General features: G+C 46.9%; 4 protein-coding genes across 7 annotated transcripts in view; 2 read left to right on the top strand and 2 right to left on the bottom strand.

Annotated features, from left to right (window-relative positions):
- Positions 1 to 18,581, bottom strand: part of LOC115777054 (V-type proton ATPase subunit B, brain isoform-like) — a 21,994-nt gene extending 3,413 nt beyond the window's left edge. Inside the window, exons 1-14 of one of the 3 annotated variants that reach the window (XR_004019576.1) lie at positions 18,371 to 18,581; positions 17,599 to 17,654; positions 11,019 to 11,117; positions 10,832 to 10,925; positions 10,655 to 10,732; positions 10,110 to 10,249; positions 9,929 to 10,030; positions 8,838 to 8,935; positions 8,430 to 8,553; positions 8,203 to 8,353; positions 8,046 to 8,128; positions 7,692 to 7,796; positions 7,477 to 7,606; positions 5,742 to 5,938 (exon numbers count right to left, since the gene is read on the bottom strand). Coding sequence is in view for 2 of the 3 variants with exons in the window: in XM_030724871.1 (XP_030580731.1) it covers positions 5,802 to 5,938; positions 7,477 to 7,606; positions 7,692 to 7,796; positions 8,046 to 8,128; positions 8,203 to 8,353; positions 8,430 to 8,553; positions 8,838 to 8,935; positions 9,929 to 10,030; positions 10,110 to 10,249; positions 10,655 to 10,732; positions 10,832 to 10,925; positions 11,019 to 11,117; positions 17,599 to 17,654; positions 18,371 to 18,581 (1,608 nt within the window). In the remaining variant the exon portion in view is untranslated. Of the gene's footprint in view, positions 1 to 5,055; positions 5,939 to 7,476; positions 7,607 to 7,691; positions 7,797 to 8,045; positions 8,129 to 8,202; positions 8,354 to 8,429; positions 8,554 to 8,837; positions 8,936 to 9,928; positions 10,031 to 10,109; positions 10,250 to 10,654; positions 10,733 to 10,831; positions 10,926 to 11,018; positions 11,118 to 17,598; positions 17,655 to 18,370 lie in introns of those variants that run through there. The other 2 variants (XM_030724871.1, XM_030724872.1) reach the window with 2 other exon arrangements.
- Positions 18,582 to 31,904: 13,323 nt separating this feature from the next.
- On the top strand, positions 31,905 to 55,479 carry LOC115777066 (transcription factor 7-like 1-B). Of its 2 annotated transcripts, none has more exons than XM_030724888.1 (12): positions 31,905 to 32,868; positions 32,958 to 33,027; positions 33,997 to 34,130; positions 41,062 to 41,139; positions 42,349 to 42,466; positions 42,549 to 42,624; positions 46,464 to 46,538; positions 47,376 to 47,513; positions 47,609 to 47,774; positions 54,261 to 54,368; positions 54,446 to 54,494; positions 54,567 to 55,479. In XM_030724888.1, exons 1-12 carry the CDS (start codon positions 32,674 to 32,676, stop codon positions 55,085 to 55,087), a joined length of 1,728 nt encoding a protein of 575 aa, XP_030580748.1. In that variant the 5' UTR covers positions 31,905 to 32,673; the 3' UTR covers positions 55,088 to 55,479. The 2 variants fall into 2 exon arrangements, with proteins under 2 accessions (XP_030580748.1, XP_030580747.1); XM_030724887.1 differs by having other exon boundaries at positions 42,546 to 42,624.
- Positions 55,480 to 63,333: 7,854 nt separating this feature from the next.
- LOC115777039 (caspase-3-like) lies at positions 63,334 to 66,036 on the bottom strand. The gene is made up of 4 exons (XM_030724856.1): positions 65,721 to 66,036; positions 63,957 to 64,120; positions 63,731 to 63,857; positions 63,334 to 63,647 (listed from the first exon to the last, which is right to left on the bottom strand). The coding sequence occupies exons 1-4, from the start codon at positions 66,034 to 66,036 to the stop codon at positions 63,334 to 63,336; spliced, it is 921 nt and encodes a 306-aa protein (XP_030580716.1).
- Positions 66,037 to 66,228: 192 nt separating this feature from the next.
- Positions 66,229 to 70,052, top strand: part of LOC115777065 (RNA/RNP complex-1-interacting phosphatase-like) — a 9,323-nt gene continuing 5,499 nt past the window's right edge. Inside the window, 1 exon segment of the mRNA XM_030724886.1 lies at positions 66,229 to 66,272. Coding sequence (XP_030580746.1) covers positions 66,229 to 66,272 — 44 coding nt within the window.

Raw genomic sequence — 70,052 nt, 5'->3', positions numbered from 1 at the left:
AGCAGTCTGCAGTTATTAAACTGTAATCATTAAACACATGCACAAACACAGTGGTCCCTAATGATGTGGCAGTTATGGGCACAGACGTGCTCGCTGTATTTCGAGCACACACAGATGAGATGTTGTGCCTCCGCCTGCAGATATTTGCATGTTTCTTTGTCAGAGCGAAGACTCGGCTGACCTCGGGGATGAAGAACTCGCCCTGTTAAAATGCCAGCCCAGAGACTCAGACTGATTTACATGCAGCTCCCCGCGGGGCTGAGCTGACACCGTGCAGCGCTGCAGACAGACAGGTGGAGAGACGGCTGCACCGCACAGTGAATCCCAGCTCCGCTGGCCCCTGCCGCCCCCACCGTCCGCCCCCACCCCAGGCTGCGTGGACGTCTTCCTCCTGTGACTCCTCAGTCTGAATATTTTGTTGAATCTCTGAGTCCTGGTGTGAGCACGGAGGGAAAAAGGAACCTGTTGGAGAGTCTTTCAAAAGCATGTGGAGCAGCAGAAGAGAACAATGGGTTTCTGTGAGCAGAACAAAGCTGCTTTGTGCCTGGAGGACAGGAAAATGATGATGTGCAGCGCAGTGCAAAAGTCACGAAAAAGGCACGTTTGACTGCATAAAGAAAAACCCCTGACCCTCTGCTCAGCCTTTACAGACACACAAACTGACTTTAAATTACTGTGGAGAACCCAACCTTCCTCAGATCTGAATATTTCACACTGATCCCATGGTAAACATGTACAAAACAAGAAGATGGTGCAGAGCAGCAGAAAGTTTCAGGCACAAAAAAAAGACAATGTTTTTTAAAACCTTCAAACTGCTCAGAGGAGCTAACGGAGGAAAAATGGATGTCAACATGTTGGTGCTAATGACTGTTTTCCCTGTGAGAGCTTTAACGCACAGACGTGGGAGGAAAACAAACTGCTGTTTGTCTGCAGGAAGAAGACAAAGATGGAGAGCAGGGAGAGGAAGATGACTGACTCCGATTTAGACACAGAAAGGGGCGGGGCCAAGAGGTGGCCACCAAACACTGTATATAAAGATGGATGTAGGTCACTTCAGGTCAGAAAAATGAAGCCAGTGCAGAGGTGCCTGAAACCTGCATTCTTTCTAATGACCAGCAGGGGGCAACTCCTCCAACCTCTGATTGCATGGAAGTCCATGTAACGATGAGCCTCCTGCTCACCTGGGCCGTCCACCTCTTCATCATCACGTCCAGCTTTAAAGCACCAGCATGGCTGAAGTTTAACTGTTCGGCTTTAGGCTTCAAAAACACAACTTTGCTAACCAATGGCTGACATCACACTGCCATCTTTTATATACAGACTGTGTGTATTACACTTTTTTTCTGTCAGCTGATTCCTGTGTGTGTGTGTGTTTGTTCATTAATATCTGTGATTCATGCTGATCGTTGGCTCAGTGCTGCCGCTCTCTCAGCTCCACACTTCCTGCCTCTGAATGAACAAACATGTTCAGTGTGTGTTTTTGGATATTTGAGCTTCTCAGCTCGTTGATGTTGTTGACACACCGGAATCACGTGACGCCGTGTATGAAGAACACATTCATCATTCAGTGATAACGACAAAGATCTGCCTGCAGAGTGACCTGTGGCACACACCAGCTGAACGAAAACAACTGGAGTTGGTGTGTGAGCGTAAGACGCTGTGTGTGTGTGGGGGGGGGGCTCAGAAGTGAGAGAGACAGAACACACAGGCCCGTCTCTTCCTCTGAGTCCCACGTGCACATGTGTGATACCTTCTGATTCTTTAATAAATTGAATGTCTGACTTTTTTAATTAAAGTGTTTCAGGCGTCTTCCTTCACAATTAAACACGTTAACAAAATTTCTTCTTGTTTATTTGTGTGATTTTCAGATTTTGAATTAAAAATAAAAAGCTGTCATCCCTCAGCTGTCTGGTCCTCTGTTTGCTTTGCAGCTGCGGCACCTTTAGCAGAAACACAGAGGTCCCTCTGGATCTGCTCGGGTTCCTCAGATGTTCTGACCACGGTTTGCAGAGCTGCTCTCACACCAGGAGCCGGTGGCTGTAAGCTCAGCTTTGACTGGTGAGCTGTCTGTATTTCGAAGAAGCAGCAAATTCCCGCTCCTCTAATTTTATTACTGGGCCACAGAGGCAAGTGATGCTGGAGGATTACACACAGGCCAACAGCGCCTCCCTGTGGACACCTGAGGGACTGCAGTGACTGAGTTGGGCCCCACGGTACGAAGCTGAAGTTGGTTTCCGATTGCAGCTTCCGATTCGGGAAATGGCTAAAGGGCCATTCCACTTAATTTTTCGCTACCTTCAGCATCTTTAATCTGCTCTAGTTAAAAATCTACAACACCTACACACTTCAAACCTGGATTAGATTATTCTGCACTAATAGCAGAGTATTTAAAACCAAGTGTGTGATTTGTGAAACCTTTATCTGTTTTGTGAAACTTCAATAAAGGGCGATTTCAGCACCTTTTTTGCATCTGGATCACATTAGAACTGCTCCAGCTCCAAAAATACAACACCTACACGTTTCAAACCTGGATTAGATTATACTAAACTGATAGCAGAATATTTTAAACCATGTGTGTGATTTGTGAAACCTTGATCTGATTTGTGAAACTTCAATAAAGGGCCATTTCAGCACTTTTTTTCCATCTGGACCACACGACAACTGAACTCCTCCTTCTCTGAAATTTGCATTATTTTGCTGTTATTTCCACATTTAACTTTCTGTTTTCTCTAATTTTTTTCATCTTCAGTGTAGCAAGATTTGGTCTTGTGTTCTTTTTATCTCTGATACCAACTGGGATAGTGCTTCCAACAACTTCATGATCTCTTTCTTCTGGTATTAACTTTTTGCTCTTCTTTAACACAGAAAGCACTCCTACATAAGTGCTTCTTTTTCAGTGTCATTTATCTGCTTAAACCCCCAGTTGGTCATGGTAGATGGCTGTTCACACTGACGATGGGAAGGTTGTTCCAGGTTAAAAGAAGTGTTTGCTCTCCGTTGTCGCTACATGCTTGCTTGCTATAAGGGTTTGCTGCAAAGTTAAAGACAAATGCAAATCATTGTCCACTGTGGCTCCATGCTGAACAAAGAGTGAATGTTGCACATCCATGACTGGATGCTATCTGCTGGGTTTCCTCAGATAAAGAAACTGCTTGGAACAAGTGTGAATCATAATCTGAACTTTACTGGCTTGTTTGATTACTACTGTCAATTGAAATGTATGTATTATTAGGTTTAATTGACCTTTTTTTAAGGTAAGGCTTCCTTTAGGTTAGGGGTGGGGTGGGGGGTTCAAATCCAGGGCGACCATCAAATCATTAAACTCAAAGAAAAGCTCTGAAATAAAAGTTGTTTACAAGTTTGAAGTGTGGCATGTTTATGGTTTTAACTAGGACTTGTCATACTAACACACACTTGCCTATTTTGACTTTTCTTTTCATTGTGCTCTAATTATTTAGCCAGTACAATAGAATAATCTAGTCCAGGTTTGAAGTGTGTAGGTGTTGTAGATTTTTAACTAGAGCAGATTAAAGATGCTGAAGGTAGTGAAAAATTAAGTGGAATGGCCCTTTAGCCATTTCCCGAATCGGAAGCTGCAATCGGAAACCAACTTCAGCTTCGTCCCCACGGTCACATTTTTAATCAGTTTCTGGAATGAATTTCTCCGTTTCTCCTGCAGCCGCTCCCACTGTTTACAGGTGCATCAGCGATGGTGGAAAGAGCTGTTTTTAACCATTTTAGGCTTTGATTTGACCAAGAATTTCTACATTAATCACTTTCACATTATGCACAGCTCTTTATCTGTCACACACACTGCAGCACTTGAAGAACCACGACCTGCACCACGCGGTCACTGGCTGCGTGTCTTTCAGTTAAATCAAGTTACAGACGGTTCTTTCATGAATACACATGAATACAAATTTCAATAAACAGGAGAACAGGTCATTCTCCTTCATCTGAGTCACCCTGAAGTCAGACACAGTCAAACTGGCAGCAGCTTTTCTGGAAGTTTCCAGTTTCTGAAACATGGTATTGATCAGTGAATTACTTTGATGGAGGTCTCTGTCCCAATGATATTGATGAAACTCTGTGGGGGGGCAAAAGAAGGTGCTGATAGATTTTGACTTAGCGCCGTCTTAGAGCTGCTTTTGTGGGGGGGTACATTATCTGCAGTGTGGTTAAATACTCACCCTTCAAGAACCAGCTGATTTTTTTGTCCAATAGCTTTACTTTATTTAATGAAGACATGCAAAACTTCACCTTCACCCTGTGAATATCTTCAGAGTTACAGGAAGTCCATGAGGTGGAAATTTTTAATTATTTTTCCAAGGACTCATAACTTCAGCAGACATGCCCACATGAAGGTTTCAGGGCAGAGGAGCAAATTGAACTTCTGTTAAAAACTGCCATGATGTGTGTTTCCTCCCGGGATTGACCCAGCGATCTGTACTTGTGAGGTAAACGTGTAACCCTGTGAACGCGGAGCCTAATTACTGCCTTCAGACTGAATGTGGGTTTGCTCTGTGCTGGCTCTGCTGCAGCAGGTCACTGGGCTCAGAAAGGGTCCAACAGCAAAACTTCCTCAATGCAAATAAACTAAAAACAGAAAGAACACAGCAGCTTTCAAACAATACAAAATACTGAACTAAACAGTGACTAAAAGGAAACACACAGCAGGACATGAACACAAAAACAAGCTGTAATGAAGGTGAGTCCAATTTTCCTTCAGTGCAGGAAAGTGGAAGTCTCCCTCCACGTGTCCCTGTTTGATCAGTTAAAGTTTTAACGTGATGAAGTTTGAGGAGGATGTTTGTTTGTTTGTTTGTTTGTTTTTAAGCAGGTGTAGGTGTGGTTTTATCCATCTTCAGATGCACCTGTCCATTTCAGCTCACCTGGTCTCTTTCTGGAAGCAGACGTCGTCCAGTGTGTCAGCCACACCTCCAGCCGACCCCCTCCCCGTGCAGACTCTCAGGCTCTCTCACATTAAACACTTGTTACCCACATATCCATAACTGTGTTTATATTTAGCTGATATTAAACACAACTGCTCAGGAATGATGACACAGCGGCTTTTATTTCATACAACAGTAGAGGCACCAACAGGAAACATTCAGCGATCATGCAGTTTGTACATCCAGCGCACACTGTTGCAACACAAAGACACAATTCAGAGATATTTAAGGCTGAAGCAAACATGTACACAGAGCACACAGACTCATCATCACTCTGAGCTTCTGCCACGAGAAGGAAAGAGCAGCAAACACCAAGAATCTAAAGGAACCACGAGAACCTCACAGCACCCTCACACGTGTCATCATCCCTCGGCCTGCGGCCGGCCTGACGGGTGGAAATGTGAAGCTCGGGACAGAACGGGACAGGAAGTGTGGTCATGAAGCCCCTATGGAGGCCTAATGAGCACGCGGGCTCTGTGCAGGTCCTTCTGCAGGAGCATCACCTCCACAAACGCTGACCTGATCATACAGTAGCCTCTGACATTAAACTAAAAGCTCTGAGCAGGGTTTAAAGAAAGCATCGTCCTCATCATCATCCTCATGAAGACTCACACACTGAATACGTGGACAGGTTCCTCCCTCTCACTCTGAGCACAGACACAAACTCGAGTCTCTCTGAGTCGAAGCAGGAAGCTTTGAAGTCAAGGCCACAAAGTCACAAGTGTGAGGACGTCACAGCATCACAACACTACACTGTATGAACGCAGAGATCCCACTGAGAATGGAAGCTGTGTGTGTGTGTGTGTGTGTGTGTGTGTGTGTGTGTGTGTGTGTGTGTGCGCGGGGGGGTTAGTGTTTGGCCTCTCGGGGGTAAAACTCGGCCAAGGTGCTCTGAGGGATCCTCTTCAGCATCTCTTTGGGGAAGATCCTCATGAGCTGCCAGCCGATGTCCAGAGTCTCAAACACGCTCCGGTTCTCGTAGGCACCTGAGGATCAAACACAGGTACAGGTAAGCACGCTGACTTTATGGTTTCAGGTGTTTTCAGGGTTTCACGCTTTGATTTTTGCAGCAGTTCAAGTTCCTGAACATCTTTGTTTGCTTGTAAGACTTGGTGTTCATGATGGAGAAAATGCAGACAGCACCAAAGTCTGAGCTCGTGCAGGCTGTGTGACTGCTGGCTTTCCCCTGCATCATTGTAGGATCTTTACAGTATGAAGCACCTTGAGGCGACTTTTTGTTGTAATTTGGTGCTCCGTGTGCTAAATCACCAGATCTCAGCTTATTTACTGTTTTTATGTTCTTTACCATCATCTGATGACATCACCTGTGAGCGCACTCAGAGAGCCCGGCTCCGAGAGAACGCCGATAACCCTCGGCGGAGACGGACACATTTCTCTTCTCTCCCCAACCCGTCCTTTTTCCCCTGCTTTGCTGCTTTAGAGCCTTTTCTTCACACAGCTCCCAACTGGAAATTATAATTATGGATCTGGTCAGCTGGTCTCTCAACACTGTTGTGTGATCAAATTTTCACCATGAGGAGGTTGGGGAAAGGAGAACCCTCTTTCCTCTTGTCCAAGTGACATACCTGGCTGTACTGTCAATTGAGGATGTGGCATATACATATATATATACACATACTCAGACTTAGTATATCTGGAGCTGATTCGGAGGGATTAGATCTTGGAGACGTATCTGTTTCTGCACGGCGAAGGAACGAACCACGAAATTCAGATGATTGGGTTTTTCACCATTGAGAGGTGCCAGAAAGACTGAAGGCTGTCAGCAAATTACAGCCTGTACCAAAACAAGTCGTAGAATCAGGAATTTGGCTCCCTGACGGCCTTGGATGGCCAGTTACCTCATTCTTCTCCTGGAAGATGCTCTACGCCAGGGGTAGGGAACTCCAGGCCTCGAGAGCCGGTGTCCTGCAGGTTTTAGATGTGTCCCTGATCCGACACGCCTGAATCAAATGACTGAATTACCTCCTCAGTATGCAGTCAAGTTCTCCAGAGTCCTGCTAATGACTTCTATATGTGATTCAGGTGTGTTGGCTCAGGAACACATCTAAAACCTGCAGGACACCGGTTCTCGAGGCCTGGAGTTCCCTACCCCTGCTCTACGCCCTCCCCGCTGTCCCCTCTTCTGACCTGTTTGAACTGATATCATTCCACCTCTTATCAAAACTAAGTAAGCCCCACAGTAGCTCGACCCCCCCCCCCCCCCAAACCTCATACTGTGCCCCCCACTGGGCAAAATGTGAGATGATTTTTTTCCTCACCTGTCCTGTTTGCTGTGTTTCCCTCTTAACCAGCAGCGCCGCAGACGCTGATCTCTGATTGATTGTTGTTTTGAATCGCTCTGGAACTTCTTTTCGTTACATGTTTCATGTAATGACAATAAATTTATTCTGATTCTGTGATACCCGTTATCTCTGTCTGGGGTTCTAGGAGTTGTGAAGCTAACTGAAAGCTAACTCAGGCTAAAGGTGAACAAACAGAAACTAAACGCTGAGTCCAACTGCACCTTGGGAGATGAAGTTTTTCTCAAACTTGGTGAGGAACTCCAGGTACAGCAGGTCATCAGCCGTCAGAGCCTCCTCTCCCACCACCGCCTTCATGGCCTGGACGTCCTTCCCTATAGCATAGCACGCATACTGCACACACACACACACACACACACACACACACAGTCAGAATAAGCAGACCAGTATGTGCAACATGAAGCAGGTTTGTACGTACGAGCTGGTTGGAGACGTCAGAGTGGTCTCTGCGGGTCATCCCCTCCCCGATGGCAGACTTCATGAGACGGGAGAGAGACGGCAGCACGTTGATGGGAGGATAGATCTGAACGCAGGAGGAGAGGAAGACAGGTTAGAGAGGACAGATCGGCGTCCACGTGATGGCTCTGATCTCATCAGTGTCCGCAGTGATGACATCACGTGGATGCCGATCTGCTGAATGCTGAATGAATTCATTTCCTATAATCGCAGTCCTCCATATTTGCTGTGCAGCACTGACAGGAAACAGAATGAGCTGCAGAGTTTAATCAAAGCAGAGACAGGTGCTGCAGGCCCACAGGCTGTGCTTTCTTACCTGTCTGTTGTGGAGCTGTCTGTCCACGTAGATCTGTCCCTCGGTGATGTAACCAGTCAGGTCAGGGATGGGATGAGTGATGTCTGAGAGAAACGAGATCAGCTGTAAAAACGAGGCCCTCGCGGTTCCTCTGTGAGCCGTGCGTTCATATGAGTACCGTCATTGGGCATGGTGAGGATGGGGATCTGGGTGATGGAGCCGCTCCGTCCTTCCACTCTGCCGGCTCTCTCGTAGATGGTGGCCAGATCGGTGTACATGTAGCCGGGGAAACCTCGGCGGCCCGGCACCTCCTCTCTGGCTGCAGACACCTGAAAGCGGGGGGGTAAACATATAATCCATTTGCTGCAGTAATTTCAGAACCAGTGCGCTGGGGTAGCGGCTGACCTCTCGGAGAGCCTCTGCGTAGGAGCTCATATCGGTGAGGATGACGAGCACATGCTTCTCACACTGATAGGCCAGGTACTCGGCCGCAGTCAGAGCCAAACGAGGCGTGATGATTCGCTCGATCCTGCAACCAAGAAGGCGAATAACTGCAGGGAAGACTCGCACCTGTTAACATTAAAGCTCTGAAACTCTGGGGGTGACACCTGTCCGAGTAAATGTTCCTACTTCACTGAACTTCACACTTCCTGTCACAAAATCTGCAAATGAAACAGAAATTTCTATTTCTTGAGCTTGTGAAGGTGAATCTCCTGACTGCCCTGGTCCCCACTGTAAGGTTACCTGTCTGCTGTGACAGGTAAAACTCAGCCTCTACTTCTGTTTGAACCTTTTCTTTATGACATGGCGTACGTTGGGTCGTTGGCCAGGTTGAGGAACAAACAGACGTTGTCCATGGAGCCGTTCTCCTCAAAGTCCGACTTAAAGAACCTGGCTGTCTCCATGTTGACCTGAGGGCGGAGAAAAGACAAACCGTCAGTCCCGTTAGCGCACCGGTGACGTGCCGTCAACTCTGAGTGAGCCCTGAAACTCTGCCTGGACAAACCTATCAGTGAATGATGTGCAGTGCTGGGACACAGGGAGCAGCCTGGTGCTCGGTGAGTGCAGACTACAGCAGCCAGCTTCTCACACTAACATATTCATCATGTAAATCATTTCTCTGACATTAGCCCCACTGAGGCGGTGAAGGCAAACTGTAAGCAAGCAACTTTCACAGAGTCACCAAATCCGTCAAAGAAACTGCTGAAAAGTTACGAGTTCCAGAGCAGGAACATCTTCAGGAGAACAGGAACCTCGTGAGGAACTCAGCTCCCCGACCTGCAGTTTGACAGGACGTTCCAGACTGTGCATGAACCTCTTCATCACCTGGCAGCTTTCAAACGTTCTGACTGAAGAAGGAACTGAAAGCAGGTTATTTGACCCTCAGCCTGAGGTTGGCAGTATCAGGATGGAGCTGCTGATGGATGGATGATGAAGTCGAGATGATGCGATCCACATTCAGGCGTACGCTGACACATCGGCTTTGGAAAGGACAGCAGCAGCTTCCTCTTCAGACTCGCTGAGCTCCTCCAAAAGTGTCTGAATCTTTGTGAGAGCTCCTTCAGCCTCTGATGGTCTCCACCTGTCTGTGAACCTGCAGAAGCTCCAGAAGTTCACATGAAGCTGCTACAGCGAGGCGCGAGCTGATCTCCTACTGAGACCTCTGAGATGATGCCCCTCTCAAACCCTCCTCTGTAGGCTGTTGGTGGGGGTCAGGAAGTGGATGATGCTTTCAGAGGACACGATGACCTCAGAGTTGTAATGGTACTGCTGGTGGTCACATAACGCTTTAATGATAATCACCTGAAATATGAGCTCTGAGTTTGGATGCTGAGAGCATGAAGGAGCCGAGGCTTTAACAACATCTCATATTCAGAGTTTTCTGATGTAGAAGAAGTTCTCACCCCCATGGCTGCAAATACGATGGCGAAGTTGTCCTCGCTGTAGTCCATCACGTCCTTGGACTTCTTCACCAAACCGGCCTGCCGACAGATCTGAGCCGCGATCTGAGGAAGAACGAGGATGAGGACGGAGTCTGAGTGAAAGGAGCTGCTGTGTTTCACGAAGCAGTCGGAGGGCGGGTACCTCGTTGTGCGGCAGCCCTGCAGCAGAGAAGATGGGTATCTTCTGCCCTCTGGCGATGCTGTTCATGCCATCGATGGCAGATATGCCGGTCTGGATCATCTCCTCGGGGTAAATACGGCACTGAGGGTTTATCGGCTGTCCTGAGGAGACGCACACGCACACACACACACACACACACACACACACATTTACACGCACACACACACACACACACACACACACACACACACACACACACACACACACACAGACATTTACACACCTGAGAGAGCACGCACACTTCATCACAGCCACTGCAGCAGATATTAATCATCAACCAGTGTTTGCTGCTGTGTTTGATCTTCTCACACAGCGACATCACGTTAACCCCGTGACCCTGACGCAGGTCACAGGGTTCCCATGGTAACACAGCCGTTTAATGTGAAAACGGAGGCTGTGAGTTTGGCGCTCGTTTACAGCAGCCTGCTGCACCAATCAGCTTCAGCGGCGTCCCGCCTGCAGCCACAGCAGATCTGAGTCCCCACCAGTGAACAGCGGAAATGTACCCATGATGTCCAAGAAGTCCTCGGCCAGGACCGCGGGTCCTCTGTCGATGGGTTTACCCGATCCATTGAACACGCGGCCTGCAAGCACACAAACACACCTCACCGAGCGTCCGGGTACCACAGCACACATTAACAGCCGGCGGCGCTCGCCGTCTGACTTTGTGCCATGTGACGTACCCAGCATGTCCTCTGAGACCGGCGTCCGTAAGATGTCTCCTGTGAACTCACAGCTGGTCTTCTTGGCATCGATGCCCGCGGTCCCCTCAAACACCTGCAGAGGGCAGAGCGGAGACAGAAAAGCTTCAGCGTGAACCTTCCAGCAGCACCTACGATGTTTCAGACCGCCAGCGGGCCGGTTAAATACCTGCACCACAGCTTTGGAGCCGGTGACCTCCAGCACCTGCCCGCTCCTCTTGGTTCCATCTGGCAGCGTGAGATGGACGATCTCTGCGTACCGCGGGAACTGTGGACGAGAGAGAAGATCACGAGAGTTACAAAACGTAGTGTTGTAGTACTCGAGATCGGTCTTGGTCTCGAGACCGGGCTCGAGACCGCTTTTTGATGGTCTCGGTCTTGTCATGGACTCGACCGCATTTGGTCTCGGTCTTGTCATGGACTCGACCGCATTTGGTCTCGGTCTTGTCATGGACTCGGACCTTGCGGACTCGGGATTTTATTTCAAGACCAGTCAAGACCACAGCTGTGGAAATATCACTAAATTGTCAGAATACTGTCCAATTTATTTGTTAACATCTTTGCTTTTATTGGATGCAAAACGTACTGATTCAAATCCCACAAATATTGCGCTCCTCTGCCTCTCAAAGGAGCGCACCTCACAGACTCCGCCCCGGCTAGGTCGCTGCTATTATCGCTGCTTACGCCTGTATCATTTCACCGCAGTTTGCAATCTACCACAGAGCACGGACAGTTTCATTCACAGTGTGTACGTTTGATCTCACTATGGTCACGCGTGTGCTGCATAAATCGAAATAACAACCGGCATGAACATGAGGAGAAGTAAGAGGGAAAATGAAGATCAAAGGAAAATTTCAGGCTTCCGATTCAACAAAAAAATCCCAGCATGAAAGGTAAATACCAACCTTCATGTATTTTGATACACAAACTAAAAATTTAATGCAAGTTTTAGGGCTGCAACGATTCTTGGAATAACGCAATTCGATTATTAAAAATCCTCGACACAAATTTGTTGCTTTGATGTTTGGTTTCAGCTCTGCAGCTCAGGTGTCTCCGTGTAAGCGGAGCATTTCCAAAAAAAAACAAAAACGACCCTTTAACACGAGTGGATCGCTGAGATGTTTTTTCACGCCCCTACTTCTCTGTGCTGTGAGTGCGCATGTTTGAATGTGCGCACGTGTTGTGCAGAGGATGTCAGCTGTTATTTTTTTCTTTACGTCAGCTGTAGCCACCAGAACAGATCTATAACCACAGTGTACTGGGGAAAGGGGGGCTGCCATTAGCACTAGCAATCGTTCGGTGCCCCCTCCACCACCATCAGTACAGAGGGGCTCCGTCAAAATGTTTTTATCAACCACCTGATCAGCAACATGAAGAACAGAGAACTTTGTAGCTGCTCCATCCACCCTGTTTGTTTCACACAGAGAAACATCTGCAGTACGGAAGTTAAAATATGCTGATGAATTGTTAAAATGAAAAATTATTTCTTATCCAATTACTTGATTAATTGACGGAGTAATCAATTAAATACTTGATTACTAAAATAATTGATAGTTGCAGCCCTACTTGTATTCAGAAAGCCATAGTCAAACATTAGTTTTCAGCACCAGTAGAGCTATGAGAGGCCTTCAAGAATAAAATACTACAGTTCCCAGCAAGATGATATCACTTCCTATTGTTGCATTAAAAACGTGATAGTTTATGCTCACAATATGGTGGCTGATATTCAAATGTAGGAAATGCTATTAGCAGCCGAGGAATCTGGATTATGTTTTTGTTGTGTATTTTTTTATGTGATTTCTGCAAACACAGTGGAAGGAAACGGCACTCTGGGACACATTAAATGCTTGATGTATAAATGTAACTTTTCTGGATTATATGCAAAAATGATCATTCTATCGATCTGATAAGGCCTGATTTAGAGTTCTGCATTGATCCTTTGTGTATAACTGAAAATCCTCTCTGAAGCAAACCTGACATGCACCTCGAGAAATGTAACTACACGTCCAAAAAAACTGATTACTGCTTTCTGGTTATGTCTTAGGCCCCATCACTCAATTAACAAGTGGGAGCGGCATTTGGTGGTTAGTATTAGCTTACTAATTAGCATTAGCATTAGTGCTGGGGTGAGGAATATTTCTTGCTAGAACCCGGAAGTTACCATGGCCACCACCAATGGTAACGGCAGAGAAGTAAGTAAGTTGTTTCTCCGCCATTAGTACATTGAGCTAGTGGTGGACAGATTGATCCTAATATCGATAATATGGATGCCAACGTTGTATTGGTATTGATCAATATCAGTGTAATGAGATCGATACTTTGGCTTCAGTTTCTCTCCTGTATGCAGTGCTGCGGTTTCATCAAAGATGCGAGCTGACTGTCTAAGTGTCGCTCCTGTCACAGCACAGAGCACTTTGCTCCTCCCCTCCCCACAGTGTTTTGTTATACTGTCATGTGATGCATAACATATTTTATTTGGGAAAAAAAAGGATTTTGCTATGAAACATTTAAATCAAATTTAAATTTAAATTTGTAGAAAATTAGTGAATGAAGGGACATTTTTTATTAAATTTTTTTATTATACTTTCTGAAAAATCTACCTGGAAAAAAGTTTGCATTTGTTCTTGAGTGATGATTTTGTACACTTAATTTATGAAAAAAAATTCCAGACATCAATGTATGGGGAAAATTGTTTTATTCTATTGTTTCAGAACAATAACTTTTATTTTGATAAAGTATTTTCTACTTACATATAAACTTTGCCCAATTCTATCCTGGGTTTTAACTAATTAATGATCCAAAGGAAAAAAATCTCAAACCAGTTAAACTTCATGGAAATTCTTCATAATTATTAAAAAGTATTGGTATCAGTATCGGTGATAATGGCCCTGTGTTTACTTTACATAGGATCGATACCAAATTATGAAGTGTTGCACACAACTACATTGAGCAGCATACACCAGGAGTGATTGACAGTGCTAAGACCCTCCTCCTGGCTCTGACTGGTTGTTTTTGACTGGGAGCGGTTCAGGGAGGAGGTGGAGGAGCTCCATTTTTTTCGCAGATTATCGGTCTCATACTGTCGTGACATGGTGACACTTTTAACAAATATGTAAAAACCAGATTTTTTATAAAAGTTACATCCTGCAGCTTTAATCTGTATAAGATTAAAGGCTTTAGTTCTTACTGTTGATGAGTGTTTGCCATTTTTTCAGTTTTACACATTTAGCTATGTGGTTTTGAAAAAGCACCCATTTTTACAAAGGTTGTTGGTTTAAAAACAACACAACTTTATGTATTGTTTATGAAAGGCAGAGAAAAGTTAAGACTATTGTGATGAACTATGAATAATTGTTTTACATTCTGTGATAAATGATGGAAGTCACCCAGGAGTATTAAATAAAGATGGTTATATTTATTTGAGCTGTGAGTGTTTAATATCAGGATGATTTTATGGGAATGCGGATCTTTCAGATCAATTTGAGAAGTGATTTTGATCATGTTTCACATTTTATTGTGTCATGTAGTGTCAGGCACTGGTCTTGGTCTTGTCTCGGTCTCGCCCCCCCTCGGTCTTGGTCTCGACTGGTCTCGGACCCTAAAAGTCTTGGTCTTGTCTCGGTCTCGATACCCTCTGGTCTTGGTCTTGTCTCGGTCTCGGGTTAGGTGGTCTTGACTACAACACTAACAAAACGTGCCCGGATGATCCTTTACACACCAGGGCAGCTTCACAGCCCCAAACATCTGGCCTCCAAACACCTGCAGGTGAACTAATAAAGGTTTGGATTCTGAAACCAGAATCCTCCTCCACACTTTTAGGCCTCACAGTTACAAACTTCTCCACCAAGTAGCGACCGCGGTCACCAACAGGTCACCTGCAGCCAGCTGGATGCTGACAGCAAAACTGTGCTTCAGCTAAAAGAAAGGAAAGACATGCAGCAGCTGAAACACCTGACTGATGCTTCAGCACCCTCAGCAATTCAAATGCTCCAGAACTGCTGCCAGCCAATCAAATCACATCATGGAGAGAGGTGCTGCTTTTACAGTCAGCATCAAAGTGAAGGAGAGGTGGACGCTGCAGTGAGGTCAGAGGACTCTGTATGAACTCAGCTTGGCCTGTGATTGGTTGCTGTCTCCGTGATGGGACGCTAACATGACTGGAACAATCGTGGTGTCTGCCTGGTTACGCTTACAGCAGCTGTTAGGAAGCTCTGCCTGAGATCCAGCTGTCACTTTAAACACAGGAGAAACAAACCTGCACAAATACACAGCCAAAAGCTCCAAAAGATCATTTTAAGTCATTTTAATTTTAACCCCGTCCTCTGCCAGAACCTCTGAACAGGCGTACGGAGCGCACAGCGTGCACGTAACTCTGAGCACAGCTGCCTGCACTGTGGCTGCATGTGTCTGAGCATCCTTTGTCTTGTACAGGCAGTTCTGTGCAGAGCTTTGTATGTATGAGTTGCAGAGGTGGGAAGTAACGAAGTACAAATACTTCGTTACTGTACTTAAGTAGATTTTTTAGGTATCTGTACTTTACTTGAGTATTTATTTTTCTGAGTACTTTTTACTTTTACTCCCTACATTTTTACACAAGCATCTGTACTTTCTACTTCTTACATTTTCAAAACAAGACTCGTTACTTTTTAACACGTCAGGGAGAAGTTTGCGTTTCCGGTCAGTGCGCCGTCAGTCATCAAGCGATCTGAGCCTAAACGGAGGAATATTAACATATAAGAGACAATCGTACTGGCGTATCCTCCATCACCGGGGCTTATCGGGTACAAAGGGATTAAATACACAAACCCATATAATTAATGTCTCATTTTTAGCGCTATAATCAGGGGTCACAGCGGGCCGGACCGAATCCGTAAGTTATGCTCGCGGGACATAAACAGCTTAGCTAGCGCTACTGAAGAGGAGCGAGCATAAAGGGAGTAACGTGTGGCAGGTAAATGCAACGTTTTTAAATGCTCAACAAATATCAGCAAACACACAAAGTGTGTGCAGTTTGTCACACAGTGTGTCTACTAGCTAAAAGAAGAGCTGCTGTATTTCAGGGAGAGCAAAGAGAGAGAAGTTCACTCAGAGATGGAGAAAGAGGAAGGAGAGGAAGAAGAGAGGTTAGAATTAAAGGTAAGGACTGGAAAACAAACTGAAGTATGCTGACTTTGTGTTATTCAAAGATTGTATGAAAATACTGCAGTTTAGTACATAATAAACGGGTTAGCTTGTTGTACTGTATTTACAGTAAAGCTCTGTGTTGGTGCACTTTGTGTTCATGGTCAGAGTTACAGGTTACATCAGTGCAGCAGAGATGAGTTTGAATCAAAGCTGCTGATGCTGAGATTCATTCACTGAATCCAACATTTCTACAGCCTGTATGCTGTCAGTGTAGGGGATGGAGATCAGCTCAGATAGCTGTGAAATACTGGGTTACATCTTTGTGAGTTCAGTTCATCCACACAGAGCAGTAAACCTCAGAGCAGCAGCAGCAGCAGGTCAGCTGATCACAGCCTGCACACCAACATCATTTACTGCAGCTCACAATAGAAAGCTGTGGTTCTTCTCCCCATGCAGAGCCACTACAGCTTAGGGTTCCTCCACCTTCTGAATCCCACTGTAACCCCTGAGTATCCTCATGTTGGTGTTTAGGTGGAGACACAGTCACCCTCTACTATGGAGGACACAGAGAACAGAGCTGTGTTTAAATTCACTTTCACAGTTTGTGATTCAAGCTGAGTACATTCATTAGAATTAAAATTTAGATTGGAATAACGTTTGTGTTCTCATGTATTATTTTATATTATTACAATAATATATAATAAGGTTCAGTTAGCTTTACACAAAAATAGCAGGTAGAAACGTCCTCCAAAGAGCTACTTTTACTTTCTTACTTTGAGTACATTTCAGAGCCTGTACTTTTTTACTTTTACTTAAGTAAAGAACTTGAACCAGTACTTCGACTTTTACCAAAGTATTTTTTAACACAAGTACTTGTACTTCTACTTAAGTACAGAATGTCAGTACTTTTGCCACCTCTGATGAGTTGTAAGTTGGAGCTTTTGAAGGTGTTTAAACATATCTGTGTGCAGAGGTTTGGATCTTTCGTGGTTGGGATGGAGACTGAATCATCAGCTTTTAACAATAACTTTTCCATATCGGTGTCAGGGTACAGAGATTTAAAAATTCTGGTCCCTGTGTGGGAATTTCTGAGCTCAGCTCATTAAATCTTCTCTGTACGATGGACTTCAATTCTGGCTGCTCCCTTCAGGGGGCACCACAGCAGATCATCTACCTCCACCTCCCAGCATCCTCCTCTGTCGCTCTGACCCTCTGCACGTCCTCCTTCATCCATGAACCTTCTCTGAGGTCTTCATCTGTTCCTCCTGCCTGCAGCTCCATCCACCCTCCCTCCTCTGCACGTCCAAACCATCTCAGCCTCTCTGACTCTGAGCTGTCCCTCTGATGGACTAATTTCTACTGCTATCCATCCTACTCACTCCCAGTGAAGATCTCAGCGTGTCCAGCTCAGCCTCCTGTCTCTGTGTCAGAGCCACCGGCTCCAAACCATCACAGCAGGTCTCACAGCTTCACTCTCACATAAATATCCTGACAGAAAGCTCTGAAAGCAGGATCTGTGGCATGCATGGACATTCCTGGGATCCTGTCTCAGGTCAGCTTGGATTTTGAGTCAGAGATGTGACAGATGCCCCTCCCTGCTTTGGACAGGAGGAGGTTCTTCTTACCTTCACCTGGTCCAGAATCACCAGCGGCCCGTTGACTCCAGACACAGTTTTATAGGCTGAGGAGGCAGAAACACGTCGAGTTAACAGAGGAAAGCAGCGTGGAAAGAAAATAATGAAGCAGCAATAAAACATCTGAGGCTGAGCTGCACTCCTGCAGGTTTCTGCAAGTGAGCCAGCTGAGGCTGCACAGCACCCCCACACCTGCAGCTGGTCTCCGGTATCTCTCAGGTAAGCCCAGAGCCTTCCACCTGCAGGCAGTCAGACCACACCATCAGCACAGCCCTGCATGAAGGGCAGCCCAACAGGAAATAAGGAGTGCTGGACTCTGTAGCAGAAAAATATGTGGGCAATATCTGGAGTTTAACAGGTGCACGCCTCTAAAGGCCTCTGAGCCCTTTAACTCCCACACTGGAACACAGATCATCCTGAAGGAGCGGCTCCTCAGCAGCACACAGATGTTCACCTGTGCAGGAGGAACAGGTGACCCTTAACCCCATTAAAGATGCCTTATTTCCTGCTAAGTGATCACTGTGAGCGGCATCACATTTTTTCTACTCTCAGATCTGCATGACGTCACAGAGAGGGATACCCCTGATATGGTCGGTATGTAATATCGACCATATCTGATCGGCAGCCCTCTGACAGGAGGATCGATCAGAGCGATCAGCCTCCATCCTGTCCTCATCCCCCGGCTCCTGTCTCTGAAGATGACTCAGCCTGCTCAGCTCTAACGGCAGCATCACCTCTATCAGGCAGCCTGACGCGGACTCACTGAGGCGCGGCTGGGAGATGTAATCCCGTTTCACGGCCATCACGTGCTCCCGGGAGGCGGCGGCGGCGGAGGTCGGAGCGGCGGCCGGCGGCCTGTTCCCGCTGACGGCCGAGGACAGCTCGCTCATGGCCCCGTTCACCATCCCTCTGAGCGCCTTCATCGCCATGTTTCCCGCAGCAGCAGCGTCTGAGTCGTGACAGCCGCGGCGCATGCGCAGGAAACACCAGCTGCATCAGAAAAGATGCGAGCTGCGAGCAGGAGGTATGGAAGCTCAGTGATGCCAGAATAACAGAATAATTATTATTATTAGTAGTAGTAATAATAATGTTATTATTATTAATATTATAAATAATATCAATAATAATAATAATAATTATTATTATTATTATAATAATAGTGAGTAAGTAAGTAAATTTTATTTATTTAGTGCTCAATAGAAGGCTATTTTAAAAAGGAAAGTTTTTAACTGCTTTTTAAAAGAATCCACAGAGTCAGTAGAGGTAGACTGTTCCACAGCCTTGGTGCCACTGACTGAAAGGCTCTGCCCCCCCCCCCCCCCCAGTCTTTAGTCGTGTGCGGGGAACAACTAACAAATTCTGAGCCTGCGAACGAAGACAGCGAGAAGCAGTATATTTCATGAGAAGCTGGGAAATATAATCTGGAGCCTGGCCATTTAATGCTCTGTATGTGAAAACGAGAATTTTAAATTGGACCCTAAAATCGATTGGGAGCCAATGTAAGGAACGTAAAATCAGAGTAATGTGAGCTTGCTTGCTATAATTTGTTAATAATCTGGCTGCAGCGTTTTGTATTGCTTGGAGACGTGAAAGAGATGATTTGTCCAAGCCAGTAAACAGGGCATTGCAATAATCTAAACGCGAAGACACAAATACATGAATAATTTTTTCCAGATCAGCCTTGGAGACCATATGTCGTAACTTAGAGATGTTTCCTAAATGAAAGAAGCAGGAACGAGACAGAGCTTTTACATGTGAGTCAAAGCTCAAAGAGGAATCAAATATTACTCCAAGATTATGGATGCTGGACTTAGTGGTGGGACAAAAAGAGGCAAGAGTCTGACTGACTTTTATATATAGCTCAGGAGGAGCTATAATCATAGTCTCAGTCTTATTGGCATTTAAAACAAGGTAATTATTAGAGAGCCACTCACTGATCCGGGTTAAACACTGGACTAGGGTGGACAACCTATCCAGCTGCTGGGGCTTAAAAGACATATACAGCTGAATATCATCAGCATATAAATGGTAAGAAATCACCTTAAAAGACTGAATGATGCCAGCTAAAGGGAGCATATAAAAAGAAAATAATAATGGACCCAGGACTGAACCCTGTGGGACCCCACAATTTAGGGACGCAATGGTGGAAGTGAATTTGCTGGTCCTAACAGAGAATGTCCTATCAGACAAATAATAATAATAATATTATTATTATTATTATCAAAATCTACATTTCTGCCAGTTAAACGCAAATAAAAACACTGTGATTTCCAGTGTTTGACAAAGTTTATAATAATATGATATTTTCATCTAAAATTCCCCAAAATCATCATATTATAATGTATTTAATGTAAATTTATTTTTTTGTCTCTGAATGTAGTAACAGTTCTTCAACTTTCTACCTCTAAATGTGATTCTTCAGTTTAGGCTCTTTAGGGTCACTGGTGCAGCTACAGGCAGTGATAGAATGAGTTTGTTTCAGCAGTGACAGCACACACACACACACACACACACACAGACAGCAGCCTTACTTCTTCACAGAGAGGCGGAGCGTCTGATCACCATCTCCTTGCATCGCTCAGGTGAGACAGCTAACAAACTAACTGTGTGACTGCCTAAAGGTGGCGCTGCAACAAGAAGCTAAAATATTTGTATTTTTTCCTAACGCGTGCAGACCTTCTTCATCGGGGTGTATGGTTTCTCCCTCTTGGAGCCCAAACACTGGGGTCAGCGGACGGTGAAGCTGCTCAGGGTTTGTTTGCATGTGCAGCCTGTAAGAGTTCAGAGACACAGCGTCCACAGTGCTGTGGAATCAAACAGTCTGCATGTGGGTGAAGCTTCACTCCAGGAAGTTTGGAATTCTGCTCAGGAATTACAGCCTCATGGATCTGACTCCTCATGCAGATGTTTGACCACCAGGGGGAGTCTGAACATAAGTGATGAGACCTGATCTGCTGACCTGTTGCTGTCAGCAGATCCTGTGTGCAGAATCAAACCACCGGCCTCATCACTTCCTCTGCTGCCCACCCTGTGTGTCTCTGAGCCTGAACCCGCCGGTGCCCACTGAGCATGTGTGAGCACAGCTTCCTGAAAAAGCTGCTCTCTGGACATCCGACTGAACAAAGGAGGAGGAGACGTGCAGCTGCTGGGACTATTTTAGGTGGCGGATGTATACAGGTCTCTTGGGGCAGCAGGTCAGAGTGTGTGTGTGTGTGTTTCCTTTATGCAGGAGCCGGTCTGTGGTGGCAAAAAGGCCACTAATGAAAATGTACAGTTGTCACAGCTGACTGTGAGCCAGGTGTGTGCTGCTGTGCTGCAAGTGTGTGTCATGGACTCTGAACGTTCACACACACAGAGCTCACTGAGCATCATTTAACAGCTGATTGAGACAGAGGCTGCAGGAGGTTCCACAGAGAAGCAGCAAATGTTTCCTGTTCCCTTATTGTTGAGACATTAATAATTATTAACCAACAGGAGCTGCTTCCTGCAGCAGCCTGGGCCACACAGAACAGACCACTGATGACTTTGTATCTCCAAAATATGTCTGAGTGCTTTGACACAGCGACCCGTCTGATTCACGTGTCCAATAGAAATGAAGCAGGAGAATCTGTCCTTTCAGCTCTGCAGCCTGCAGGGATGATGCGGGGTCAGAGGTCGAATGATGGAGGACTTCTGCTCATTAGCTGGACTGACTGCAGCCTCGGGCTGCCTGACAAACTCTCAGAAGCTGCATGAGACCTCTAGAAGGCAGCCAGCTGACATCATCCCAGAGATGATGCATCACCTCGCCAACGTGTCACATGACATCTTTAAAACAGGCGCTGAGTAATAAGACAGAAGTGACTGCATGCAGGACTGTTTTCCTTCCCTTCATTAAAAGCTGCTGAGTCCTCATGAAAAGGCTGTCACAGCTCGTTCCTCTTCCTCCACCTAAAGTCAGAATCATCCTCCCCCGTACAGCTGTTATAAAGAGGAAATCATCCACAGAGACCAAAGCAGACTCTGGATCAGCTGTAAACATGTTTATTTAACATGGGGACGGACTCACTGTGGCGCCTCTGCTGGACACCAGAGGAACTGCAGTTTGGAGAACACTGAGAACAACAAACAGGACCTGCAGATAAATTCACTCACCTCAGCAGTCAGAGCTGAAATCTCAGTGTCCAGATGCATCCATGAAGCAAACCCTGCAGGATCATCTGCAGCAGCAAAGCTTGTGTTGCTCTGTAGTCTGAGATAACTGTTCCTTTGACCTTCCTCTCATTAAGCATCGACTCTCCCGTGCTGGATGAGGGTCTCGACTCATCTGCAGGTTTTATTGTGAACTGTTCAGCAGTCATTCTGCCTCTGCAGCTTTTCAGCAGCTCTGTCCACAGACAGCTCAGGGTTCAAACACTCTGCAGCCCACAGGCTCCAGATCTGAGCTGCAGAGTCCCCCCCAGTGAGGATCAGGAAGTGTTAGTGACATGACGGTGAGGAGTGTGTGAGGAAGACATGAGTGTGAGGAAGGCTGCTGGTGGTACTTTTGACTGCAGATAGGAGCAGAGCGGGGGGGTTTGAAGAGGATGGAGTGACGGGGGAGGGAGCTTATGGCCCCAGGAGGCAATTTGCTATTCAGCCCATCAATCACCCATTCATTTCCTCACAGGACAGACACACACACACACAGACGCACACACACACACACACACACACACACACACACACACGCACAGTGTGTTCTTTTGAAAATCAGATTAATACCTCGGAGCAGTGTTCCAGTTTAAACTGGGATTTATGGATCATTTGTAGCAGCATTGTTTACTTGTGTGTGTGTTTTCGGGGGGGATCGGTGCCGGGGGGTGGGGTTGAGCTGTTATCACCTCGTAAAGCTTCAGTGAGCCGGTGACTGAGCGCCGGCTGCAGGGAAGACGTGAGCAGTTCGTGGTTTGTGTCGGTGGGAGTACTGGGACCTGAAGCAGACCCCAAAGAGCCCAGTGCTTCGTTTGGTGCTGAAAAACAGATCTGAAAGCTCGCTGCTCTCACTCAGAGGACCTTTCTATCCAGCTGACCCAATCTCATCTGTGGACTCCACCAGAGCAGCTTTGCATGAGTTACAATTTAAAATAATCCTCCTTTGTATCGGACTCAGTTCATCCTCTGTGAAACAAGCTGCTTCCTCTCCCGTCACAGCCTCTTCTGATTGGTCAGCTTCTGCGTGGCGGTTGAGGAACCCAGCGCTCCCTTATCTTTCTGTTCACCTTCTCCCAGCCTGGAGTTCATGATGTGCAGCAGACTGGGACTTCCTTGTGAGGAAGTGAGCAGCTGAATTTACTGCACTAACAGAGCGTCCAAGAAGGCGGAGCTCCAGTTTTGCCGAGTGAAATTCTGGGATTTTAACTGGCTGTGTCTGTGTGACGCTCTGCACAGTCTGTGGATGCAGACTGTGGTCAGATGTGGATGGTCTCTTCTGAAAGAGAAATCAACATTTTTATGGAAAACGCTGAGGCTTCAAAATGCACCCAAAACCAGCGGGTGGTGTCCGAGGCCATCCTTTATATACAGTTGTGTGCTCTGTGGAGGAGGAGGAAGTGTGCTCCTGCACACGCTCACTGAGAGCTGAGCAGGCCCACAGTCAAACAACAACCTGAACTTGCTGTTACCGTCATTTAAAAGTTATTTGCCATGACTCTAACCCCCGACCTCAAGCATGACCGCAGCCATCGGGGAGCGTAACCCAGGCTCCCGCAGGACGGGCTGATCGGCTATCCAGAGGAGCCCGGAGAGCAGAGCAGCCTGTGGGTCATGTGCAGTGTGGCCCACGTTAATGCTGAGCTCCAGGTGCAGCGAGAGCCTCCACCGGCAGCTGTCTTCCTCCTCTCCGTCCAGCTGTCGATGACCTCACTCGTCAGCCATCTCATTCACAGACGCACACACATGCTGTCTGTGTTAATGCTGCTCAGCGTGACGTCTGAGGACTCTAAATGACCACTTTCAGAAACACGTTTTCTGACCTTTGGAGTAACTGCAGCTCAGCTCTCACCCAGAGGGAGGACAGTGAGCTCTAACAGGGTCCCATTTCCTCTGTTTCTGGGCTGGAATGAGGCCACTGAAGATCTCTGAGGCCCGGATCTCCTCCTCTGCGTGGCTGCAGGACCTTCTCACGTTCTGCTTCAGTTTGATGTGAAGATGGTTGATGGTTGATGACGCCTGCTCACAGCCCCGCGTACCCCCAGACTCTGGAGGGAGGCGGTGGGAATGTGCTCTGAATTTAAAAAGCTGCAGATATGAACAGGATGGAGATGTTTCTGTAACACATGAAATCTTATGTATATGGCACAGTTCATTCATGCAAACTGAACATACTGAACACAGAGACACAGCCAATCAGGAGCCTGAGCTGTTACCCACCTGATGAAGCCTGCGACGATTCACAGTGTGGACGCAGCAGTGAGACGGGTCCCTGATCACATCAGAGAGAGCTGTTTGTGCACTCTGATTGGCTCTGGACACTGATTGGTCCTGATCATAAACACTGTGAAATCAAAGGCACTCATTCAAAGAATTTTCAAATATTTTGCTGATAAATTAGAAATAATTCTATAATTATTAAATACCAGAGGATCTAACTTATTATTATTGAGCTGTGATTGCAGCAGAGAAAAAGCCGCCTGCAGAGAGCTGCTGAGAGTATTTATGAAATGATTTATACGACAGTGAGATATCAACAGTTTGGTGGGGTTGAGCAAAGAGACTTTCACTCATGAAGAACTTCTTCCAGTCTCTGGGTCACAGGGGAGGACGCTGAGCAGTGATTGGGCCTGAATGACTCAGATATGACCTCTGATATTATAAACTCATGAGCAGCCTTTTTACTGGAACAAACTGAGTGTTTTTGGAGGGACTGAGCAGATTATCGACAGGTGAAAGAAGCAGAGTGTTGCTGATGAGCTGGGAGCTGCAGTTCATTTTTAGAGATCTCAAAATGAATGTGTTTGTTTATTTGTTTGTATTTTCTCTCCTCAGTGTTTCTGCAGCTTCACCTGCTCACAGGTTCTCCAGGTGTTTCAGGAGGACCGCGCACAGTCTGTGATGTTCACTGATGACTGTGTGAGCTGTGCTGCCACTGATGAGTCAGCAATGAGTCAGCTAATCAAGCATGTGACCTGTTGCAGGGCGGCTCCATCATATGCTGTTTAAAATCAAATCAATGTTAGGTTGAAATCACCGGAGATAATAAAACACTCTCACTTTGCTGTACTTTTGGAAAAAGTTTCTTCCAGGAAGTCATGTCTCAGTCTGGGTGAGATTCCCCGATCAGGTGAGCACTGACAGCTCAATAACACTGACCATCGCTGCATCATGGCTCCTGTTATTTATCCTCAAAGCTGATGTTGATGCAGCGTGAAGATCTGAGCAAGTCTGAGGCCAAACTGTGAGTCAGATCATCTCCAAACTGCAGCTCCTGTGGGGGGCTCCTGGTCTGTAGGGGTCAGTATCTATCAGAGCGGTCCAGGGAAGGAATGGTGGTGCAGCGACAGGGTCACGGACAGCCAACGCTCACTGATGCACGTGGGGAGCTGCTCCAGCTCAAACTGCAGAACAAGCCCATGCCGGTTCCGATGCAAAGGAGTCGGAACACACAGAACATCAGTTTGTTGTGTGTGAGGCTGCAGACCAACAACGACTCTGAGGTGTTGAGGTGGCCTCCAAATTCCCAGATCTCAGTCCGATCCAGCGTCTGTGGGATGTGCTGGATAAACCGGTCCGATCGTGGAGGCCCCACCTCACAGCCTCCAGGACTTAAAGGACCTGTTGGTAACATCTTGGTGCAGATACCACAGCACATCTTCAGGGTCTGCTAGAGTCCATGCCTCGATGGGTCAGGGCTGTTTGGGAATCAAGAGGGGACCACCACAATATGAGGCAGGTGGTCAGAGTGATGTGGCTGATCGGTGCACAGTGATCCCTCCACCCGTCCTGTTTGCGTGGGTGTGGTGTTCGAACTGCATTCTGATGCTTCAGGCAGCTCTGTGTCATCAGGCCAGCTTTCAGGAAGAAGTCTTTTTGCTGATGATCTGACATTCATAAGCAGGAGTTTGAAGTTGCAGGGAGTGATGGAGGTGTCAGTGGATGGAGACGAGAACAGAGGGTCTCTGAGGTCTGCTTCCTGCTGCTCTCTTGGTAATTATTACTGTAATGTGTGGTTTGGGAAAGTTCTGTAGTGATGTACAGAACTGGGGGTGGCTGTAGCTCAGTGGGGGTGGCTGTAGCTCAGTAGGTAGAGCAGGTCACCTACTGATCGGAAGGTCAGGGGTTCGATTTCTGACTACTCCAGGCTACATGCCAATGTATCCTTGGGCAAGATACTTAACCCCAAGTTGCTCTCCGACCGTTCCGTCGGAGTGTGAATGTGTGTGGATGTTATATAATTAAAAAAGCACTTAGCTTAGTTAACATGGAAGTGCTTGTATGAATGGGTGTGCATGGGTAAATGTAAAAAACGTGTTGTATAAGCGCTTTGAGTGCTCTGACTGAGTAGAAAAGCACTATATAAGAACTAGTCCATTTACCATTTACCATTAATTGTAGACTGTGAGGAGTGCAGAGGATCAAACATTTTTGGATTCATGTTATAAGATGAAGCGCTCCCAATATGGGGATCCATAATGTTCACACAGGGTCCTGTCTCCACCTGAGAGGCAGCTGGAATAGGTGTGGATGGACTGGAGCGGGCATTAGGACCCAGATGATGTCAGTAGCAGCAGGACTGGTCCGACTGAGTGATGAACTGGGTACACCTGCTGGTTCTGCTGTTCTGCAGATGTTTTTAACATGCTCCCTCTGAGACAAACACTCAGGTGCAGGTCTTTTTTCTACTCTTGGCTCTGTATGATGTCACACAGAGGGGATATCCCTTATATGGTCCTCTCAGGCAGCAGGAAGTGAGATAATAACATCAGATGCAGACCTTGCACAGAGCACACTGTCTAACCCACATCTATGTTTCCTACATCTGGTTCCTGCTCGCCGTTGTCGACCTCATGAAGACACGTGTGCATGTGTGCTCAAACCTTCTGGTTGTGAGGGGGAGCCAATCAGAAGAAAGTTGCCCTAAAGGGGGAGGAGCTAGAACAGTATTAGATGGGATGAAGTGAGGGCTGCAGCGAGGCTCAGTACCAGATAAAGAAGGACTATGCTGAGCTGTGAATCACGCAGAGCTGCTCCATTATTCTGCTGTTAATGATGGTCAAAGTTTAGGAAAATATATTTTCACCACCAAATTCCACGTCTTTGACCTTTGTCAGGCCATTTTCACTTCTGTATTTTTCAGCCCTCGCACAGACTGAAACTTCCTAAATTAAACATTTGACCTTCGAGATCAATGATGGTCACTGACGAGTCCGAGCAACAGCAGAAGTATGACTTCATCTCTGAACAACATTCATATTTAGACTCTAAAAGTCCGACCCCTGAAACGTGTCTCTCACTGCCCCGTCTGAGCGCACGTGTCTGAATAGATTTTATTATTGATGTAAATGCAGTAGCTGCAGCAGCAGTTCATCCACAGCTTGATTCTGGGACACCACCAGAGCAGCTCAAAATAATCCTTCTTTGTCTCTTCCTGGTCTTTAAAACAAGCTCCTCCCTCTTTAAACAAACCTTCTTCTGATTGGCTGCCCCTCACAAACACAAGCTTTGAACAGCAGGTGGGCGGAGCCTCTGCCTGAAAAGAGAACTGGGAAAGTCATCCACCTCCAGCAGTGGGCTGCTGTCTTCCACAGGTGTGAATGCGAGTCCTCTGAAACTTAAGCTCTGTTTCTCTGTTATTGGGAGTTTATGGGCTCCCACCTCAACACTGAAACTAGTAAAACAGTGGAATTCACTGTGAGGCCTCGGCAGGAGGCGGTGCAGATGTTTACAGGAAGTGGTGAAGCCCTTCCAGAGATTCACTTTAAAACAGAGACAGCAGTAGGAGGAACAAAGAGGTTTTATTCCACTGCAGTTCTCTCTTCAGAGCAGAGGCTGCTGTTCTTCATGTGCTGCAGAGGAGCTAATCTCACCACCTTCACTGGGCCTGCAGCCTGCAGCTCTAACAGTCTGGAGCTTTTCTCTTTCTAAAAGTCCTCTTTGTCTGAGTAAGAAGTGAGCGAGTGTGAGCACATCTGGAGGGGGAAGGATACACCCAGGTCTCCAGTTTCATCTCCACCGTTACCAGCAGGAAGAGGGGTTAGGGACCTGAAACCCTGTAAGGTTCACGGCTCATTCCTGGGCCTGCAGGGTTCGGCCTGCTGCCTGTCAGGCAGAGTGAGATGTAAAAATGCTGAAGTTTGGCTGAAGCAGCTGAAACATGCATGAGCAGCTGTGTGCATCAGCAGTAGGGGATTACAGAGGGGCTTCAGTCTCTGGATCAGTTCCAGACCGTGATGATCCTGTTCCCCAGAGCTCTGCAGAGCCCCCCGGGGGGGTGGGGGTGGCACATACCTCTGTTCAGTCGTAACCACAGAGTCTGCCTCCCACTGTAGGCCGCACGGTGACCCCGACGACCGGCACCAAACACATACGTCTGGCTCGCATACGTTCGTGGGTGTGTGCTGAGATTTGAGAGCGGCTCGGAGAGGAGGAAATCCCTCTTTTGTTTCCAAGGAAGTGGAGTGTGTGAGCGGAAGGATGAAATGTGGCCCGCTCTGTCAGACAGCTGGAAGCAGACAGGCAGAGAAAGTAACGGACAGAGGCACATTTAACGAGCCGGCCTTGGAGAGCCGCATCATTTCCTGTGACAGCAGCAGAAGCGCTGCCTCAGACGCTGAGGACGGTGGAGCCTTCATAGCAGGGACCCAATCTGAAGATCAGAGCTCGGTCGGGCTCGGATGTCTGACACAGTGTTAATTTTGGTGATGAAATATTTTCGTCATAGTTTTCGTCAACGACCCTTTTTTTCATGACGATAACTAAATAAAAACTACCTAAAATGATAAAAACGATGATGAAATTAATTGACACTTTAGTCAACGAATTCAAATAAGACAAAAATGTTTGGCAGAGACGAAATCCAATCAGAACTGATTTAATTTTGTGACAGGGCGGACAAGTTAGGAAAACATCCAATCAAATGCACAGTTGCACAAATTTGCTCTAAACCCGGGAAGACCAAACTAGCCTGTGATTGGTCGTTGCTACCGATAGAACTAAGTGATGTAACCAATGTCAGCAGGGAGAAAGAGAAGAGCCGATGTATGGACACATTTGTCCTTTGACGTTGTGACAAACAAAACGATGTGTAAACCATGTGGGGCGACTATCTCGGGTAAAAACACGACAAATCTTAAACGACATCTGCAAACCAGTCACCCAGATCTCCATGCAAAGGTCAGCATTTTAATGTCATGCAGGGTAAAGTGTTTTTCCCAGTTTGTGTTTAGAGAAAATCTCCACACCGCGGTGGATTAGCCTTTATAATCTTAGTCCTGAACACTGCCCTGTACCTTTCAGAGCGTCCTGCTGTAAAACGCTCGGATTATCTCAGTAAGGTGGTGTTAATGATCAGGTGTGTGGGAAGCAGGTGAAACGCTAATGTTAATATTATTAATAATATTCCATAACTTTGAATAAATGTTTAATTTTGTGTAAGTGTGTATAATGACTAATTCAAGGGAACTGCAGAAAAAGCATTTACATTTTACACCCTTTATATTTTAGTCGACTATATTCTTATAATTTCGTCGACTAAAACTAGACTAAAACAAACTATTCGGATGACTAAATTATGACTAAAACTAAATCAAAATTTGCTGTCAAAATGAACCCTGGTCTGACGGGGACAGGAGAATTCACTGAAAGCACAGTCAGAAGAAACTACTAAAACAGAAACCCCCCCAAATTCAGGCCATGATGAGGAACGGCGGACCCCGAGGCCCTGAGGGTGTGACAGCACAGTGTTGGAGTCAGTCAGATATGCTGCCCATTTTCCTCCACCCATCTGAAGTTAGGTGGCAGCGTCAGAAACATTTTCCAGGACAAATGTGATGTATATTTTCTCTTCTGGGCCAACCTGCGGCTCTCCTCCCAGTTAGGGAGGTGGAAAAGCTCCAAAGGAGAGATGCTTAGGAGGCGTTAGGATCGGATGCCCCACCCCTGTTTGATGTCTGATTCCCAGAGTAGAGCGTTAGTGTCTCATAATAACCTCAGACTTTACAGTGGGCTCATCTCCAGCTCCATATTACATCAGCTGACTCCACCACACAGGATAATGTGTATACAGGGATGAAATTATTAGGATGGTTATTTATTATTAACATCAGCTTTGCATGATTCACCCCTCAAAATAAGCCTTCTTTGATTGATTCTGGGCCTCGGCTCATCCTTTGTCTGATTTAGCTCCTCCCCTTTTCAGGCATCTTTCTCCATGTGCAGACACAGCTGTGATAAAGTGTGCAGACTCACACCGAGCTCATCATCAGAAACTCTGTCCATGCTCAGCATCAACATCCAGCAGTGGCCATTTTAATGAACTACAGAAGGAAAAAATCCCAGCATGCATTGCTAAACTCTCCTCAGACTCTAGCATGAAGAACCTGTTACTGGTCCCAGCTGCTCTTTGTCTGTAATCTAACAGTAATAAAGTGACTGTGCTGTTTTTGTGCCAAATAAAGAAGAGACTGTTTGAGCACAGAACGTGTCTCTCAGGCAGTTTTGTCTTCCCTGATGTGACTCCAGCAGATCCTCGGAGCTGCAGAGCTGCTGTAATCTCATCATGCATGAATGTCATCTGTGGGGGCCGGGCTGAACAAAGAGGGCCTTAAAATGGGGAGAAAGCAAACAAAAAGACACAGAGGGGAGGGCAGCAGGGCAATACAGCCTAATTGCCACCATGCTGCTCTCCACAGGGGACCACAATTGAGTTGCAAGTGGGAGAAGTAATGAGTGTGTTTATGTGTTTCTTTGTGCCGGGCCGGGGAAAAGTACATGCCTCCTGTACTACTTCATCAGCACAGTCAGACAGGCTGGAAACAATAATCAGGTTTTCAGCTCTGCTGATGACATGTTATTTTCTCTCCTCATCCAGCACTGCACTCCAAACCCTCCTAAGGTGTCTTCACACACGCCACGCGCGGGTGGAGCCGGTTCTGCCGTTCGAGAACCAGAACCGATCACTGCGCTGCTTCTCCAGCAGAACATGACGGTGGCCGGGGTCTGCAGGCTGCATCTGCCAGTCTGTGGTTCTTCCAGCTGTGGAGCCAGAGGTTTGTACCTGGCTCCACAGCTGGAGACTAATCCACAGCCTGATCCACACGTGTCCACTGATGAGAGATGAACCTATGAAGGAGAAATGTAAATAACACTGAGCATTTACCTCAGATTCACTTACCATTGACTCCCATGTTAAACGCTCACAGCAGAAATCAACATGTTTACAGCTGATACACAAACTGTTTCCTCTGAAATGTCCAAAAAGAGTGTTTCCTCACTGGTTGCTGGAGGTTGCTGGGACAATGATTGCTCAAGTCCCAGACCGGTCAGTGACCTCCCTGGCAACCAGTGAGAAAAACCCTGGGAAAAATGCTAATTCCCTAACTGGTTGTCACAAACCTCTGAGTGATTGCTTTGGTTGCCTGCAAATATTCTGCAATATTTAGTAGTGAAACTGTAAAAACTGCAGCACAAACCAGAAATGGAGCCCGCTGGCCTTCAAAATAAAACTGTCTTATAGAACATGTTGGCTGCAGCACTGACTTTTACTTTGAAGGTGAACCTCCTCCGTTTCCACTTTGTTGCAGTTTTTACAGTATTACTGCCACTCAGGTAGTAGTTAGTATTTGCAGGCAACCAAAGCAATCAGACTGAGGTTTTTGGTGCAGCACTTTCTTTGGAGCCGATTTCACGCAGTGAGAGTCCGAATCCTCCGGGAGCCTGTCAGGGAGCGATCACACCCACTGTGGAGGACCACCCTGCAGCACCATGAGAACACTCAGTAGAGACCACAACTGGTTTTTGTGAGTGTGTTTGCTGTATGTGTTTGTTTCTGCTGTGGAGTTTAACATGGGACTCTGAGGGGCTGCCTCAATGCTGGCGCCTCTGCTGGCCGCTGGAGGACCTGCAGGGTTGGAGCTCCAGCTTGGGGCTGGGGGCTGCTGCTGGCTCCTGCCCTGGTGCTGAGGGGCAGGCCGGCTTTTAATCCGGGACGGCAGAAAGCGGCGAACTGCTCCTTTAAACTCTAAAGGCTCCTTTTTTCCATTTAAACTCCTCCCTCCCTCCTCTGCGCGCAGATAGGATCAACCTGTTGTGCCTGATCTAGGATCAGTTCAGCCTGCGGTTCCGTGAACCCGCACGGGCTCCTGTGAACTGATCCGGGGCCAGTGGAGGTCCCCGGCACCCCCTTCTCCTTCCAGCCTCCACCCCCGCAGTCTTTTCCTTCCACTCCACTTCAGAAGGAGCGAGCAGCCCGTCTCCGTTCCCACGCCTCCGACAAACGGCTTGAATCAGCAAACTGAGCTATATGCGGAAACGAGCAGTGTAAAACCGCAGCACTGTGCGGAATTATGCACGTTTCAAAGCGGAATAACGATGCAGGGATCGCCGCGAACAGGCCCTCCACTTTCTCCGCTGGAGTAACTGCACAGAGGGGGACGTGAACTTTTCAGGCTCGCTTTTTAACATGTCGACGGTTCGCTGGTGAGGGATCTTTGTATTTGTATTTGCATTGTTTGTGGGGAGGGGACCTTTTTAGATCATCTGAGGCATCTGTTTTGGAGACTGTGCTTTTTAAGGACGTTTTTCTTGGAGGGACGCGGCTGAAGGACCCCCACACCTCAGGAATTCGACGCCTGTAGCTGAAGTGTCCGTGAACGCCGCACGGAGCTAGCTAGCATGTAAGCTAGTTTGGGGAGTTTTTTTGTTGGATTAACGGATTAAAAGGAGAAAAAAGGCCGTTAAGTTGGCGTTAACGCCGTCTGTGAGGGGCCTCCCGCACCGCCAACCTTAGCTAACTGCTTTCCTGGAGGGGGGGCGGTCTTGTGGGAGTTTTGCGTACTAACTCTAAGTTAGCCCGAAGTCGCTCCGGGCGTTAGCCGCCGCTAGCGTCCAGGCATGCCGCAGCTGCGCAGGGAGGACGGGGACGACCTGGGAGCCGGGGACGACCTGGGGGCCAGCGACGAGCTGATCGCGTTCCAGGACGAAGGGGAGCAGGAGGAGAAGCGCAACGTGTCCGCCGAGCGCGACCTGGACGACGTCAAGTCCTCTCTGGTCAACGAGTCCGAGACGAACAGCAGCTCGGACTCGGAGGTGAGTCAGAGCTGGGCCAGCGTGGGGCTGCCGGGACTTCAGCGGTGCTCGGTGCTTTGTTTACCCGCTCTGTGTGTTCCTCTGTGCAGGCAGACAGGCGCCCCAAGCCCCGTCCAGATGTGGAGAGCAGGGCCAGACGGAGCCGGCTGTGCGAGGAAGGTAAGACGTGCAGGGGTGCAGCTGCTGGTAGGGACTATTTCCAGGGCTGGAAGGGTTTATTAATCCCGCTGAGGGAGTAGGCTGCGGCCGCCGGCGGTGCGCGGAGAGCAGCAGCAGGAAACAGTGGAGCTCATCAAACTCTGAAAACTCACCTGTGACACGGTGTGTCCAGGTGAGTCTCTGCGGGCACTTCAGTAACGTCAGCGGCGGTATTTCCCACGTTTATTTCTCATTTATTAGCATTTGTATTAATAATGTTCACAAACAGACTTTGACTCAGTTTCAAGGATATTTAATATATATTTGTATAAATATTTGTAACATTTTGGGGCATCTTTTGGATTTTTTTAGACTTTATTTATTTGGATTTAGTTGTATTTTGACATTTTATTAATTTATTACATTTATGTATTTGTTTATGACTTTGTTGGAATATTTTATTCATTTTATTTAGACAGTTTTTCATTTTTTTTAGGCGTTCAATAACATTTGTAATATTTTAAATATTTTTAACTTTCTTTAAGACATTATTTTCTGTTTTTAGGTTGTTTTGGGGCATATTCATATTTTATTATTTTTAATATTAACATTTTATAATGTTAATTTATTACTGATGGTAATATTTTTATTCATATTTCTGCCATGTCAGTCTTTTAAGTAATGAATTTATTTATTAATAATCCATCATATCCTGGGGGTTTGGGGCATTTTTAGAGCTCTTTTGGATTCTCTGAATCATATCATTACATTATGTTAACGGCATATTTTTGGGTTAACCCTAGTTTTTTGCCGTTGATTGATTTTCCATGCCCAGGTTATTGTAATCACAGCAGCAGCTGTTTGATGGTTTCCTGTGAGCTCGGCTCCTCCAGTGTAAAAGTCTGAGGGGTGCAGCTCGTTCATTGTCTGCCTTCAGCTGTAAAAAGTTGCCCTTTTGAAAGTCTCGATTGTGTTGACCGTGTTCTTCAGCGCTGAGGAAGCAGGACGCAGGGCTCCTCCAGCCGTCGCCCTACGTCGGGTACCCGTTCTTCATGTTCCCCGACCTCGGGAACCTCTGCAGCCCCTACCTCGCCAACGGAGCGCTGACGCCGAGCGCGCGGACGGTAAGACGCCGACACACTTGCTCAGGTGAAACTGAGCCTTGCTCTGAGGCTGCAGGTCAGAGTGCAGCAGCCCGCTTATCATGTTTAGATTTTATTACCCATCATGTTTTTCAGGCCTAATATTGAGCGTGTTTAGAAACGTATGTCTGTGTAGATTCTCAGTTATCCAGGTCATAGCATTCTCTGGAGCTTGAAAAAGGCGACTGGACTTCTTTTTGTTTCTTGAAGACGTTTCACCTCTCATCCGAAAGGCTTCTTCAGTTCTCAACCAAATGGTGGAGAGACCCAGGTATTTAAACCCCTGTGGGCGTAGTCCCCTGGAGGTGGTTATGACCCTCTATTGATCATGTGCTTGAACACATGTGCCCAGGTGTGAAGGGGGCGTGGGTCATATTTAATCAGTGGTTTCAGTTGAAACCAATTTAGGACTCCGCTCCATTGTTTCCTGTGGCCTATTGAGGTCACTGGAACAAAGGTGTGAATGGGGGTTGAGACGTCTGGGAAGGGAGCTCAGGACAGCACTGTAAGCGGGGGAAAGTTGGTGACGTAATCCACCTCCTCTGTTCAATGATGGTTGTTCACAGTGGACATAGATGGCTTCTTTCACTCCTCTTTCAAACCATCTGTTTTCCCTGTCCAAAATGTGGACATTGGCACATTGGACATTGGCGTCTTCAAGAAACAAAAAGAAGTCCAGTCGCCTTTTTCAAGCTCCAGAGACGTGTTTAGAAACATTTCTCAGATTTTATTCACATTTTTTGGACTTTTTTCATAAATTTTTATGACTTTTTTTATTTTCATTTTTCATAAATGTTTTAATTAATTAATTTTATTTATTAAAAGTTTTCATGAAATATTTCCTGGAATTTTATTACATTTTTGACTAATTTTCTGCCTTCTCTTGATATTTTTATTTTATTAAGATATTCATGTTTTTAAATGGTTATCGATATTTTCAGACACTTCATCCACGTCAGAGCGGTCTGATTTATGTTTGGGGTGTTTGTCAGCACACTCAGTGAGCTGTGGTTAGTTTTGTGTCTGTGATGTTTGCGTGTTTTCTGGGATGTTGTCGTTACATTTGTGATGGTTCGTTCAGGCTCGTGCACGTGACAAACTTTAACCCCAACTCAGGAAGCAGCAGCGCTGCGGGGGGGTTTGCAAATTGAGACGAGGAGTGTGTGTGTGTGTGTGTGTGAGGCAGGCCTGGACACAGTCTGAGGTGCTGCAGATTAGCTGCTTCAGCTCGGAGGACTCACAGCAGGATTTTCGCAGCCCTGCAGCTCTCGGGAGGCTCAGCTGGGATTAGGGGTTAATGCAGCGGAACGCTGAGGGGCTCTAATCGGAAAGTTGCCTCTCTGTCAGACCGAGGAATTAAAGCAAACAGCAAAGTTGATGGTGACCTCCAGCAGAAGGTCGCATTAAGGTTGTTCACAGTGTGATTGCTGTGGAGCTAAAACACTGCAGAGGGAACGGGTGTGTTTATTGCAGACTGGCAGGTTTCTGGAGTTTCTGATGCGGTGTGGGACACACTGACAGAGTAAAGACGGATGCAGCGCTGGGACGTCACCCATCGGTGTGGGTGCCGCTGAGTTACCAGACGGTTTTATGTGTTGGCACCAAATGTGGAGGACGAGCAGGGCCTCTTCTTGAGCTTGTCCCAGTGTCATAATTTGACCCCTGCGGTCACGGTTCCTGTTGGTTCCTACAGCTGCTGCTGTCTGTCTGAGAGCACATGATCCTGACCTTCAGCCCTCTAATGACCCACGGGCCTGGGGGGTTTCGTGCTCGAGCAGCTCGGTCGGGTTTCCTTTGCTTCTCTGGTTTGTTTGAAAGTCTTACAGGTGCACTCTGAGGTCTCCTGGATAAATCACCTGTGTGCGCTAACAGCAGTTAGAAACAGAGCTGTGATTGGTCAGCAATTACAGGTGCTCCTCAGACTTTTCTGCTCGCTGCTTTAAAGTGATTGGGATGAAACTTTATTCATATTCTGATGTTAGATTATGGATTATATTCTGCATCGTATCTGGAATTTTGAGACATTTCACATTTTTAAATGTGGCCAAAATAAAGTCATTTGTCTCCGAATGAGTTTTAATGTAACAGGTTCTTATTGTAAGCCGCAGTGATACTGACAGTTTGCAGCTGCTGTGTCCGTGGGGAGCGTGCTCACAGTTAGTGGGGACGGGTGTTCCAAGCAAGAACACACCTGCGTGTTTCTGGGAGCTTATTGGCCCCTCAGGACGCCATGACAGACCGGTGACTGCTGGTGTTTGTTGACTGTTGACCAATCATGTGTGAGCAGGCTTTGGTTGCAGGCAGGTTTAGAGCGTATCAAAGAGATTTGATCGGTTTCCTGTTGTTCAGGTGTGAAACAGCACAGGTATTCCTGCTTTGCTCACAGTTCAGACCTTGTGCACCTTTTCACCCTCTGAGTGTTTATAAGGGAGGAGGAGGAGCGCCTGGCAGTCTGAAGGCGAGTCCGAGTAAACAGGCTATCATTATTTGGACACCAGCTGAACCATAATACAGGCTGTTTACTGACGCAGAGACAGCCTGTCTGCTCACCTCCGTCTCAGAGCTGCGACCGCTCGCCTCCGTCTGAGGGGAACACGCTGCAGACCGGTGAGGTCAGCACTGCAGCTAAAAATACAGAGAACTCAGAAACAGGCCTGCGAGTACTGCAGACATGCTAAAGCTGCAAGTGTGCTTCAAGGCTCTAAAATAAGTCACGCTCTGTGTGTGTGTGTGTGTGTGTGTGTGTGTGTGTGTGTGTGTGTGTGTGTGTGTGTGTGTGTGTGTGTGTGTGTGTGTTGTAATCCAGTGTTTCAGGCCTGTGTTGTGCTAACACATGCATGTTGATACATGCGACTGACTGCAGTGCCTCTGAGTGCTCACTGTTACTGTAGACTGTACATAAAAGATGGATGGAGCCACTTTGAGTTTGAACAGCTGAGTCACAGAAATGCCCCCCACCCCCACCCCGACCCCCATAGGAGGGGAGTTTCTGTACCAGCATGTAAACGTGACATTTTCTCATGGGAGTCTGTGACTGACTCATTGCTGGCGCCTCTGCTGGATGTCAGAGGAACTGCAGGTTGCTGGGTTTCATTTTTCAGCCTGGGGGGTTTCAGCAGGTCATATCAGCTCGACGCAGTGGTGTCTGAACGGTGGCAGGGCCGCTGGATTTAAAGCCCTGCAGGAAGAAGGTGCTGGGTGGATTTTTGGGTGAAGTTCAGCTTTAAGCGGTGGAGCAGCTCCCTGCTGTTTGGTTGTGTTGTCAGTATTTTTGCTCCTGCTGAAGAAGCTTCATGCAATCAGCGTCTGGTGAGCTGAATCTGAGGCTCCGAGCGTTCATACCTGAGTCACACCTGAGCAGCAGTGAATGCAGCAGGAGGGCTGAGGGCAGATGAGTGCTCTGATATCAGCCTCTCTGTGCTGACAGAGCCGTGTGTGTGTGTGTGTGTGTGTGTGTGTGTGTGTGTGTGTGTGTGTGTGTGTGTGTGTAAGTGTGGCGGCGCCTGTTTGGTTAAAGCTTTCAGCAGGCCGGACAATCCCACAATTCCTTTGTTTTCCCTCATATTGTCTTCAGAGTCTTAAAATACCAGGAGGATGATCTGTTTAAAACTACAGACACACACACACACACACACACACACACACACACACACACACACTCTCCCCTGTTAAACACAATAACAGAGCTGTGGAAACTCAGAGTTCTGCTTTTCTTACTCCCTGTTTGTGTTGGAGCAGAATAGAAACAGCAGCGCTCTGCTGGTTTGTCGTGAGCGTGGAGGAAAGAGGAACCGCTCTGTAGGTCACACTGACGGGCTGCGTTCACTGCACACTCTCAAACACCTTCATACAAAAGGCTACAACACAAAGGTCCAGTCCTGAGGCCGAGCCGGACCGTAACAGGGAGTCACCGCAGCCACGGCCGGCCTCGGTGAGTGGGTGAAGAACCTCTCAGGGAGCGACCTCACCAAGCAGAAAGGGAGGGGCTCGGTTTTACCTTCACCTCACTGTCAGGGCGGCGGTGTCGGCACAGAAACGCCTCCTTCCAGCCTCACCGTCCAGGACACGAAGGCCATCACATCACTGAGGAAAGACCAACACACCACCAGCCAAAATGTGCCACCATCCTTCTCTCAGCCAGAATAAACCCCAGCAGCTGCAACAGTCATACGGCCTCCTTGACCCCACAGCTGATCTGGACTTCCACGGGTCTCCAAAGAAGGAGCTGCACTCAGACTGCGTAGCTGCGTAGCTCAGGCAGTAGAGCAGGTCACCTACTGATCGGAAGGTCAGCGGGTCGATTCCTGGCTACTCCAGGCTGCATGCCAATGTATCCTTGGGCAAGATACTCAACCCCAAGTTGCTCTCCGACACAACCGTTGGAGTGTGAATGTTAGATAATAAAAGCACTTAGTTAATCATGGAAGTGCTTGTATGTGGGTGCATGTAAACATGTTGTGTAAGTGCTTTGAGTGCTCAGACTAGAAAAGCTCTATAAGAACGAGTCCATTTACCATTTAGACCTGAAGCTGGATGACTGAGAACCTGCACAGACACCAAACTGCAGCTTTTAAATCAGCACCAAACCGTGTTCGGAGCTCCTCGGTCAGGCGCCATGTTGGCTCTGATCTGTGACTTCGGAGTGTCTCCCTGCTTTGGTCACCCTGTGGTCAGGCTCTTTATTCCTCCATGCTGTGCCCTTTGACCCGGGCACCGGGGCTTAACACTTAGGGACGTGCTGCTCCGGTTACTCAGCCACAAGAAGTACTCTCACTTTGTGAGAGCAGCAGCTTCCTGTTAAATCCAACATGTTATGACACAACGGGTACCCGACGATATGACACCGGCTGGCGCTGCGGTGCCGCGTGGTTCTGCAGGACTGTGATCATTTGTAGGGCTGAGAGGTGTGATGGCGTCCGTCACGGAGCGTTCCCACGCTCGTGGGGTTTATGTGTTCGTGCTGACCGAACGATCTTCTACGAGTCTCCTCCCTCACAGCGCGCTCGCTTTAGAGAGCTGAAAACCTCAGACGAAGCTGAGAGCTTCAGGCTCTGCTGAGGTAAACTAATAACTTTCCCCAGCAGTAACTCTGATTTTATGCTTCCTTCAGTAATGCACTCTGTGTGTGTGTGTGTGTGTGTGTGTGTGTGTGTGTGTGTGTGTGTGTGTGTGTGTGTGTGTGTGTGTGTGTGTGTGTGTGTGTGTGTGTTCACATGCTTGTTAAAGAAGGAGATAAGGGTGATGCTGATCTAAAGGTGGTGGCAGCAGTTTCCTCACTGATGGGGGCGTGCTGGTTCCTGTCTCAGTGATCACGAGGCCACGCTTCTCCACCCTGGCCTTACTGCAGTCCACAGGGTTAACAGTGAGGTGATGCTCCTCTGGATTGGGGTCAGAGGTCACAGCTGATTGGATGAGTGAGCTCCTCGGGCTCTTTCAGGGCTGTTTGTGTGTGATAAAGAGTGAGCGTGATGCTCAGCAGGATTTCCAGTTTGGATCTTATCTGTCGCCCGTCTTCCTTCGTGTAAGCCGGCTCATTGGCCCGTTCCCTGCGTGGGCGTGTCCACGTGGTGCTTTGGTGTGGTTGTGCTTCAGGAATGTAAACACCTGGTTATCGGGCGTGTTATCTCAGCATCAGTTTCCTCCACCATCCTCTCTGCACCAACTAAAGTTTTAAGGTGCAGTAACACACTCAGAGCCTAAAGACACCTCAGACTCACCACAGATTCACCTCTGAGTGCAGGTTGCACTGGACCACCAGCAGATCAGCTTTACTGGCCCCCAGTTTGGATTTACTGGTCTACAAAAAGCCGGTTTAATGACTGTCTGTGCTGTAAGAAGACAGCATCATCTGTGAGGACGTTCACATTTATATTCCAATCTGTGTCAGTAAAAACATCATCAGAAATGAGTAAACCTGTAAAATAAATGCTGGGCTGAGCCTGTCTTTAGACTGCCCCCTGCAGGCTGCAGGTGTCTCTGCTGCTGAGTTTAAAGCTCTCTGTGTGTCTGCATGCAGCCAGCTTCACTTTAGCTGCTCCTCCTTCAGTCCTGCTGTGACTGCCTGAAGCACACGGGCTGGAAGCAGCTGGAAACATCTGGACACATGGCAGAACTCTCCACACATGAGGCTGGATGAGGCACTTTAACGCTGACCGTAAGAAAAAACTCCTCATCGAGGATCCATTTCAGCCCCTTTGCTTCACAGCCGAGTCCATCAGGGGTAACAGATCAGCTGGCCAATCAGCTGATCAGTCAGCTGATTGGCCAGCTGGATCAGCACACTATTTTCCTGGCCCAGGCCATTATCTGGGTTATATCGATCCCTGCTGTGTTCATGCTTCCAGTTCAGTTACTCTGTCTGTGTGTGTGTGTGTGTGTGTGTGTGTGTGTGTGTGTGTGTGTGTGTGTGTGTGTGTGTGTGTGTGTGTGTGTGTGTGAATCAGAGTGTTTGTTTCTTCATATTTCCTGAGCTTTGCGTTGTTTTTGTCTTCCTGAGGGAACGTGAACGTGTTTTCTTTAAGTCGAGCATTAAATTCAGTTTTGCTGTGACTGAGCTGCACGAAGTCTGGAAACAGCTGATCCTTCAGTTGACCAGGCAGTAAGGTGCCCTGGTTTTTGTAACCAGTCCTCTGACAGGTTTGAGGCTGCTGCTGTGGAGTGTCAGATTAGTCAGACCTGCTGGAAGGAAACTCAGATGTGGACCTCAGCAAAAACTTTATTAAACTGAAGAAAATGATTTCCTGCAGTGGTTTAATCCCTGCACCCAGTAATCCTGCCCCAGATTTGTGTCACTGCTGGGGTCATTGGTAAATACCGCACAGGAATACTGCAGACGTGAGAGTAATATGAAGTCACTCTTACATGCATGAAGGATTATGGTTGGTTTATGAAGTGTGTGTGTGTGTGTTTGCAGTACCTGCCGTTTCAGTGGCCGCTGCTCGACGTCCCAGGAAGAGCTTCAGTCCGAGACACAGCGACTCCCTCACACCTGGTAAGACCTTGACGGAGCACCTCAGGTCCATGCCGGTGGGCCGGTTCACAGCTTCTGTGGACCCGCAGATGTGATTGCAGAGCAGTGGAGAGCACGGGACGGGATGAGGGTTAAACGTGCATGTCGAGCTCTGATTGCAGTTCACAGGTTCAGTGCAGAGAAGTCATGCATGTTACTTGTGTAGTTGATCAGAGTTATAACGATCATACAGACAGGCAGTCTGAGACTGTGTCTGTATTTGTGTCTTTAACACTGACACTGATACCAGTATTTGGTTTCAACACTGATATATGAGCAGATATCTTTTTATTGTCCTCCTGCCCGACATGAACCGTCCGTCTGTGAGCTTTTACCTTTCCGCTCGGTAGAAAAACCATCAGTGGAGTGTATAATAGACACTATGTAGCATCCAGCCTTGTACAGAGTGCTGATCTGTTTCCATGGAGATGTTTGTGTTTGTTCCAGGATGGTTACTGAAATATATTTGTAGAAATGTTAAAGCTAATCTCTGACAGCATGCTTCCAATAGTTTTGATTTAATGAGTTTTGTTAATATTGAACACATCTTTGCTGGAATCTGTATGATATCTTTACTAACCTGGGGGGGGGGGGGGGTCTGTTGGTATCCTGACTCCTGCATTAGTTTGATATTTTCATTGATGGTGGGAGGACGTCTCCATCACTGATGTCTTGCTGCTTTCAGGATCATTGTGTGCAGTTATGGATTTACTGCTCAGATGAGTTGGTTGCAGAGCGCCCTCTGGTGGACTAACTGTAGCACTGACGTAGTTGAAGGGTTTGATTTCTTTGGTGTCTTCCTGACTTTTGTTAAGTTTCATGGATTGGACATGATCATTTTCACGATGTCCTGACAGATTGCTGCACGTGCATCATTCAGGAAGCGTCAGAAAGCTCCCACCGTGATTCCTTCTGTTTTTACAGCTTCTGCAGGAAACGCTGTAACTCTGGTCCTGCTGTTACCAGTATTAAGGTAACGCTGTGTCTGAATCATCACTCGTCTCACAGAGAGCCGACCTGCGTCAGTCTGATTTCTGGGTTCAGAGGGTTCCTCTGAGTGTTCAGTGAGACGAGAAGAACATGTTTTTAATATCAGTGTCAGAAAAGGATCTCTTCTTCCATCTAACTAAAGCTCAGTAATCAATAATACTCAATAATAGTTTCAGCTGCTGTCCCTGTTTGTGGCTTCAGTCCAACAGTGTGTCGATGGTGCAGCACCCCCACGTGTCCCACCTCCACCCACTGCTGTCCTACAGCCCCGAGGCCTTCTCCCCTCCGAGGGCCTCACCTGGTTTCTCTCCTGAAGCAGGTAAGCAGCCTCACCTGCCCTCCATCTTTAATCCTCTGGGCCTGAATGTGACTCTGAAGCTGAGCTGCTGTCTCTGAAGCAGGGTTGTCCAGGACTCCCGCCTGCTACCCGGTGTCTCCAGGAGCAGTGTCTCAGATCCCCCACCCTCTTGGATGGCTGTGAGTAGGACGCACATTTTGGTCAGTCATGCTTATGGTGATGTTATTTATGGCTTCCACCAGGGGTCGCCTCACAATTATATCACAATATTTGAAGGAAACTTGATGATATTTGTGACGGCAGAAAAACTGTGCTGAGCGTGTTTAATCGGTGAGTGCAGCTGACGGGCAGAAACAAAATGAAGCGCTGCGTCACTGATGACACACCTCCTCATTCAGAGTGTGACTCTGGAAACGAGCTGCCAGCAGCATCGTGCAACAGCAGCGACAGCACGAGTCAAATGTGAGCCGAGGAAGAGTTTCCCTGGAAAAACAGCAGCGTTACTAATGACAGCCACGTCTGATTCAGTTTTAGTCATAATTTAGTCATCTGAACAGCTTTAGTCGAAGAATTATCGTAAGAATATAGTCGACTAAATCTGCAGTCGATTCAGTCGAATCAAATATAAAGGGTGTAAAGTGTAAATGCTCTTTCCTCAGTTCCCTTGAATTAGTCGTTATACACACTTACACAAAATTAAACATTTATTAAAAGTTATGAAATATTATTAATGCTTGAAAGACCAATATACACACACAAACATAACATACCTAACCTTGTTTATTGAGCATAAGGATAAAATATTGATGAGTAGGCCTGCTCTGCCTGAAAAATATCACACTGTTCATAGGGCTGGGTGATATGGACCAAAAATAATATCTCTATCTTTTAGCTGAATGGCGATATATGATATATATCTCCATATTTTTTCTTCCCAAAGGTACAAACAAAAAGGCTCCGTGTCCCAAATGTCACACAGACATTTTTATTAACATTCAGCTGCAGACGTTCATGAGAAACTACTCAAAAATAAACTATTGACATATTTAAATAATAATGCTCCTCAAATAAATTAATGCTTTTTCCCTCTATGAAAAGACTCACAGCTGTGCTATTAAAATGTAAACAGAAAAGGCTGACTGATTCTTTACAAAGCCAGTCAGAAGTCTACTTCACTGGAAAGTACTTCCTCCTGTGTGTACTCCTGTACATCCAGTACTGTGACAGACTGAATGAACAAAACTCCATCTGCAGGATTTTAGCATCTCAGTAAATCCACAGACATGCGCTGACGTATCACAGCAACGGGCCGCACGCTCAATGCAGCGTCTGCAAGCACATAAAAGAAAAACCCACTTCTGCTGTTACGGTCACGTGACTTACGGTACAAACCAACTTCTGCTGCGTATGGCGGCGCCCTCTTACCTGCAGCCAGGGACTCTTGGGGGTCCGGGCGATGCCAAAGCGTACAAAAGGACGCAGTATGAAGGCTGTAAAACACGGCGACAGCGGAGGATTTCAGGTTTCTAAAACTCTCCAACCTCACCGGAAAAAGTCGTTAAATTTGTCACTAGTCGCTTTTGGGGAAAAAAGTCACCAGCGGGGTCTGAAAAGCTGCTAAATCTAGCAACAAAGTCACTAAGTTGGAACACTGCCATGTGGTCGCTTCCTCCCTGATTAACGGGTGAAGCAGAGAGGGGGGGCAGAAGAGAAAGATGAACTGGTGGAGCTACAAGTGTGATTGTAACGTGAACTAGACTACATCGATATAAACGATACAGTCTCATTTTATATCGTATATGAAAATATATCGATATTTTTTAAAACTCGATATATCGCCCAGCTCTAAGTGTTCATAAAAAACTGCATATTACGTTCTTTATGAAACTGAGCACCACAAAAGCAGCAGTGCCATTTAGTGCAAAAATGAACACCAAACATGACAAAACAGCTAATGTATTAATAATTAAGACATCAAAGGACAAATGTGTCCATACACCGGCTCTTCTTTCTCTCTGCTCACATTGTTTACATAACTTAGTTCTTTCAGAAGTAACAACAAATCACAGGCTAGTTTGGCCTTCCCGGGTTTAGAGCAAATCTGTGCATTTGATTGGATGTTTTCCTAACTCGTCCCGCCCTTTCACAAAATTAAATAAGTTCTGATTGGATGTTGTCCCTGCCAAGAATTTTCATCTTGTTTTCATTTGTTGACGAAAGTGTGGCTTAATTTTTATCCTTTTAGGTAGTTTTTATTTAGTTATCATCTCGTTTTCATCATGAAAAAAAGAGTCGTTGACAAAAACTATGACGAAAATAGTTCATCATCTAAATTAAGACTGAGTAGGTGGAGCCTGGAGCTGCAGCAGCTGATCAGCACTGCCACACAATCACACTGAGAAGTGTTTCCTGTCTGGGACGTGTTGGGTCAAACTTTTTAACCAGTTCACTTCAGTTTCATTTATATAGCACCAAATCAGACCAACGGTCGCCTCAAGACGCTTCATATTGTATGTAAAGAACCTACAATCATTACAGAGAAAACCACATCAGGAACTTCTTCCACCGTTGGCTCTTCCTGGCTCGGTGGAGTCATGTTTACTTTGGGTCTGCAGATATCCCCTCCATCGTAGCCTGGTTGGAGTCGATGGTGTGCTGTCTCCACCTTCAGCAGGAGGTGTTTTTGTTGGAGTAACTTTGTTTTTGCTGCTGCTGCTCCTGCTGTCAGGTGTGTAAATGCTAAATGCACTGGTACTAGAGTCTCACAACCTCACTTGTAGACTCTCAGTGATGCATCGGGGCCAACTCGGCTTCAGTGTCTCGCCAAGGATACTTTGACCCATGAACAGGAGGAACCAGAGATCAGAGGCAATGAGCCGCCAGTCCTCCCCCATAGGCCGGTACCCCCCCGCACGAGCCGAGAATGCGGTCCCGAGGCCCCAGGCACCTGACACCCAGCAGAGGCCCCCACCCATGCCAAAGAGGTCTGAAGCCACCCCAGGTCACAACCACCAAGGGAGCGGGCCAAGAGCCACACCAAGACATCCGGCCATGAACCCCGGGACCTGCTGGCACCCAACACCCCAGGGACAGCAGTGGCGCTCAGCGGGGAGCAGTGGGAAGCGATAGGGACGGGTGACTCCCACCCTCCGCAACTGTGTCCCACAGGTGCCAAGGTTCAGCAAGCCACAGACCCAGGCCCTGCTGTCCACACACACACAGGTCATATACTCATACTCACACATATGACCATCACACATTCATGGGCACACATACAGAACTCACATGGACACCAAGTGTGGGTGAACGGGTACCAACACAGAGCCAGTGGCACCCTAGGGAAGCAGCCAACCCGGCCCCAAACTACTAGCCAGTTCCCACCCCAGGCAGGGTGCATGAAACTGGTGTGTGGAAAGACCCGCGCTCCCAGTAGACATCTCCAGTGAGCAGAGCCTCCTCCTCAGTGTGAGGTTACCTGCAGAACGTAACCACCTGGGAAACTACTCCTCCGATAGCTTCCTGTGACCGCCTATCACAGCACCTCTAAAGCCTAAACTACCTCTGACATGGTTGTGAAAGGGGGTGATCTCCAGAGACATGGTTATCTCTGCCATTAAGCTGGATGTTTGCAGTTTTTGGCACTTGCTTTCCTTTCAGTGTGTGAGCAGTTATGGTTTGTTAATCCAGTTTAACCTGTTGAGCAGCTGCTAATTACAGCTGTCACAGTGGAAAAACATCTCAGATTTACCAGCGCAGGGCGCTGAGCAGAAAGTGGACGGGGTCGAGGAGAAATGTGTCCAGGAAAACCTCCAAAGCTTACACAGTGAGGGGAACCCTGACGTCCTCAGCTGGCCTGATTGGTGGATGCAGCATAAATAGACAGAGCCCCTCAGTAACAGCGGCTGGGCTCGTTGAGCCTGCAGAGCCGGTTTCTTCACGCATTAAATGGTCTCAGGTTAACAGGAAGCGGCTCTGCCGTAACCGTCTCCTCACCGTCTGCTCGTGTCTCTGTCTGCAGGCAGGGGCAGCCCATGTACCCTGTGGCCGGGGGCTTCACACCTGCAGCGCTCGCCATGAACGCCTCCATGTCAGGGTAAGTGAGCGACGCCTGTAAACGGACTGCTGGCTCATGTTTTGGATGCTTATCTGTAGTTTGAGGACAGAGTCAGAAACATCCCGCTCAGTTATAACCAGCACCTAGAAGCGTGATCATCTTACCTCATCGTTATGATTGCTCGTTAGGCTCCAGGCTTCCTGTGGAGAATGAAACGGGGCTGAGAGCCCATTTACATTCATAAACTAATAATTCACACTTATTTTACCAACTGTTGCTTCACCTGCCCGTCACATTATCAAAGTAATCCTGCATTCAGGAAACCTTTGGGGTTAACTAGCATCAGAGCAGTGACATCTGGTCCTGCAGCTGTTAGCCACCTTTATTACAGGTTATTACAGCCAACGGTCTGTTAGTCCAATGAAGCCACAGCAGCCATATGATTGGTCAGATAATTGCATTAAAAATGCTCCAGAGGTCCAGTTCAGGGACTCCAGTTAGCTGAGGTATTTGCTTTTAAATGTATTTATTTATTATGATTTATTTATTGTCTTTTAATGTTTTATTTGAGTGTAGTCCTTGGGCCTATAGGTCTTGTACAGCACTTTGGTCAATGTCGTTTTAAATGTGCTATATAAATAAACTTGATTTGACTGAGGTGAAGCTAGCAGACAGCTAGCAGCTACAGCCGCCTGTGCCACCATCCGCCTGTCAGTCAGAGAGGCCACGCCCCTAATAATGCAAACTTTATTTAAACAGGTCTGAGCTGGAGCCATCGCTGTGTAAAAATGTTCTTGAAGAAATCACGTGATATTTCTTTGTAATGTGAAGTTTAAAGCGCCGTCTAACGATAACGTGCGCGTGCTTTGTCATCAGTCTGGTGTCGAGTGGGTTCTCTCCTCGTTTGGTTCCCGCCCCTCAGTCGTCCATTGCCCGCTCCGTCATCGTTCCCACGGGCGTCAAGCAGGAACCTGAAGGCGACAGCGTGGGCGGGGACAGCAGCGTTCAGCCGCGGTAAACACAGCAATCACCTCATTTCAGCACATGCTCATGCCACCCATTCTGTCACCATGATAACGCACGCCATGCACCCCCCCGTGTTCCCACAGGAAGGCGACGCCTGAAGTGAAACACGAGGGCAACGAAGACAGGAAGCCGCACATCAAGAAGCCGCTCAACGCCTTTATGCTGTACATGAGGGAGGAGCGGCCCAAAGTGGTCGCCATGTGCAAAGTGAAGGAGAGCTCGTCCATCAACCAGATCCTGGGACAGAGGGTACAGCTGTGTGTGTGTGCACGCGCGTGTGTGTGTGTGTGTGTGTGTGTGTTTATTTGATGGATTTTTTTGTCATTTTGGGAGAAACTGGAACATTTTCACATCAGGAAAATATTTGAGGAAGCGTTTGGAGAATGAGGTGATCATATTTGAAATCATGATCAATAAAAACGATTGTAAGCATTACAGAAGACACGTTTCAGGTGCCAGTTTAGCTCACCTGGTTGAGCAGGTGAGCATGTGCAGCAGCTCAGGTTCGAGTCCCGTCCACAGCCCGCTGCTGCACGTCTCCCCCTCTAGTTCTTATGGGCTTGACACACGGGGAGCGACAGATGGCCCTCACCGCCACTGAGGGGAAACCCCACACACGGGACGCAATAGCGACATCACTCCCCATGTGTCGAGCTGCTGACTGCTCTATCAAACAAAAATATAGTGATGAGCTTGGAAACATTTTAACTGTTTAAACAGCTGAATTTTATAATAGATCTGAATAACTCGAAGTTTCAAATTTAAAAGAATCACTAATCGTGATATTTATTGTGGAATTTGTTCGTGTAGTTCTTCATGAATGTTCAGAGTCAGTGTTTGGCAGGGAAAGATCCCGATTATGTTAATAATGAAGTCATAATGTGGAAAGAAGGAAAGCCTAACGTGGCATTATCACAGCATCATACAAGTCTGGGACACAAACGTTTCAACTTTATTTAAAATCGGTTTGAGGAACAAAGTCTGGCTTCATTGTTACTGTGGGATCATTTGACCGCAGCAGAGAGAGCACCATCACATGTTTAGGAGATTCTGTTGTTACTGCAGCATTATTAATAATAGCAGTGACAAAAACAGCAGCATTTAAAACGACAGTGAATCAGAAGTACTTCAGCTGTGAGAGACAGAATCTAACAAAGATCCAGAAAATCACATTGTATGGTCAATGACCTGCAGAGAGCAAATGTCCAGGCCTGTTTGAAGCTCACCAATCCAGAGAAGGCACGGGAGAAGGTCACGTGGTCATATGAGACGGGGGGGTGTAAACGCCATACTCTGGGGGTGTTTTTCTGCAAAGGGGACAGGACGACTGCACCGTACTGAAGGGAGGATGGATGGGGTCATGTATCAACAACATCCTTCCCTCAGATATTCCTTTTCCAGTAGTACCTACTCAACACAACTCGACTCGGTCTTGTTTCCATTACAATTAAGTACCACCTCAGTGTGGGTGGAGTCAATGTAGTCCAGTAATTGCTTTTCTTTTTTTTTGTAACTTTTGTCTATCCACAGTATTCCTGACTTCGCGCCATTACCCCTAATTCATAGTGGAAGCCATTTTTTAAATTTCCGCTTGAGCTGTTGTTCACAGTTGTTTGCGGTTGTTTATGGTTGTTTGCGGTTATTTCCGGTTGTTCGCGGTTGTTTATGGTTGTTTATGGTTGTTGTTCACGGTTGTTTACAGTTGTTTACGGTTATTTTCGGTTGTTCGCAGTTGTTTACGGTTGTTTACGGTTGTTTATGGTTGTTTATGGTTGTTTGCGGTTGTTTATGGTTGTTTGCGGTTATTTCCGGTTGTTCGCGGTTGTTTACGGTTGTTTGTGGTTGTTCGCGGTTGTTTATGGTTGTTCGCGGTTGTTTACGGTTATTTTCGGTTGTTCGCGGTTGTTTACGGTTGTTCGCGGTTGTTTACGGTTGTTTCCGGTTGTTTATGGTTGTTTCCGGTTGTTCGCGGTTGTTTATGGTTGTTTGCGGTTGTTTATGGTTGTTCGCGGTTGTTTACGGTTATTTCTGGTTGTTCGCGGTTGTTTATGGTTGTTTACGGTTGTTTATGGTTGTTCGCGGTTGTTTACGGTTGTTTACTGTTATTTCCGGTTGTTCGCGGTTGTTTACGGTTGTTTACAGTTGTTCACGGTTGTTCACGGTTGTTTATGGTTGTTTACGGTTGTTCGCGGTTGTTTACGGTTATTTCCGGTTGTTCGCAGTTGTTTGCGGTTGTTTATGGTTGTTTATGGTTGCGGGCTTACACACTGGCTGTTGATTTTGAGACTGCAGTTTCTTTTACCTGGCCTAAATGGTACCACATCAGAGGTGGATACATTGCAGGGATGCTTTAAAAAGCAGCGAGGTAACAGTGCCTCACCCGTCACCTCTCCCTAACAGGGTAGATGACATGAAACTATGGCCCAAAGTCAGCTACATCGACAATACCTTGTTTTTTCCGAAGGTGTTGATGGTGAGGAATCACGTAATTATAAGAGCACTGAATAGAGTGCTATTCAGAAACAGTGGACGGGCTGAAGGCTGTGATCGGGGAGACACGCAGCTGTCATCGTGCTAACGGCTACGTGTTTACATGTGGAAGCCACGCAGTGTTAAAGCTTTGTGTAGGCTGTATGCTGTAGTGTCACAATATAAATAAAATAACGTAAGAGGCTGTACATTACAGGAAAGCTTAAAACATAAGGAAAAAATACAGTAATAGGATGTGCAACTGGGTAGAATAATTTGGGGGGAAAAGAACAAAATTACAGAATAAAATAATTTGAAAAAATGTACAGACTGATGTAAGGCAGCTTACAATTTACATAAAAGAAAAAAATCAAATTAGCAGCAGGGATGTAAATAACTTATTGCATTTCATTTTGTTGGGAGCAGTGATTGTTATAAAGTCTAAGCTGCTGGGAGGAATTAGCTGGTATCTTAAAGATTAAAAAGATATCAATAACAAATGTGATGTTTAAATGAAACCTATGATCGGTTATAACCTTTTAATCAATGTTTAGGCTGAAGTGCTCTCAGAGCATGCACAGAAGAGGAGCAGCTGCCCAGATCGATTCATTCTTGTTAACAATAGCTTGCACTGTAGGTGTAACCTGAACTCAGGGGCTCAGCGACGCAAACGCACCGAGACAGTGTTAGCAAAGCACCAACGAAGCCACTTTTCCTCCTCCAGAACACATGAGCAGTTTTTTCAGCCACGCCAAGCACACAGTTCTGATCTTGGCTGTAATCCCTGCAGGGCTTTCTATCAGGCATATATTCAAGTTTCTGAAAATCAAGCATCACAGTTACAACAAAGTGCATCAGATTTGTGGCACAACTGTAGAAAAATCAGACTTATAGTGAGCTCTGCAAGAAAAGTTCCAGTTCGTGCAACCACAAAAAATCTGAGCACGTGTACCCCTGCTTTAGTGGTAATTATGAAACAAACTATGGTAAAGAAAATGAAGTTAGAGCTTGTAATCAGCTGAAAGAACAGGGCATGAACACCATTCATACGGGTACTGTTATCAGCATGCACGAGCCATGGCGCTCTGCTGGTCCTGATGGGATCATTGACTCAGATGTGCTGCTAGAAATAAAATGTCCTGTACCAGCCCATCCTCCACTCACTGAGCAGCTTACCCAGAAATACAGCGACATCAGATCGGTAGATGGAGAGCTGCTGCTGCAGAAATCTGGAAGCAGTTACAGCAAGTGCAGCTTACAGGGTTTTGCACAGGTCCAAAGACTGCCACACTTCTGGACACCTCGTGAGCACGTTTCATTTACAGTGCAGTATGATGAAGCAACAAGTAAAGAGCTGGAGAGGCTTTTTACTGCTCGTCATTCTTGCCTCGACTTGTAGAAGAGTATGCAGCTCAGTGAGAGAAACTCAAAGATTATGGGCAAGATTTAATGCTCATGTGACAACTGTAAATGTCAGACATTAACATACAGCCAGAGTTCAGTCTCTGTCCTTTCAATGAAAGGAGACATTCAATCTGAGATTTGTTGAATATTTCACCACAACAAAAATGTACATAATTTAAACAAATGGGAAATTAATGACACACTGATGACATCAAATGCTGCAAATAGTTTTGTATTTTTCTTCAAAAACTTGTTGCCATTTGTGTAAAACAGTCATTGTTCAGTTGATTGCACTATATGTGTACTGGATCTCATAACACTGTATAGATCAGATTAAAAGGAGACCTGGGTATTATTGACTCTCTGCATATATCAGTCAGTCAGTCAGTCAGAATACTTTATTGATCCCAAAGGGAAATTACTACTGTTACAGCTGCAACCGTTTCATTTAAACGAGTAACCCTAAAACACAATAACATACACTAAAGGCATAAAAGTATAAAGACTAATATATGTATTAGTTTTGCATATATATATGTACATCAGACTGATCACACATGAGATCCTCATGAGACTACAGCAGCACATGTTCTCAGGTTTAGGAGCCATGCTGGTAGGAACCGTTTCTCATAGTATTTTGAAGACTTTCAAAATTGATCTTTGATCATGGATTCATTGATCTTGGATTATGGATTCTGACATTGGCAGTCTGACGGGTGTATGTTACCTGTTCCTCAGGTAGTTGTCCAGGTTTTTTTGTGAAAGGAGGAATTACTAATCTAACTTTCCTCTCAAAGAGCAAGTCTTTTATTGTGAAACCTCATCACCGGGCTTCAGGCATGTTAATGTTCCACAGTCCACAGTGATAAACTTGTCACTGCATCGACCACCATACGCAGCAGACACAAACACGATTAGTCCCCATGGTGCAATGAAAAGCAGATGTTTGACTGAATAATAGTGGCTGTATGCTTCTGCGCTGGAGTTTGGGGTTTGTGTAAAAGGCTCTCACTGCAGCCTATAATACATGTGGTTTTTCTGCAGGCATCGTTGAATAGTTTCTCTTGGCAGCCGTGGAATTAATGGTCGGAAAAGTTCCTCCAGTCTGTCTATCCAGTAGGAGATGATCTTGCTCTGTGGTATATGAACCTGGCAGCTATCGCACAGTTAGTGTCATTAAGACTCGATCTCGCACAGGCGTAAATTCATTATCATATCCTTCCAGTGTCGACACAAGAGTGCTAAATGTTTCTGAGGCTAGTGTACGGCAGAGCGTCTGCATCATTTTGAAGAATAAAATATCCAACTTCATCACACTGACTCATCGTGTCCTGGACATCTTTTCTGTGGGACGTTTTGCAGTACTGATGCTCTTGTTGTGAAGGTCCTGAGTGCAGACGTGGCTCAGGAGGTTGTGTGGAGATGCTGTCCTGGTCTGGGATGACTGAAAGTTTTTTATACAGCTACAGTTGTTTTAAATAAATGACAAACTGCCTCAAATAACATATTCTTTATGAACACAAACCTCAGACTTTTACAGCCCTGGGGGCTAATCTCCCCTGTTTTCTGACATCCCAGCACACAAAAAAAATGATTTTGCCTGAATTTGGGACGTGGATTGTTGAATTTCACCAGAGGCTGTAATTCAGTAAAGGCCGAGGATTGCATGATTAAAATGTGAAACGGGGACAAACCACATTTACAGTTTCACTCACAGATTCGGCCGTTTTCTCGATGTTGCTGGAAGCTGTCTGGCTCTCAGTCATAGCCCAGATAGAGCTCCAGGTGGGGGTACTAAAAAAGTACCTGGTGCCAGGACCTAATGGAAAAGCCTACAAACCGCGTCGAGCCATGTCAAGTAGGTACTAGTGCAAACGCAGCACAAGAGCGTTGAAGATGGGTTGTGGCTGGGTCTTCCAGCATCACAATGACCCAAAACACAGTAACTAGGGACTGGCTCCTTAAGAAGCATTTCAAGGTCCTGGAGGGGCCGAGCCAGTCTGCAGACCTGAACCCAATAGAAGATCATTGGAGGGAGCTGAAACTCAGTGTTACCCAACCACAGCCCTGAATCCTGAAAGATCTGGAGAAGATCTGAATGGAGGAGTGGGCCAAAGTCCTGCTGCAGTGTGCAAACAAGAACTACAGGAAACGTGTGACCTCTAACTGCAAACACAGGTTTCTGCACCAACTATTAACTTCTGTTTTTCTATTGTATCAAATACTTATTTCATACAATAAAATACAAATGGATTATTTTCTGGATCTTTTTTTAGATCCTCACAGTTGAAGTGTACCTACGATAAAAATTAGAGACCTCTTCATTCTTTGGAGGTGGGAAAACTTCAGAATGAGCAGAGTATCAAATACTTATTTTCCTCACCGTATGATGATTATTATCACTGTAATAACGTCAATCATTTGTCTTTTCTGGGGTGGTGTAGCAGCTTTATTTGATGGTGTATGAAGGCAGCAGGGTGGGAGAGGAGATTGGGGAAGACGCACAGCAAAGAACAACAGGTCGGGACTCGAACCTGCGCTTTGTCTCACGGCACACACGGTCGCCTGCCCTCCCACTGAGCCCCCCCGGCGCCCCTCATTTGTCATATTTTAAAATAGAAAAACAAATCATTTCACGCTGGAGCCAAAATCCTGACAGCTCTGATTTTTGCTGTGATTTTGATCTCCCTGATCCGGGTCCTCTTCCTGTTCAGAGGGAGTCACCCCCCCGCTGTGGCCCAGTGCTGCAGGGTCTCCAGCCCCCCCCAGGCTGTTGTATAAATGAACCTGAGTCTCAGTGTTGTTGTCGTGGTTGTGGACCTGTTGTGTTTTGACGCGTTTGGCGTGTTTTTCCGTCCTCAGTGGCACTCGCTGACGAAGGAGGAGCAGGCCAAATATTACGAACTGGCTCGGCAGGAGAGGCTCCTGCACGCCAAGCTTTACCCCGGCTGGTCCGCCAGAGACAACTACGTGAGTATGAAAGGTCATGTGAAACGAATCAGAGGCTGTTTGTGTCAGCTGACATGCTCACGGCTTGTTTCACGCAGGGGAAGAAGAAGAAGAGGAAGAGGGCGAAGATGGAGATGAAGCTCGAAGGTGAGGCGATGTTCACTCTTTGATGATGTTGAAAATATCAGACTGATAACATTTTGTGCGTCTGCTCCTCAGTTGCCGCCACAGCGCCGTCGGACGACTTCCCCCTGCAGCTGAAGAGGCCTCGCATCTCCGTGTGCGCCGAGGAGACACCGCTGCACACACAGGCCACGCACACGCGCCCTCACCTGACACAGCCGCACAGCATCTCCCACCTGACGCACACCCACCTGTCACAGGCCAGCCCCGCCTCCTCCTTGGACTCCCCTGCGACCCCCACCACGGCGCTGGCCTCGCCCGCCGCCCCGGCGTCGACGCACACGGAGCACACGCACTCGTCGTCCTTCGGCGGGCACACGTCACCGTACCCTGAGCAGCTGCAGCCGCTCTCCCTCACCACCAAACCCCAGAGGCCGCCGCTGTCTCTGAACCGCGGTGCGGTCACCACGGGGCCCTCCTCCGAAACCCTCGCCTCCTCGCCCCCACCACCACGACCCCCTACTCTGCGCTGCCAGCCTTTCCTGGCCCCGCCTCCTACCTCCTCGAGCTCTCACGGTGCCTTAACTCAGCAGCGCCGAAGAACCAATCAGCCGTGAAGAGCGGCAAAATCTGACCTCGTTTTTAACGCTGTAAATCCGCCGCCGTTTTTAACGCTTTTTTCTACCTGTGTCACGTTTTGTACGAGAATAAAAGGACGAGTAATTGGTCAATATTTGACTGCATCTCAGACCCCCCCAGACTATTTTTACAAACTTTTTAAAGACACTTTTATGAAGTAATGGTGAGGTGAGGGGGCGGGGCTTAGTTTGTGTAACGATGCTTTTTTACCTGCTAGTTTTGAGTGTTTCCTCCTCTTCGTCAATAAACCTTCACTCAGCTCTCGGTGTCAAAGCTCTCTGTGTCTGCACTCTGGGTCAGAGGTCAGCGGTAACACCACGTCTGGTTTATGGCCTGCAGAAGAAGTCGATGCTTCAGAGGTCAAAGTCGGATCGTATGAAAAATAAAAATGTACAAAGTGAAAAGCTCTGATAACATCTGTAATTTTACAGGTAATCTGATTAAAGTAACGAGCTCTGATGTTCCTGCCATTAAAAGATTATATTTGGAATTACCTACAAACGCAGGTAAAAAGCAGCTGATGACCTCAGGAAGGATCTCATTGATCGCTCATTAGAACCTTTGGAACATGTTCAGACCCTCGAGGACGCCTTTTCCTGAACAGGTGAGGACAAAGGTGTACACAGGTGAGCAAGTCTGAAGCACCGTAGACTTGTTCCTTCATGGTGGTGTCACAGGAGCGCCTCCGTCATGCAGACCCTCAGGAAACACTTCACGTGTGACGTTCTGCTTTTCTAACGTCTGAACCTGCAGCCGGGACCCGAACAGGTGTTCTCTGAACAGGTGAGAGCGTCCTGTGGTTCCAGCTGCAGGGACAAAGATCATCCTTCACTCCAGGACTCGGGCTTTGGTAGGCTGACGGCAGATCAGCTCCAGTTCACCTCATTCTGTCAGGTAAACACAGCAGTGCTGGAGAGGAAACCCCAACAATCGGATGACCCCCTGTGATCAGTGAAGAAGAGGAGGGAGGGTGCATCCTGGGAAATCCTACAGTCACCTGATCCCAGGACAGACCGTAACAGGAGCCCTGCAGCAAACCCTGGAAGTCAATGAATCACGTCCACCACATGGCCTCTGGGGGGGGGCGCTGTTGACCACTGAGAACAGACCTGCAGCTGGAGAACTCACCTGAGAACCGAGTAAACCTGATTCTGCTGCAAAGAAAAGCTGCTGCTTTAATCAGGAAGGTTTCCAATCAGAGCAGAAACTAGGATTCAAACTGTGAGGAACTCAAAGCTCAGCTTTTAAACATTACATTTTTGATATGCAGCATGTTCTGGGATTTTCTGCCTGTATTTGTTTTTTATTTCCATTTCCATGCAGCCAGGTAAACAGAAAAATTCCTCGTTGATATTGTCAGCTAATCCTCTGAGATGAAATCCCAGATTTTCCCTGAGATATTCTGGATGCCCAGATATTCCCTCAGATTATAAAACTGTAACTGCATCTGCTCTTTTCTCAGATTATACCATACCATACCATCTTTATTTATAAAGCACTTTAAAACAACCACAGCTGACACAAAGTGCTGTACATTAAAACACAAATTAAATAACAATTTAATAACTCAGGTTAAAAAAAAAATAATCCCAAGTCGGACGTAATCTGATCCTTTTTATGTTAAAAAAAGAATCAGATTACAGGTGTTTACGGTCATGATTTTATGAGCAAAATAGAAATTAAGGGAGATTTTAACCTTTGGCCTGCAGGTGTAACTGATTACCTGTCAAACCCCTGTATTCACAGCCATCAGACAAGCGATGACTCATCCTGAAAGTCAAATTGCTGAGGGCGTCATGATGAGCATTTACCTGCATCTGAAAGAAAAAACACAGTTTTGCAACACCTGTCGGTCCACCACGCTGACAGGTGTGCAGGGAGGTGGAGCCGAACCTTCACCGTTGGTAGCAGGTGGTGGGCTGGATGGATGTTGCAGAGGGGTGTATCCAGGCGGTGTTGGTGTCTGTGGCCCAGGTTGACCCTGGGGTGGGTCTGGGGAGGAGGCCCGGAGCCCGGAGGGATGCCAAGAGGCTCCACGGCAACCTCAGCAAGCTTCAAGGTGGAGCTGCACACCTGAGCAGCGAGCAGATCCATGAGCTGAATAAATGCAGATGCAGCAGGTGTGTGCTCATGTGCCGTGCTCGCTCTCAGAGGCAGCCTCACAGGTTCCTGCAGAGGAACCAAACAGCCCGACGTGGGCATGAAAAGTATGTCCACCAGAGGCTGAGTGCAGCCTCACTGCTCCCACAGGTAGTCACAGAGTAGCCAGGTGATGTCAATCGATGCACTGATTCGTCGAGCATCATCAGATGTGAGCACCTCCATGAAAGCAGACGTTTGAGCAGCTTGCTGGTCTGGAACACCGCAGTCTTCCCACGAGGGGACATCCCAGCAAACTGACCCCACATCAGACCACGCAGTGCTCAGAGACCTCCTTCACCTGTACAAACAGCCACAGGTCTGCTGCTCACACCCACCTCCGACCTTTGGGCCTTCAGTGTGGGGCAGCCCCCACCCTCTGGAACTCTCTCCCTTCTGACCTTCGGCCCGTCACTGGGCTTTGACCTCTATTTATTTATTTACTTAAGCACTATATAAATCCAAGTGTTTATTAGTATAATTATTAACATCTGAGACTCTGCAGACCTCAGCACGTTAAAGGTTAAAGTTCACAACAGACTGATTAGGTAGGGCTGCAGGAGAAACGTGTCTGTAAAGAACATGGCAGCAGTGCCAGGTAGTTCCTTTATATTTAAGCCCAGCAGCTGTGAGGAGAACGTTCTGCTGCAGAACACTGTGCAGCACTGCGGGCTGGAGGAAACATGTTGGAGCCCCTTTAACTGCGTCTGGGATTATCAGCTGATTGCAGCGTGAGCTCTGAGGCATCAAAACAAAAGTTCATTGTGAGTTTACAGCTGCTTATCTCAAATGAAACTGTACAATCACACCTGTGATTACAGGTCACGTAGTGCAGTTATACTGGATCATCGTCTTGTTTACTGCTGTGCATTTTTTTATAGTCGTCAGAGATCTGTCACCAGCTCTCCTGTAACATTTCTGTTCTGTGCAGAAGAGTCACACGGCTCTTCCAACACCTGCTTCCATGTGAGCATGCTCAGAACCTGAAGCATGAATCAACCAGTAACATCACCATACCTGTTACCTCTGACTGGGATTAAAGAAGGCTCAGCCTGGAGTTCAGGGACTCCAGTTAGCTGAGGTGAAGCCTAGCAGACAGCTAGCAGCTACATTCACCTGTCAGTCAAAGAGGCCACGCCCCTAATAATGCAAACAGGTGAGTTATAAAACATCCTTTCCCGTACAGCTGTTATGAAAGAGGAAATTATCCACAGAGACCAAAGACGTTTCTGTATCAGGATGTAAACATGTTCATTTAACATGAGAGTCTATGGGGACTGACTCACTGCTGCCTCTGCTGGACACCAGAGGAACTGCAGAGTTTAACCCTCCATTATCAGCTTCATTTCTCAGCATCTTCTCAAACTGATGCTTGAAGAAATCACATCATCAGTATTCTTTCATAGCACTTTAATTAGGTACTATTAACTAAACACAGAGCGCTGACTTCCTGCCTGAGGGTTTCTGTTCACGCCCTCATTGTTGCGTGCATACCTGATGCAGTGCAGTGTTATTGCTGCCTGTGTGTCAGTGACTGAGGGTTTCTGCCTGCTTGTGTCTGTGCTGCAGAGAGCAGGCGGCCCATCAAGGACTGTTTCCTGGCCGTCCTGTCCTCTCACGGGGAGGAGGACCGTGTGTTCGGAGCTGATGGGAAACCCGTCCAACTGTCTCAGATCTTTGGATAGTTTGATGATGAGTGCATGGAGAAAAAGGCCAAACTGGCCGCAACCAACAACAAGAGGTCTTATTACCTCAAACATAACCATGTTAAAGACATTCATTCTTTACAATTAGTAAAATCTAATGAAGAACCCATAGGACCTTTTTCATGAACATAAAATGTCCTAAAACCTCTAGAACATCCTCGGTTACTACTACAGCATCATAAAGACCTCTAGAACATTTTAGGTAACCTCTTAAACTACCTCTAGAACCTCTACAATGACTAGAAGAACCCTTAACTTCCTTAAAATGGACTAGTTCTTATATAGCGCTTTTCTACTCAGATATGAGCACTCAAAGCGCTTACACAACACGTTCACATTTACCCCATGCACACGCATTCATACAAGCACTTCCATGATTAATTAATTAATTAAGCTAAGTGCTTTAATCATCTAACATTCACTCACATTCATACTCCGACGGAACGGTCGGAGAGCAACTTGGGGTTAAGTATCTTGCCCAAGGATACATTGGCACACAGCCTGCAGTAGCCAGGAATTGAACCACTGACCTTCCAATCAGAAGGTTACCTGCTCTACCTACTGAGCTACAGCCACCCCTTACTGGCCACTACATGTTCCTGACTGAATCTAGCGGACCTTCTTCATCCTAAGTATTCTTAGAACCTCCTCAGTTACCACAGAACAAAACCTGCAGAAGTTTAGAGCTATCTGATGAGCTCAAACATTTCAAACAACTCCTCAAATCTTCTCTATGATCATAACAGCCAGTCAAAGCACCTCTAGAACCTTCTTAGGCTGCGTTCCACCGATGGAGTTCTGGTGCCGGTGCCATTATTTGAACCGTTGAGCATTTTTTTCCACCGCGGAAGCACTCGGTGCTCGGCCGAAAAACGGGTTCAACTCCGGCCCTGCACGCTAGCTGGTCTGGAACCAAGAACGTGTGACAAAAGCAGCAGAAGGGCGTGACTCTGCCGTCTCAACATCCAGTTTTCTACCATATTACATGTGTATTACAGGAGAAAAGCGAAGCGATTTTCACGGCTGTGAATTAGGTTGGGCTCTAAGGCTGAACTTGCTGCTTTGTATCAGTTCATATCACAGATAAAAGGACACAAAGTGCGTACTTGTCGTCTTGCTCTAATCTCTGTCTGTGTTTCCCTCTGTGCTGCACACAGATGCTGCAGTAGTTTGGTTTGGACCCTAAAACGTATTTGCAGCACAGAAAGGGGAGCGTGTTCTGGACACGAAGCTTCGGCTTCGTGTCCAGACGAGGACCCGCCCACACGTAAAGGAGCGGTTCACAGAAACACGGTGGGAACGCGGGCCCGTTCTTAAGCGTTTCGCCGGTTCATTGGAACCAGCATTGGCACGAGCACCAGCACGAGCACCGGCTCCTCGGCGGTGGAAATGTAGCATGAGTGAACTCTCAAATCACCTAAAGGACCTATATCGCCTGTGCAACTTCCTCAGTGAGCTCTGCAAACTCATGAGGACCTCTAGAACATTTTCCTAACACTCTAGAACCTCCAGTCACCATTAGAACCCCATAACTTCCTTAGTGCCTCGTCTGTTGTCCTAAATGACCCTGCAGAACCTTCAAGAACCATAACAGCTATGTAGGGACCAACGCAACCGCATCATTTGCCACTTGACTTCTAAGGATGAGCAGAACCATCTCAGTTATGGCAGGTACAACAGAAAAGAGGCGCTCGTCTGAATCTGTAACCTCCAAATCTTTCAACATAGTCCAGCCTCTCTGCCCTCTGTCCTCTCCGCCAGGTTACAGAGATTTCATCCACCCCCTCGGATCCGTCACTGGTCGGCACTGAGAAAATCTGACCTCGGCAGCCTTACATCAGTTAATCTGCAGCACGGCAGAACGCACGGATGGAAGATGACTATCAGCAGGAAGCAGTGTGATAATACGGTAAACCGTAGTTCACCTGCTGCCTGATTTCGTGTAGAAAACTGTCCGCATGTCCAGGATACCGTACATACCTCTGCTGGTCTGGAGCCAGCTTCCGTTCCCTGTCTCATGAATCATGGCTTTGAATAATGGCCGTGCAGTGATTTCACATTATGTCACAGTGAAGCTGATGGACGGGTTTAAAAACTGAGTGCTGAGGCATTCAGAGGACTCACGTTTGGAGTATTTCACTAACCATTCGGTGTCTGATAATCACATACTTCACATTTTCTACTAAACCAGGAGTGAAAGCAGCTGCAGGTGGAGCTGAGAGGCTGGCTTCACCGTGGAGTCATCCTGATTATGAGACCAATAATCACAGTTTTAATCAGGATCAGCTCGTTTAGCATCAGTCAGCCGTGCTAATGAAACCTTCGCCCGGCACTGCCGACGCCTCTGACAAACAGACCGGCTCAGTGACCGGATTCACTGTGTTGATCTTTGATGGCAGGTCATGTGACGGTTTATTAGTGCAATCAGCCGTGTTGTAACCCTTCAGAAACCAGCTCAGTTTAAGCTCTTAAAGCTGGGCTTAAGCTGAGCTTTAAACCCTCCAACAGGTCATCATGAACCCGCAGGTCTGGGGTCGGGGAGGGTTTACCTTCTCACAGTTCTTCTGCTCACGGTGAGGCGGACATGGTAACCTAACAGTAACCTAACTGACCATTTTATTTGGGACCATGTGCTTCACACACACCTGAGAGAGAGCGTCTCACCTGGACCTTCAGCCAGAGCTTCCTGTTTTTCTTCTTGTTGCTCTGACTAACGCGTGACGGTGACGACCTGCTGCAGAGCTTCAGTGAGACTGTCTTCATTTAAGAGAAAAGCACCGAGCAGGAGAAGCTGCCAGCATCGCCCAAACCTGAACTATAGATCCGATTACTGAGCGTTCGTGTAAGAAACGGGTACACGTTCCAGGCTCAGTGAGGTGTCACGTGTGTGTTTAGCTGCGAGCAGCAGCAGGTCAGCGGTGATCCGTCCACAGTTTATTTCTAAAGCACATTTAAAAACAACAGCAGTGGACCAAAGCGCTGTTCATTTAAAATAAATAAAATAACATAAAACATAAGAAGACAGTTAAGACAGGAAACATAAAGTAATAAAACATAAGTAAAAGAAATGTGACATTTATAGCCTGTTATTTCTGTGAGTCGCCTCCTTGAAAAGAAAGGAGTCAGCAGGTCTGTGTGCGGGGGGTGGGGGGGTTCGCTGTGGTCATACACAGACTCGATGCCTCTGAACCTGCTGCTCTGTCTGCTGTGATGACTTCCTGTCTGGACGTGAGCCAACATTTACAGCTCTGCAGTCTGGAGTTCACGCCTGTTATCGAGCAGATCCTGTGAGCTCATATCAGCAGGTCGGGACAAAACCGCCAGGTCAGAACACGTTCCTGCAGGAAGTCGGAGAAATATTTGCACACACTGACGTAACGCGTCAGCTTCGCTCTGAGACGGCGCCATCAGGAGACCTGCTTTCGGTTTCTCTGCAGTCACACCTGCTATAAATGAATGTCTTGTGATGCACGCACAGCACGATGCTTCCCAGAACTGAGATGGATCATCGAGCACGGCCTGCCGCCGCGGTCCTTTCACCCCGCTGCACTTCTGTGGCAGCTTCATTTGCAGAGGAAGTGGGTGCTGCAGTTATGACGGGGTCTCTGAGGAGTCCACGTTACCTGTGACGCTATGAACAGAGCCACATAGTTCCAGTGTTCCAGATGTTCAGCTTCTGGCTTCGCTGTGGTGTTTCTGGTTCTGTGGAGCTCCAGATGTTTCAGTGGATGATGGTCAAGACTCGCTGCTGGAAGACAACCTCAGCGAGGTTTGTCCTCCATCTGCTGAAATGAGACAACATCTGGGTGGCGGCAGATGTTGCTCCTAAGCCTGTGCTATGGTTCAGCATTAATGGGGGCCTTCACAGAAATCCATGTTATCCCTTCCCCCCCCCACAGACTGTCAGGGATGCTGGCTTGAATGTTCCCTCTCTTTAGCACTGAGATCAGACCACAGAAGGGTCTCCACTCGTCCTCCATCCTTCTGAAGGTGGTGCTGTTTCTGGGGCTTTCACTGCTGATGGTTTTCAGATGAGTTCCTGAGCGCAGTGATGATGATGATGATGCAGACGTGTCTCTGGTGGTCCTTTGACGGAGTGGTGAACCCCTCGTTGAACCCCAGCTGTGGTTTCAGTGAAACAGATGATTATGTCTCTGTTACTGATGGAGGCCACACAGAGTTGATTCAGGAAAAAGACAGTAAACAGGACTGTATTCCAATATTCTTTATTAGCATATAAATAAAGTGCATATTTTAGATGACTGCCATGTGCAGCATGTGCAGAAAATTCTGCACATTTCCTTCACAGGTTTTCATAAAGGCGTCAGCCACTGTGACAAAACAACATGATAACTATCATCTTCTATCTGTGCTTCCGGCTAACTGATGGAAGGCTTCCGTGTTCGGAGTTTCTCAGTGCCGCCCAGTGACGTGGCCGAGATTCCTGCGGCCTTCCCGTCTTTCTCCGGCTCTGCAAACGGGAACACCTCTCTGGTCAGTCGTGTCAGGAAGCACGGCATCTCTTTCTTCCCGTGCAGCTCCTGACCTTTGGCCTGGAAGGTGTAAGCCACTCTGTGGGAGACACGGGTCATCAGGCGAGTCAGCTCCAGGTTCCGATGGCCTCCATCCTCCAATAAAGTGCAGAAAGTCTGCAGGAAGACGGATCCTCCGTAGCCCATGATAGCTCCGTAACCTGATGGAGAGACGAGGGTGTGAGCAGAGATACGGGTGCATGTAGAAACCCTTACTGCAAAGCTTCTGAGGACACTGACTTACCTGGTGGGGTGGCATACATCACAGCAGCATCTACAGGAACAGAGAGATGCTGTGAGAAGCTGAACTCTGTGGGATCACCAGCTGAGTCCACCTCCACCCCATCATCCAGAGCCCCTCCCCGGCATGCCTGCAGAGACAGCATCAGGACAAAGAGCTCAGTGTGAGAGAAGAAAACAGATCATTTCATCATTTCAACATGACCCAAACTCATCCTGCTGCGGCCTACCTGTACGAGGAACAGTTTGGCCTTTTTCTCCATGCACTCAGTGTCAAAATATCCGAAGATCCGAGACAGTCGGACGGGTTTCCCATCAGCTCCGAACACACGGTCCTCCTCCCCGTGAGAGGACAGGACGGCCAGGAAACAGTCCTTGACGGGCCGCCTGCTCTCTGCAGCACAGACACAAGCAGGCAGAAACCCTCAGTCACTGACGCACAGGCAGCAATAACACTGCATCAGGTATGCACGCACGTACGCCTCCTCCTCACTGCTCAGGAGAACATTCAGTGTGTTTACTCATCGGGGCGTGAACGGAAACCCTCAGACAGGATCGTCTGGAGTCTGGATTAATGAGCGTTACCTGCGGTTGGATTAACCTTTTATGGGGCAGCTGACTGTTTTTGGTCATTTCCAACAGCTCAGTGAGGTTTAGAAGTTTAGAAGAGCCCAAAGTTGGATAAATCATGATGTGGATGTAATCATGTTCCAGCGTACACGTTCCTCTCACCTGTTCCACCTGTTCTTCTGTGGCAAAGAACCACATCTGGAAACTTTTTCTACATGAAAAAGTCTTGTTCTGTCCTCCAGTAACACCAGTAACACCAGTAACACTGTAAGGCTGTAACTATGACTGTCGAGTCAAGTCAAGTTTATTTATAAAGCACATTTAAAACAACGACGTTGACCAAAGTGCTGTACAAGATCTATAACCCCAAGGACTATACTCAAATAAAAAGATAAAAATAAAAATAAATAAATAAAAACATTAAAAGACAATAAATAACATAAATAACTAAAACATTGAAAACAAATACCATAAAAATATCATAAAGCAATCGTCTAAAAGGAGGTAGCACTGCAACCAAATGCCAAGGAAAAGAAATGTGTTTTAATAAAGACTTAAATGTGTGTATCATCTGAGCTGTGCGTATATGGAGAGGTAGATCGTTCCATAGCTTTGCTGCTGCAGAAGCTCGATCACCTCTGTTTTAGTCTGGTTTTAGGCCTCTGTGAGAGCAGCTGGTTAGATGACCTCGGAGCTCTTACAGGGGTGTGACAGTGAAGCAGCTCAGACAGATACAAAGGTGCCAGTCTGTTCAAGGCTTTAACAGTAAGCAATAAAATCTTAAAATCGATTCTTAAATGGACGGGGAGCCAGTGAAGGGGTGACACAAAAAAGACTGTCACAGTGTTTCAGTGGAGGGTTAATATGAAGATTCAAATCAATTCATATTAATAAAACTGTTAATAATAAAGATCACAATGCTTATCTGTGAGTGATAAGCAGCCATAAACTGTGTGTGTGTGTGTGTGTGTGTCTGTGTCCTGATCGGAAGCACACTAATAAATGTCAGAGCGGAGACTCCGTGTTTGAAGAAACAACACTGCTTTGAGACAGGAAACCCCCACACCCACTCCCACACCCACCCATCAGTCAGAACTGTGGGGGGTGGAGGTTTGTGTGGGTGGTGGTCTGGGCTGTATTCAGGTCAGTTATGGAGCTGCTGTGTGGTTCATGTGCTGAGGTCAGGAAGAGCTGCCCTGAAGCAGGGGGAGTAAACCTGGGGCCTTCCCAGATGTCCAGGTCACCCCCCCCTCATGTGCATTAAGCCCCCCCACACTGTCAGGATGCTGCTTCTTCCTGCCCTCTTCAGCCAGGTGGATGCAGAGATGTTTGTAGTGTTTCATGAAGTGATGTGAATGAACCGTTCAGTGTGTGTGTGTGTGTGTGTGTGTGTGTGTGTCTGTGTGTGTGATGGCAGGTTTTACCTTCCACAAACAGCTTGTATATCTCCTCGCTGCTCAGGTCGCTGTGCAGCTCCACCTTGAAGCCCAGCTTGCTGAGGGTCCGGTGGAGCCTCTTGGCGTCCCTCTTGGCTCCGGGTCTGTCCCGCAGATCCCCCCCGGGATAAAACCTGGACACGGACACCACCACCGCCCGGTTACGCTCCACCTCTCCAGCCATCGGTCGTGTCTGTTGGTGCGTGGCCTGTTTGTGCCTGAGCTCCTGGCTCTGAGCACGGCTATAAAGGCGTAACCACGCCTCACTATACCATATGTGGAATTTCCTCACCTGTCTTATCATGAGTTCAAGCCACCGTCTTACACAACTGAGTGTTTTCCTCCCTGAGCCAGGAATCAAGGTGTGTTTCAGTCAAGCGTGACCTTCCTTCATTTGAGATGATTATTGTAAACATTTAATGGTTTGTGATTTTAATAAAAAGCATATTTCCATATTTTTACTGTGAAGCTTGGTTTCAGCTTCCTGAGTAAAAACATGGATACAGAGTTTCCAGGTGTTTCCACAGCGATGGATTTTCAGTAAATGGATTTAAAATCTGCTCCAAAATAAAACACGAGTGAACAGGAGGCCTAAGCACACACTGTATATAAAAGATGGCCTGCAGCTCAGCGTGTTCTGAAAGGTCACATGAAGGTTGGAGGTCTGTAGCGACTGACTCTGCAGAACGTTGGTGACCTCTGTGCACTCTGACCCTCAGCATCCTCTGACCCCACTCTGTGATTTTACCGGACCCACCACCTCATGGCGGAGTCGCTTCCACTTTGTTATACTACTGTAATCAGAGCAGAGTGCAGACTGGGTGCTGGCTGTTACACCTGTGCTGTGGAACAGTGGGGAGGAGGCGTACCTGCAGCTGCTGCGTGCATACCCGATGCAGTGTGTCAGCGACTGAGGGTTTCTGCCTGCTCGTGTCTGCGCTTCATTTTTGGAGGTGTCCGGCTTGTTTCAGACAGCAGGTGATCTACGGGCTTCGTGAAGCACCTGTATGAGCAGATTTCCTCTGGTGGAGTCCACAGACTGAAGCAGCAGGAGAAGCGGCGTCTCAGTCTGTGCTCCTCTGCTGCAGTCACTCACTTTCTCATAAACTCAGCACACTGATGACTAATCATCACACACATCACACCTCTGAGCTTTATGAGCACTCAGAGCAAACCTGCTCTGCCTGCCAGCACGGAAACAGCAGCTCCATGAACACGAGTAAACGAATTCCAGGAATTCAGGAACAAACAGCTGGGAATCTGCAGCTGTCACAGGGACAGTTCGTCAGGCACACTCATGTTTTTATCCCAGATAATTTTAAGATCTGTGATGGGAGTAGCTCAAACAATCTCTACGGCAGGGATACTCAACTTGATCTAGCCGAGGGCCACATTTGGAAAATGAGAAGTGGCCGAGGGCCAGCCATTAAACTACATTCATATAAAATGAGCAAACTTTAAAAAAGACTGATAGCTTGTGCTCATATTTTGATGCATTTTATTAGCTCCACTGCAATTCAGCAAGATATATTTTGAACCATCTTGAACAGCATAGCTGGAACGTTTCCTATTATGCAGGCAAATATTGGACAAATTCAAAAATGAAAATGATTATTAACAGTTCTTAGGCACAGAATGAACATATTTCAGCTCTTTTGGTGTGAAAGCTGTTTATAAAATATATTAAACACATAACTGCACAGTGCAAGCCACCAAATGTTGGAATAGTTCAGAAATACAATTTAAAAAAAAAAAAACTGCTTTACTATATTTCAGTTATTTTAAAGTTTGGAACAGACAGCACAGGTATGTAATCAGATGTTTATGTTTTAACCTCTTCATGCATCACATACTATTAGTTACTGACTACATGCTTAATGTGAGGTAACACATCTCATTTCCTTGAGAGCTTACTGAAGTTTGGTTTCTGAGAGGTCAAGGCAATATGCAAGCACTGGTTGAGATGTGAGTCGGTGAGTCTATTGCGCTTTTTGTCCTTAATTAGATTCATCACTGAAAACCCCGACTCGCATATGTAAGTGGATCCGAACATTGTCAAAATGTATATAGGCGAGTCTTTTAGAGTTCGGACACTGATGAACAGAGTGTGCCCAAAATTCACACAGTCTCTCCCTCTCTGAACTTGGCTTTTAGGACATCATTAGCCTGCATCTGGACCAGTTCCAGCTGGAAAGCGCCCTCACTGATAGCAGGCACAGCGTTTTTTGCCTCTGCTGGGCAGCTCCCGGTGACAGCGAACGGGTTGCGCACAAACAGTAGCAGTTGCTGTGGGATTTTGAAGTTGTGAAACCGCGATCTGAAGTTCTCTGACAGATTTTTTAACAGTGCTACCATTCGTGACAGCACAATCCCATTGTAGGAACATCACGCAGGGTAGGGAAGTGAAGTTTTTCCCCTCTATGTCCGTCACGAATACGCCCAAGGTTGTCTGAAAAGCGCTCACTTTTTCAAAGAGCTCTCCCACATCCGAATCCCCCACCTTGGAGCTGCAGGTTAAGATGGTTCAAGTGATTAGTGATATCACACAGAAATGCAACCAGAGCCACAGATTCCTGATCTTGCATAAACTGAGAGAACTCATCTGATTCTTTGTTTTTGACCGGAAAGAAATTCTGTGATTTCTTTGCGCAGTGCAAAGAAGCGCTGTAGGACTCGCCCCCTGCTCAGCCATCTGACATCATTGTGCTGTAGTAGGTCTGAATATTGAGCTTCTTGCTCCTGTAGTAGCATTTTGAAAAGCCGGTGCTGTAACTTGAAGTTGAGCGAATGTGATTTACAATTTTGATCACTGTGTCCATCACTCCTTTCATTTCACCAGACAGTTTTGGCACACAACACCGTCTGGTGAATGATGCAGTGTAGTGAACTAACTGTGGGGTGGTCCGCTATGAGACGTGATGCTAAGCCCCTCTCTCGTCCTATCATAGATGGCCCACCGTCAGTTACAAGGAGGTTGATTTTATCCAGCTCCAGAGAATTCTTATCAAAGAAACTTTTCATAGAATTGTACATGGCCTCACCTGTTGCATTGCTCTTGATGGGCAAAAGGCACAGCAGCTCCTCTTTGAAAAGCTCCCCGTTAAAATATCTCACAAACACGGACAGCTGTGCAGTGTCTGTTGCATCTGTAGACTCGTCCATAGCTATTGACATGTAATCCACACACTTCAGTTCAGCAAGTAAAGTAGAAAAACTGTCCTCATACAAAGTTTCCTAGTCTCCGTGCCGCCGTTGAATCCGAAAGCTGAACCTGCTTCACGCGGTTACGATGTCATCTTTGTGTTTGTCACCGGCAAACAACTCCTCCACGATTCCCAAAAGTGCACACTTTCACAAGCTCAGCGTCCACAAATGGCTTGCCCTTTTTAGCCAGCTCCCAGGTTACACGCAGTGAAGCAGCGTGGCTTTTTCAGCAGCAGTAGTGGAAGTCGTCAAGATTGTTGATGTGGTAGCATAAGACAACTTTAAGGCCTCAGTCTTGTCTTTTCGTGCAATGCTACCAACCGGGAAAGCTGCACTGAAGCTAGCATGTTTTGACTCGTAATGCCGCTTAATGTTAGCAACTTTGCATACAGCAACTGTCTTTGGCAAATAAACACAACGGTTTTGCGTTGGCATGAGGTGGCAAAATGAATGCAAAATCATCTGTTCATTTGTTATTAAACTGTCTGTTTTTGACGTCAACTTTTCTCCGCTTACTAACCTCACTCATTTTTTGCCAAGATATTCATTTAAGGACACGTCTTTTCCTCGCAGATCAGCAGTGATTCTTGACGCTGCGCAAACTGTTCACTACCTTAAAGGCCCAAATCATTAGGACCTAAAGGCCGTGTACAACTAATGATTCTGTCTTACAGACAGTTCACTTTGTGAACACAAGGGGGAATTATTCAGCATTTGTTACACAATAAAAGGGAAAATTATTTTAATTTTGAGCAATTACAAGAAATGGCCGCGGGCCGGTCACCAGCCAATCACGGCCGGATTTGGCCCGCGGGCTGTGAGATGATATGACTGCTCTACTGTGTGGGGTAGGGATGCACCGATCCGATATTCAGTATCAGTATCGGTCCGATACTGGCCTAAATTACTGGATCGGATATCGGAAAGAAATAAAAAAATGTAATCCGATACATTAAATAACGTTTTGCTCACATTAGCTGCATTACAGGGCTCAGTCGTCTTCTTGTTCTTGTGGGTTTGCGGTTGACCGAACCAGCTTAGAGCTGGCATTACCGCCACCTACTGGATGGGAAGGTGGGGATCAGGAGTTAGAAAACAACCCCCTCAGATCCTCCG

Source organism: Archocentrus centrarchus, unplaced genomic scaffold (genome assembly GCF_007364275.1).
Source record: "Archocentrus centrarchus isolate MPI-CPG fArcCen1 unplaced genomic scaffold, fArcCen1 scaffold_42_ctg1, whole genome shotgun sequence".
NCBI classification, from domain to species: domain Eukaryota; kingdom Metazoa; phylum Chordata; class Actinopteri; order Cichliformes; family Cichlidae; genus Archocentrus; species Archocentrus centrarchus.
This window is presented reverse-complemented; position numbering and strand designations above follow the sequence as displayed.

What these genes read in the sequence shown, in the direction of transcription:
- LOC115777066 (XM_030724887.1), top strand. Translation starts at nt 32,674, where the DNA reads ATGCCGCAGCTGCGCAGGGAGGACGGGGACGACCTGGGAGCCGGGGAC. An exon ending in ATGAACGCCTCCATGTCAGG is followed by an intron (nt 46,539 to 47,375) that starts GTAAGTGAGCGA and finishes CTTTGTCATCAG; the next exon opens with TCTGGTGTCGAGTGGGTTCT. An exon ending in GATGGAGATGAAGCTCGAAG is followed by an intron (nt 54,495 to 54,566) that starts GTGAGGCGATGT and finishes TCTGCTCCTCAG; the next exon opens with TTGCCGCCACAGCGCCGTCG.
- LOC115777039 (XM_030724856.1), bottom strand. Translation starts at nt 66,036, where the DNA reads ATGATAAGACAGGTGAGGAAATTCCACATATGGTATAGTGAGGCGTGG. An exon ending in ATACAAGCTGTTTGTGGAAG is followed by an intron (nt 64,121 to 65,720) that starts GTAAAACCTGCC and finishes TCTGTGCTGCAG; the next exon opens with AGAGCAGGCGGCCCGTCAAG. An exon ending in GATGTATGCCACCCCACCAG is followed by an intron (nt 63,648 to 63,730) that starts GTAAGTCAGTGT and finishes TCTCTCCATCAG; the next exon opens with GTTACGGAGCTATCATGGGC.